Genomic DNA, 71,787 nt, shown 5'->3' on the forward strand with positions numbered 1-71,787 from the left:
ATTCACTAAAGTTACCTCAGGACTCCGGAGTTGCATATAAATATATCTATTCAACAACAACAATCAGAATCAGAATCAGAATTGTTTTTATTGTCAAGTGAGTTTACGACTACCAGGAATTTGTTTTGGCATATTGGTGCAGACAATAAACATAAAAAACATAATAAGTACTACAGAACATAAGAAAAACAATATATATAAATAGAATATATTAAAAAAGGAGCAGATTCAGTGAGGGTAGAAGCACCGCTTGCTTGATCCAAACATGTTTTAATTAAAAGTAAAAAAAATCAGGTTTATGTGTGCAAATAAGATCATTAATTGCAAAGGACTTGTTTAGGAGAAATGTAATGTTCAGAAGGGCTAGCTCAACAGTAAGTGTAGAGTGTTTAAAAGATTTGTATTGATATGCAACAAACTTTAAATAAGAAAATGCTTATTGATTCTCTTTCCGACTAGGACAGGGATAGCTGAGTATGCAAGCACACAGTGCCCTGACTTGAACCAAGAGTGTTTATAAACAGACGCCTCGGCGAGACATAGCGCTTGCACGTGGCAGCTCCTAGAGTTGTCTGCAAGACTCTTTGGGGAGTTTTCTTAGTCTCTGTAGTTGGGCAAGGTGCTGGAGGTAGAGAGGTGAGTTTGTCGTGGGAGGGAGAGACGGTGTGGAGTGAAGGTGGGGTGGGGTGATGGTGGGGTGGAGCAGGTGCTTTGGGTGCTGTGCCCTTGGGATTGGGTTTTAAGCTAGAAAAAGACAGCCTTCCAATTGACAGCAGCCTCTCCATGCTGCCACGGATCGTCAGACGATCGGGTGGGGATGGTGACAAGGAGTCAAGGAAGTTGGGGTGGGATGTTAGTGTGTCTCCCTCGGCATGGCTCTCCCTGAGTGGGTTAGACACTGGTGCCTCAGCATGGCCCTCCACATCAGATAGCCTGTCCTCAGCCTTGGGAGGGGATGATGATGGCTGCTGCGTGTCAATGTTATCCGTTTCCATGTGCTCAGTCTCCACTTGACTTGACTTGAAATGTGGAGATAATTATATATATATAAATTAATCTGCAGAGATATGTTTTGGTACAACCTCCCAACCTTTAATTTTTTTAATCAAAATGTACCGTTTAGTTTTTTTTGTCAACACTGTCACACACAAAAACACAAATTAATTGTCAGCGATATATTTCAAACATATACTCTTGTTAGGAGACAACTTGCATTTGTCCTACAATTCCTCGAGAAATATGTATCATACTAACAAAATGTTAATAGGACGGAGGAGGCATCTATGACGGAGTTGACATGTCTGACGGTGGTGACAAAAGCCTGGATTTGTCATTTTAATTATTTAATACTTTTAATTAATCAGTTACTGCATTAAAACAAAAATAATTGTGAAGATATTATTTTATATTAACATTTTTAGTTAAAGAAAGAAAATCTGAGTTGACATGTGACGGTGTTGACAAATTGCGCATTATTTTCACAAAACAAATGGAGTTTATGTAGTAGCTATTTTGTTTCATTTCTGTTGATGCTAGCTGCTAACAGAACTAACTTTATAAGAATAAAGTTATCTAAAAATTTCAAATAATTTCCTCAGCAATCCAAAGACGGTGTTGAGATATCATCTATTCATCTACATGTCTGACAGCAGAGTCACCAAGAATTAGGGCTGTGGGTTGAACAGGTTCTTATTTGTGCCTACCTTTCTGGTGTTTTGGTTTGATTGCTTTCTACTTTCGGTCTCTTCCCTTGGAAATTCCTCTCCCAAGTCTCTGAGGCATGCAAATCTGTTCTGCAGCCTTTGGGGCTGAGGAGTTTCCTCTGGGACTGTGAGCACTGGTGTAGTTTGCAGCCCTGGAGACCATTAGAAAACTCACATATACTGCAAAGAAAATTGACAAAGAAAGCCTGTCATGTCTGTGTCTTAGCACTACATGTAAAAAGAGATCAGCATTACAAAATAATGCATCTAACTGACACCAGCACTTACAGATGTTCAATGGAGAAATTAATCCTTTTCATTCATGTTTTTTTTCATTCTGTTCTGTTTTCCCTGTCAACACTGCAGCAGCTTCAATCTGGGTTTTCCAGCTCAAGAATGTAAAAATGGGCTCCATTTCCCACACAATACGTTAGAAAGACTGGTATCAGAACACAGAACAGGCTCGTGTTTGTAGATGCAGCCATTAATACAGATCAAGAGCCTGAGGCCTTTTAAAACAGGATAACATTCAGGAATTCCATTTTCATGATTAAACGCCTCTGTGACTCATTCTGCACGTAGTGAAATGATTTGGTTGGATGTACATGGGTTTGTACTTTTGCCTGCAGTTGTTTTATATTTCCCAATTCCCTGAGTTAGCCCGGTCCGTTTCAGTCCATTCTGACATGGATGGAAGACAGTAATCTTAATTATAGGCCTCACAGACAAAAGGCAGCAACAAAAAAATCCCGTGAAGCGGATTCTCGCGCAAGGAGAGTGTCACAATGGATTCCCAAAATCCCGCTCCGGATTTGATCCGCTCTCCACTGGTGTCGGGAGAGCCGGCGCTTTAATTACTGCGGAACGTTGCGAGTCCTTGACCCACTTCCGACATCTTATCACGGAAACCACAAGCTCTCTCTGAAATTCGACGGAAGGGTTTTGTGGGTAAATCTGCTGGTAAATGAGTGTGATGGACTGTTCCAGGAGGGGAGATTGGGTTGGCTTTGCTCGCTGGGTTGGCACAGAATGTTTAGCCTGGCAAGGCGACACATCGCCACTTCCCAGACACACTCCAACTGACTGCTAAGTATTCAGGTCCTTAATGTACAGCTTTTATCCTCCAATAGCCTCAAAGAAAAAAACAGAGTAATGTTCCTTGCTTTTCCTCTCCTCCATTTTACTATCATTACCCACTTGCTAGTACTCGATAAACTATAGTGTTGCTTCAGGCTTGTAGATTTGTAGAGCCACTCCTAACTGTCTTGCAGTAAATGTTCTGAGACGGAATATACCCAGCACACAACTACACACACACACACCCACCCACACACACACACACACACACACACGCCCATGTCCATATTATCCTCTTTAGCCTGCGGAAGATCCATTGTGTGCTAGCACTCCAGTTCTGGTCCATTCTCTCCACCCTACCCTAAGACTTAGCTGTGGATAATGCTGGCACAGCCCAGAGCCCCTTCAGCTGCAGTGCACCCAGGCCTTGCCACTCTAAAAATAATGGAAATCTCTGAAACTCGTCATGCTGGTGAGGATGAAATCCCATCCCCAATGAGTTGAACTCCACCATTGGTATTGGCCAGGCAGGAACATGTTAGTAAATATCCGAGTGAAATTATACTCTGAAGTTGCAATCTTCTGAAGTCCGAATCAGATATGATTACTCTGAGGATTGCCATTCAATCCAGTCAGTCCACATGGCTTCAGAGCTGGCTCTCTAAGGAACAGTCAAAACCAGACAGAGACAGAGAGAGAGAGAGGGAGAGAGAGAGAGAGAGAGAGAGAGAGAGAGAGACAGAGAGAGAGAGAGAGGGAGAGAGAGAGCTTGTGGCCCCTGTCGCCGCTCACAGGCGAGGGGGGATACATCAGACAACGTTCTGGAGGTTAATTAGAAAAATTATCAGCCGGGCTGAGAGTGGAGCGGGAGCTGGGGCTGCAGCTGCCTCACTCGCGTGGACAGACATGTTGATCCACGGGCAGCTTCGCTCGGGAATGCCGGCGATCCATCTCTGTCACTCGGTCGCCCGTCTCACAGGGCTGAGGCCGCCACTGCTCTGACACTGCGCTGTGAGCAGGGTGCTAATTAGTGCGCAGCTCTTCTCTGTCTCCTCTCTGTCCTTCTTTCTCTTTCTTTGTCCCACTCTCCCTTATTTCCCCCTCTATTTATATCACTGTAAATGTTATGTCTGTCTTTTCTCTCAATCTTTCTGTATCTATCCATATATCTACCTCCTTTTCATTGCAGTTCAAAAGCAGCTTTATTAACATGACCATAACAGCATTGACTACACTGTGTACAATCTTTATAGCTCCATGTACACGTTGGGAGTGCTATCTGTCCCCTGGGGCATCCATACTGTTCTCACAGAGTTCTCGCTGTGCCTCATCAAAGGTGGTCCTCTTTTCTGTAATAGTGACCTGGGTATGATAGGTTGGTTCAATGTCATTTCAGTTCTGAGCCAAATAGGATGCTTAGCATACTCACCATTTTACACAGTTTCGCTCATTTTAATTAATTAGTTAGATATAAATCGTCTGTGAATTCTGAGGCCTTAGCTTTTTTAAATTTCTGTGGATTATCGTCGGCATGCTGAAATACTGAAAACCAAGGAAAACAAGAACTGGTCCCAGATGCCCCAGTCTGAAGAAAACCACCTTGGCTTTCTTCAGACTAGTAAGCTAATGTTTCACAAGTAAAATTTTTTCCCAACCGCTAAAAAGGACTTTATTCTTCGTGTTGCTCAGTCCGCATGCACCAATTTTCACAATGCAGTTATTGCTATGCTAATAGTGTAAATAAACAGAACATTCAGGTCAGGCGAAACGTCAGTAATGCCAACAACGAACAACGTCAACAATGTGATTGTCTCTTTATAATACAGGGCAGGCCTCCCAGTTACAAAAATCTGCCATATTTAGCGTTACAGACCCCCCCCCCCCACCCAATTCATTTTCCCATCAGTGTTTTGTCTCCTCCCTTATAACGTCTCTGCATAACTGTCAATACTGTCACCTGTTTGTTGTCATTAAGTGAATGCTTTCAACTCGGAAAGTGGGATGTTCCGAAATGGGAACTTTCCAGCTAATGCCAGAATACACCATTAGCTTTGTAAAATCACTGTGGTCCTTAGCCCAGATGTAGTGTAATGGTACAAAAAGCTATTTCAGACATATTTAACACGTCGCTACTCTCTGTACCTCCATTGGCCCACCTATTTGGAACACCGTGACAACGCAACAGTTAATTTAAACTTCACAACGAACTTGGCAAATTGATAAGCAAGTGTAATATGGTAAAAAAAAAAAAACAGGACTACTTCATAGGTGTGCAAGTATCAAAAGTAATTTGATGTTCTTAAGAATGTGTCACACTAGGAAATCAAACAAAGCCGTGGTATAAAACCCCATGTAATGTAAGTGAATATCATTTCACTCATCAACATGAGGTTTCTGAGTAATTGGTAAGCTACAGAATTGCTTCAAAAATATAAGTGGGAGCCACATCTTCTTTGTAGACTGAACATTAGTCACTTTCTTGAAGGTTGAAGGTTTGATCCTCTCCCAGCAAGCAACTGCCAATTACTGTGAGTGAAAAAGTTCCCCTTGTGGCATATCTCGATCAATATACACTTTCAACCAAATTAAACCAAACAAGATTTCTCATAGGAAGAAAATTATTTCCTCTTGTGATTTGACAAACAGGTAGGAAAGTGTTTTTGTAGGGGCCAATCTGTTGCAGCAACTGTAGCCTTTCAACTTCAATATATTGACAGCCATACACAGACACAGCCACACCCTAAGATGCCATTATGTAAGTGAGTGAATAGTGAGCCAATAGTGATATTTTAAGTAATAATTTAAACAGAAACAGCCTAAATGCCTCATATTATTCCACACACTGTAAGTATCACAATATGGTATCACAGTTTTCAAAGACTTTGTATTTGTATTATTCACAGGCTTTCCTCTGTTGATAATAAAGGGTTAAGGCCCTTTGGCTAGGTTTTCATGTGGACTAAAAGTACTCCTACTATCTCTCTACCACCATCCTCCACCTCCCCCACCCCTGCAGCGCTTTGACAACAACCATCTATTTTCCCTTGATCGCTCCGATAAGGACTCCTCTATTATTCCACTTTGTCAGACATTATGGTAAAATCCCTGAGAAAATCACCTTGGAGCCAGAGCGTTTTGTCTTCTCTCACACATTCTCAACCATCCGATAAAGAGATGTTGAGATAAGCACTTACAGTTAAATCCCTTTCAGCGTACAGTTCTCTCCCTCCATCTGTAGGTACGTATGTGCACACAGACTGAAACACCTGAGTTTTGAGTAGCCAGTAAACAACGAAAGCACACACAAAATACACATACATGACAGATACACACACACACACACACACACACACACACACACACACACACACATACACACACACACACACACACACACACACACACACAGACACACATACACACAAACACACACACACACACACACACACACACACACACACACACACACACACACACACACACACACACACACACAAACACACCATACCATAATCCTTTTCTGAAAGCTTGTATCAGCAACTAACTTCCCCAAATATCTTCTGAATTACTTCACATACCAACAAATTCTCCAACTCTTTTGGCGGCTATACACTGTGTGATTTTGGCCTATCCCGACAAAAGATGACCAAAGTGAAAGAAACGTGGTGATTTCTTTGGTCCTGGCTCCAAAACGTTGGTCTTACTTCGCACTGTGAAAGATGTTCAAAGATGGCCGTTTAGACAGACTTCCGACCAAAGTTAGCCTGGGACTTAATTTGAACAGTGACAGAAATTTAGAATGACCATCTCACAATGTGACAGCTGCTATGACCTACGTCTACTAACCAATCAATAGGAATGCGGCACAAAATGACACTGGTGCCAAACCCAGTGTAGATAGATAGATGGAGGTAAAACCTGCAAAACTAAATGTTTGGGATTCCAAAGAAGAAAATGTTGGCAGCAGAAGCCTTGTGTCCTCCAGGTGTTATCATGACCACACCAAGAGGGACGTGGAAAGATACCGCTGAGGACTTGCAGCGCCAGTTCGATGGGATTTTACATGTAAACTGCTCTCCGATAGGAACGCACCCCATGCACTCCATTTTCCCTCCCTACTGACTTGCATCGTACCCAATGATTCAGTAGGTGTTATGTTATCATCGCACAGTCTTAATACATCACACTTGATGTCGTCCCCAACTTCATTCACACAGTGTGGCTTGCATAAATTATAAGATTTCTGAAATCTCACAGTCTGTTGGCGTCTTTAGATGCTTCCGTATTAAAGGTGCAGTCTTTGATATAATTCATTACACTTTTTGGCGAATTCAGCTAAATTCTTCTCACTGTCCTCTAGCTGTCTGTCCAGTGTCTGCGTTCAACAAAATTCCAGTGTTCATGCACAGTATTAACTTCGTAAATGAGTTTCAATCCGTAAACAAACAGTGGCTCTGACCGAGCCATACACTATTCCAGCCAATCAACATGTTGCTTCGGGAGCATGGAATAGGGTGTATTTTAATTGGCTGTTGTACTCAAATATCAACAAACTTTCCCCAGAATCGAGGACTGCACCTTTCAGTTATTGAATCTGGTATGTTGGTCTAATCGCACATTGTACAGGGCAAAGCCAGTGGTAATCAGATGCTCAAGAGGGAGTCAATGACCTAGACTCACATCGTAAGACAGGATTACAACTAAACTCTGCAACCCCGATGCAAAGAATCTGTAGGAGTTTCATTTATCTTACAGAACTCTAAGTTCAACTGCCCCGGTAGAGCACAACCTCGAACAGAAGAGATATAAAACATTAGGTTCTTAGAATGGTTTCCTGACCTGAGATGGTTCCATAATAAATAAATGCATGCATATGCACACAAATACGTACATGTTTGAATAAATAAACCCTGATGCAGCACTTCACAAAATGTTTGTTTTGGCTGCGCCCAAAAGCAGCCATCACTTTTCCCAAAAATATTGACCTGCATCTCTTAGTGAAGACACATCATTATGCAATGCCACATCAAAACAACTGTGACACAAAGCTCTTCAATACAGGTACTGCAGGTCTGTATCACCCCCACATTACTGTAAGCCTTTCAGTCAATTTCAGATAGTCATGCAAATGCCTCGATAATTAATTAATCACTTTCCAGTTCATTTGATCATTAAATTAAAATGAAGCGAATGTCAGATATGAACTTTACGTACAGAGGCTCCAATCAAGCACATCTCTAAGTGATTCCATTCCTGGCCTGCGATGGAGATATTTAATGTGTATTGGTTGACAGGAGATGTCTGGGTGTCATAAACTATCCCTGGAGACTGAGGAAATGGTTGCTTTTTAATGCCATGTAGGAAAATGTTCACAGGAACTTGCTTTTTGTGTGTGTGTGTGTGTGTATGTGTATGCGTGAAGCTGTAATCCTTTTTGGATTTGTTTAAGTATGTCAGAAAAAAACTTCAGGGGTTGTGTGTGTGTGTGTGCATGCGTGCGTGCGTGCGTGTGTGCGTGCGTGCGTGTGTGTGTGTGTGCATGTGTGTGCGTGTGTGTGCGTGTGTGTGTGTGTGTGTGTGTGTGTGTGTTTGTGTGACAGAGAGAGAAAACATGTAGCTTTATTGATATTGAAGAGATATGTGTCACAAGTATAAGGATTATATGAGTGCATATATAAGTGTGCGAGTGTTTGTGTATGTGTTATGTGTCAGTTTGTGTGTTTGAAGTGTCCCAGTGAAATACAGGCTTCTCCAGAGATTATGTATTTAGGTTATAAGGTTTGTGTGCGTCTATGTGTGTATTGCAAGTATGTGTAGTGTGTAAGTGTGTCTACATGTTAATTAACATGTGTACATGTTTGTGTGTGTATAGGTGTGCATGTATGTGCGTGTGTGTGTGTGTGTGTGTGTGTGTGTGTGTGTGTGTGTGCGCGTATGCGATCGCTGTGAATGCTCCATGGTTTGCCCCACTGCCTCCAAGTCTTAATGTCAGAGCGAAATTAAAAGTCCTTGCTGTCGCCCAGGGGCTGAATCTTAATTCAGTCGCTGGCTAACTCTACAAAGCCGGAGATTACATTTGGGTGACAAGGTCACTGCGTACTCATTAAATAAGAGCACCACAGTGGCCTTTGAACAGAAGAGAGTAGCGAACAGATCTCCGCTTTAAAAGTGTACCTGGCCCTGAGAGAATGAAGACCTGCTCTCAACCCCAAACTCTCAGTGCTGCTGGAGAGCGTTCAGGTCACGGTCTCACTTTCATTGATTCTCGAGGTTGCTGGAACTAAGGTGGAATAGCAATGAGATGAGTCCTTTTTATTTGGCAAATACCCAGTGTGATGGGTGGAGGTGAAGCAAAAAAAAAAACTCATCAGTCGACGGATGTTGATCGTTCTCTCTGTTTGGTTGTGAGCAGAGTTTTATCCCGATGATGAGTTTCCCGCATGCTTCTGTTTGGTGCCATTAGTCTCCCACACCGTGGCACGGGCAGCATCCCCTGATAAAACCGCGGCTGTGGACACTCAAACAAAGCAGCGTCTATCTTCAATCCACATCGCAGTGCCCAGAGCAATTTTACACCAGTAATGCCATGTCAATAACCTCTGACCCAAGAAAAAAAAATGTGTTAGTACACTGCCTTATAAATGTCTCTTTCGTTTCCTTTCGAGTGGTGGTGGTGAGATTGAATAGCTTTCATATGAGAACAGTCAGAGTGAGGGAAGATGAGAAGGGACTGTGATTCTGAGAAACGATCCCCTCCTCATTGCCCTCTATGTCAAAAGTGTCACCCCAGCGCATTGCGCTCAGACTGGCAGAGTGAAGTGGGATAGATCATGATGAATGGATCACTGTGTGAGCAAGGGGGGGGGGGGGATGCATTCTTTCACAATTTGCCTTCTCTACCATCAATTTTCAGAGAATGTCCACAACACTGTGCAACATCGGTTTTCTTATTTTGTCTGGAGGGGTTCGACATTGACAACACAGTCATGCACGCAGTAAATATTGTGTGAACAGATTTCTCTGTCAGTAGAGGTAGTGTTGCGTCAATCTTTATATCAGTAAACCGTCCCTTACTTTAATCAAACTGTAATAGGTTGGTGCTTGGCTATTGAATATTCGTCAGGCGACAGAAAGGTTACTCTGTAAAAGTTCATGGAAAACGATCCTTCATGAATCTTCATCATGGCAGTGTCCCTTACAGGAAGGTGCTTTGTCAACTTCCTGTGGAAATACCACATTAGCCAAAGGAAGTTGACCTTAAAGCCAACCTTGTCAAGTGCATGTTTGTCTAAACAAAACAAATGTGCAGTTTATAGGGGAGCATAGGCCTAAGAGGGGGGCAAGAAGGGAACAGCTGTTGTCAAGTTGACAGGCCTAATATAACAATTGTTAGATGGCGGGCAGGGCACCTTTTCTCATTTTATTGTTTGAAATTGTTTAAAAAACTAGCTTGTTTAGCAAGGATACTACACACAGTATGATACCTGAGAGAAATGCGTATGATAAAGTGCTCCATTTACCCTGTCAGTGCGCACAGGCTGCATTAAACGCGTGAAATCTCGAGCAGCTTTGCGGCTTTCCCGACCGTCTCCCTCGGGTAAAAATACAAATTTAGACATAAATAAAACAGCGGCTTTAAGGCTTGCTGTCAGCCGGAGAGATGAAAGGAGGGCACCATCCGACAAATGTCAGAACGCAGCTTTCCTAGCAGTGTGTGCGTTTGTATGTTTGTGTGTGTGTATGTGTGTTAGAGAGAGAAAGTGTTATCTATGCCGCTCGTTTCAAAACGGAAAATTCACACACGCCTTGTGACTGAATCACCGCCTTTTATTTCTCTCTCTGCACGCATCACAACGTTCTTTCTTCTGACAAGCTGCACAGCACAAGGGGGTTGAAATGGAGAGTCAGAACGCTCAAGAGAAGTTTACTTGCAGGAGGCACCGGTCTTCACTGTGATGGTAGTTTTCATTTGTAGCTTATCAATTGGCGTAGGCCTATAGCTTGGTGATTAACTTCAAACAGCAGACATTTCTTTGAATGCTCCCTACATTTGCCAATTTCTCTCAGTAATTAATCACACCAAAGGACCCAACCATACTTTTGTGCATGTGTTGATAATTGTTTGTGTTCAATTGAAACTTTTAAAATGGAGAGGGTCTGCCTGTCTTTTGGAGAAGAATTGAAAGTTCAAAGCTGAATAGTAGTTGTGTTTGGAGCCCTATGCAGACCTACCTAAAATACCCTTTACCACACAGCTCTATTAAGGCAAGGCAAGGCAAGACAACTTTATTTATATAGCGCATTTCATGCACACGTGCAACTCAATGTGCTTTACATATACGATAACAGGAAAGACAATAAAGAATTAAAATAAATAAAATTAAAAAAAAGAGTAAAGTGAAACAAGTCAAAAGAAGGTGATAAACATAAAAATAAAAGATTAAAAAGTAAGTGTACTGGAAGAACACAATCATATGGATTATACTGTAGGTGCTACAACTCACAGTTTAGACAGGTACTCCTGTAGCAAGCAAATCAATGAAGCAAATCAGTGTTCATAAGCCTGACAAAACAAGAAAGTTTTGAGCCTTGATTTAAAAGTAGCAACATTTGGGCCACATCTAAGTGTTTCTGGGAGTTTGTTCCAGGAATAAGAAGCAAAATATTTGAATGATGCTTTACCATGTTTTGTCTTAGGTCTATAAACAGTAAGCAGTCCCTTTCCAGACGACCTAAGGGTTCTTGATGGTTGATATGGAGTAAGAAGATCTAGGAGGTATTTTGGGCCCAAACCATTTAGGGTTTTGTAGACCAATAAAATAATTTTAAATTCAACTCTCTTGCACAGTGGAAGCCAGTGACATCTGGCTTAATGTTCTCCAGCCTCCATCAATCACAAACACAGAAAAGCACCAATCCAGGCAGAAAGCGTGATTTCAATTAATTCTGTACCATTTTAAAATTAAAAGGTAGAACATTTTTGTCATTGGATGTACAAACCTTGATAGGAGCATTTAAATTATAATTTGTTTTGCCTTCAAAGCTGTGAAGAACTTTACAGGTACAAAAAACCTTTTCCAAAAAAGAACCTTTCATATTTTAGATTGCTCTCTGTTATGTAAATCCCAAGTCTAGAACATGTGCTTATGTTTATGTTGCAGGTAAAAATGCGTGCCTGCCCTTAAACTGTATGGCACACATATAAAGGTCAGTGCTGGTTCTTTCTAAAGTCATACAGGAAGCCAGTGACCCACTAAACACGTGAGAAGTGTTTGTTTGTGCTGCTCCATCTTTCCCTGCACTCACACAGCATAGAGACTTGCCGCTGGAAGGAGATGTGTGTGTGTGTGTGTGTGTGTGTGTGTGTGTGTGTGTGAGCAAGACTTTGCGGTAGAGACCCTGACATAGTGGATTACCAGAGTGTCTAAATTCGCAGGCCTAGTCTCTTGTCACTGCCACTGCACACAGGCATATCTACGAACATGCACGCACACACACACACACACACACACACACATACACACACAACACATCACGCTTAAAAAGATTACAGGCTGCACACTCACAGTGCAGGCGTGTGATAGGCTGAGGATTAGCAGAGTAATCAAACTCATTACGGATGCTGCGACTACTGCAAGCTTGCTGCTCTGCACCGCATGGGGTGCGAAATGCTGCAAGTGGCTGACCTCCAGTCAGACGGAACTGGCTTTAATCCAGCTAATCCAGAATCAGAAAAAAACCAGCATCAACAATACACACTCAAGTGTCAGCAACATGTGTTGCAATGTATTTTTAAGATTTATCTGGCTGGTATTGAATTGTGTGAGAGGAAGGGTAGAATCAATTTGATTTGCGGTAAGTTGTAAAGCACTATTTACGATGAGCATTGTTATATTGCCTTTTGCAGCCACCCCCATATTTCTCAGGCATGCAACAGTTAGATAGCTGCATAGGTAAGCTCTATATACTCAATATATCTACATATTTATACACATGTTTATCCATTGACTACATGGGTATATTTACAGACAGGATGGTACAAAACATTACAAGATGCCTGAGATGGTATAAGATATTGCAGGTCACTAGAGCATTAGCATGAGGTATTCAGTTTGGATGTATTGGCTAGTGCGCCCTGGACATGCTCCCTGCTGGGCCAGGCCATGTGATAAGTGAAAATACATATTTTATTTAAGTACAACTTTAACAGTGACTATAACTACAACTATTAGTTGTATTTGGATTGTCACCACGGCCCTGGGCTCTGTAAAGCGACATATTCAATTAAATTGTACCAAAATTGTTTTCCACCATAAAGAACCCATTTTTGCTATCAGCACCCCAGTAAAACGTTGCCTTTCAAAGTATGCTGCAATAAAGGTGACCACAAATTTCCAAAAATAAAAAAGGCTCTGCAGAGAACTAAACAAAGACAAGTAACCTTAAAAGCGTTGTCATTAATTCTATACTGAAGGGAAGAGAACAGGTTCAATAAAACAAGAGCAGTATCAGCAAGCTGAAGAAGAAGAGGGTTTCTCGGTGTGGAATATAAGTCTTTGATGATTACAGCTGTGGTAGCAGAAAGAAGGGATTGTATATCTCCTTCCTGTGAAGAATAATCATCAATCATCTTCCTCTCTTTCCCTTCCTTGGCTCCGTTTCTCCCACTTTCTTCCCACTCTCTCCTGTTCTCTTTCAATCACTCTTCCATCATACCCTTCCTCTCTCGCTCTCTCTTTCTCTCTCTCTCTCTTGCTATCTCTCTCTCACTCGCTCTCGCTAAAGGTTTTAAAACTCATTACAGCTCTCTGGATTAGAATCCACGGCTCAAACAATGGACTTAATTAAGACTGGTAATTATTACAGTCAGAGAGAGCAGGAGCGCATGAGGCACTAGGGGACAACTGATCTCTCTCAAACTTCCACAAGATGTACACACAGCTGTCAGACAATCTCTCAGTCTTAATCCGCAAGAACTTTTCCCCATCACACAACAAGAACTCATGTTGTCTTCAAAAACATGAAATTACTTCATTTTTCTCCATCTATAAGTCAATCACACTAATCAGGTGTGCTTGAAGATGGTGTTGCCTCTGCATTAGATCAAGGTTGTTCTGTCAGGCTGGAAGAGTCTTTGAGCTGAGCGGTTGCTATCTGACAGAAAGCTCCGGTCTCCTAAATGGGTTATGGAGAGCCAGAGGGGTAAACTGGGAAAAGGCTTCATAAAACTCCATCTCATTCTCTCTCTCTCTATATCTCTCTCTCTCTCTCTCTCTCTCTCTCTCTTTCTCACACACACACACACACACACAGAGACACACACACACAACACAAACACAAACGCACCTACACAGCTCAAACGATCTCTCTCTCTCTCTCTCTCTCTGTCAGCTTCCTACACACTCGCTCTCACCCTCTGAACACCACAGGCCACATGTGTTACTGTACTGGTCAGGAATTGAGGTACTTGAGAAGCTTCCGTGAACAACATGAGAAATCTTTCGGGGCATCTGGGTCATTTTGAAGAGAATCATTTTCACTGGCATCAAGTATTCTGTTGTATCCATTTCTATCCATCTGAACATCTTGGCATTACATTGGAATATCAACACGAAGCTATTAAATTTAATGAACATACAGCATTAATGAATAAATATTCTATTCAGAAAGATCAGTGACAGAGAGATGGCACTGAAGGATCATTGGTGTATTATTTAAATGGAAGAATAAGAGGACATGTCCCAGTTTATGACCCGACAACCCCTGTACCATTTACTCCGACACATATCTTAATTAACAGACATTAATTGTCTCATTCATTGTCTTGCATGGTTTTTGTCACCAAGCATTCTAGAAAAATTCCAGCATCAGCCTACGATTTAAAGTGAGATTTTATTGATTTGGGAAATGAGCATGAAACTATGTGATGCCTGTGATCAAAATCTTCCTTTTTGAAACGAGAAAAAAGGGTCTTGTTTGCTATCACAGAACATCGCTCTCTCATTGAAGAATTCAATCAGAACCTCTGCATTATGGGTATAGAAGAGAGGAAAACATCTGGATGAAATCTAGATTAAAAAGGACATAAGCAGTGCACAGTTCCATTGTATTCACAATGACTGCTCTACACATGAAAGCATCTTATTTCTTTATGGGACAGACTGAATATCCAACAGACCAACCCATGCCCCATGAGTCAATTGACATCCACTTGTATATGTCACATGGAACAAAGTGCTTCTGGGAATTAAAATGTTTTTTCTGCTTTTTTGAGATTCTGTGGCCTTCAGTCTCTGTTTACTAAATCTCAGCTCTACAACATGCCTTGAGACCATGTCAATTGCTAATCGCACCATATAAATGAATAAAGTTGAACTGAAATTGAAATAAAACATCTTCAAAAATGCACATACAAAACATGACATATACTACACCACCCGCCTCACCCGGAAAGCTACCTCGATTGTGAATGACACCAGCCACCCTGCACACAGTCTGTTCAGCCTCCTACCCTCTGGAAGAAGGTATAGGAGCCTCCGTTGCCGCACCACCAGACTCAGAAATGGCTTCATACACCAAGCTGTCAGGAAGCTAAATTCTCTTCCCTCACTCCCCCCAGCCATATCCTCCAGTCTGACAAGAAGCTGAAAATCCCCCCTAAAAAATCACTCAGGACTCTGCACTTTAATCACTTGTATTACGTTTAAAATTGTATTACGTATTTATAGTATTTATATATATAGTGTTTATAGTATTTATATATATAGTATTTATAACCACTGTACGTGAATCTTTATGTTTACTTAGTATTAGGAGATGTCTTGTCTTATCTGTTGTGCCTGTGCACTTTTATATGTTTCACCGTGGGAGAGTGGGAAACGTCCTATCGATTCCTTTGTATGTCTTGACATGTGAAGAAATTGACAATAAAGCTACTTTGAAATGGACATCTGCCTAAGACAAAAACAATGTGTTGTTCAGGAATGGAGTCAGTGCCATGAGTGTAATCTGCATACAAGTGCAGTCCAAGTGTGAGGTGTTGAGGATACAAATTACATAATAAAAAATAAGCCAAAAGAGCAGCGGGGAGAAAGCTGAATTTGATCTATAATCTAAATAATTTGCTAATGATTTTGCATTAAGTGTGTAAGCCACTGGTAGACAGTCTATTGTACCTGCTCTCCATCACCTACATTCGTCACAGTAGTAGGTACTTGTTTAGGTTTTTCCATTCCGAGGTCATACAGCTATTATTTATCTGACAATATTGTTGATCTGAGGCCTTCAACTTTCTGTGTGTATTTTGTTTCCATGAGCCCTACTGGGTAATCAAAATGACACGATTGACAACAAAATGATGTTATTCCATTGCCAAGAGGAAGTTCTAAAGCAGCTGTTTCAAGCACATGCGCAGTTCCCTTTGGAAGCTGCAGGACAGAGGAGTGCACCGCTATGTGCTTTGAAAACATCAGTCATTCCAATCAGTAGGGCCAAAAGTTCACTCTTATTTTACAGGTTACGAATGTTAACTTATACCAGTCAACTAACCAAGAACTCAGATTCTGTCACAAGTGGAGGAGGGATGGGAAAGATTTGTAAGTGTTTTCATTTTTTTAATTTAGTTACCCTCCGAGGCTTTCGTGTCTGCTAATGTTAGCCGCCTAGCTGACGTTTCCAGCTAACTTTAGCGGTTCCAGCTTCTAGTAATGCTAGGTAATGTTACACAAAGAAACGTCGCCTCACTTTTAATCACTCGCAACGCTGTGGTAACACTTTTACACATTACTATACATAATATCAATTGCAACCATTTCGAGTCACGTTGTATTGTGACATTTGATTTCGTTTTTGTTTTTGTTGGCAGTGGCAGCGGGCTAACTTGGCAGGCTAGCCAGTTACTTGTTTGGGCTGTTCAGAGAAATGTAGGCCAGGCTAAGCGTTAGGTTGCTAGCTTGGTGTGCTAATGGTACTTCTGTTATGTTAGTTCAATCTTATGTTTGGAAATATTGTAAGTGATGATGTCGAAACCCTTTTGGTTGTGCTTCATGAGCATAGCTAACCTTACCTGTGGCTTGGTCAAATCTCTTTCAGTTAGTGAAATTCCTATGTTTTGATTTCTGTGAAACTGGAAACAACACCCTTTATTTTTGTCAGTAGCATGTTACTTAGGTTCGCTTCATGAGGTAGTTAGCCAAGTTAAACAAGCGTGAAGCACCAAGTTAAACTCAAATTAACTTAGCAAGCTAAGTAGCAAGCAAGCCACCATCATGATCAATTTAGAGGGGCTTTACCCTTAAGCAGTATTCAATTATCTGGATAGCTGAAGAGTAAAACCGAAAATGGTTTCTCCTGACTCAGTCAACTCAAAAATATTGTTTTGTGGAATACAGGTTTAAGCAGTACAGCAGGTGTTTCTGTTAGCAATAGTCCACAAGTAGTCGCTCAGTTTTGCAATAGTGTTGACATAGAATCCTTTGGCCTTTTCATTTTTAGGACCTTGCAGTTAAGTTGGTATTGTAGAATCGTTACTATTGGTATTATGATGACCTCTTCACCACATGGCTTTGGTTTGCTGAAAAGCCATACATTGCAGGATCAGCATTTAGATGCGGTATTGCGAGATATGGTTAAACCTTTGTGACTGTTGAATCAGCTGGACGAATGCCAGTCTTTTCTCCATTTCACAGACCAAACGGCCTCCAGTTTGTTATCAGTCACCCAGTCTGAATTTAGTGTGTGTCTCTGACATAACAACACAGAACTCGTCTTTCAGACTATAATTATAGTAAGACAGTGGCTATCTGCGTAACTGTCTGGTTGCAAGAACTTCAGTTGCAAGTTTTGACCAGATTTAAGTGCACAGTAGGAGCACTGAGGTGATGGATAAGTAATGCTCTCCAGGCAGTGTCAGGGAGAGTATCCTCTATGAGGTTGAACCAAGATTAACCTATCAGGCCTTGCCACATGGCCTACTCAAACGATTGTTTTTTGTGAATTGTTTCCTGGGCAGGATGTTTGTTGAGGTGTGCGATCGATGTTGATTGCATGTTTTGGTTATCTAAGCCTATCCTGGATGGTGAGTGTGTGTGTACGTGTGTCTTTGTGAGCTATGTACGGGTTGAGTTTTGGGTGTGTTTTTGTGAGATGAACCATTGCATTGGAGAGACCGTTCCCCCTGGGACCAGAGCAACAGCAGCAGGAGCAGGTTCGCAGCATAGGGATGTGCCCTGGCAGCTCCCCTGTAGAGACTCCCCAGTGAGCACTGCTCTCTCGCCGCCTGAAAATGACAGCTGACATCTCCAGCCATGCTCGGAGTTAATGAGAGCAGCACTGCGAAAAAACGACACAAAAAAAGGGCGCTCAGCCAAATGTAGCCCCTTTTATGTTGACAGACACACTCGCACTCACACAACCGATGTTTACCCATTTACCGGTTTACATGGGGCTGATGCACCAAACTCAATTGACAGGGGTGCGAGTTGGCTGCAATCTTTGGTTGTGTGTGTTCTGTGTGCGTGACTGAGTGGTGTCGTCGATGCTGGTGCTTGTCTGTTTTTATGAGGATGCGCTGTAGGGCTCAGTGGTGTGGGTGCACATCCTCAAACAGGGCAAGTGGGCTTTTTCGAGTCGTCGGCTCTGGGAAGTGGTCTATGTGAAAAGCTTCCTGTGTCACTCCTCTCCAGCCCACACTTTACTAGAGCTCCCCAAAGCAGATGTTATTTTTCTGCCTGCCTTTTGAATAAGTTACTTTTGGAAATGTATTGGCGGTGTCTAACTGCCCATAAACTAATTTCTGACAAACTATACAAACTCTGATAACAAGATCATCTGAGTTACAGCCATGAAGTGGTGAAAAGGGTGAGGCATAGGGTGCACTCACAGACAAGTGCATCCATCCATTTATGCAGCTAACCAGGTGATAAGTCATCGTGACTAACCATGTGGTAGTCATGTCATTAAACTAGACAGTAACATTTGAATTGTAATACAATAAAAGGAACAAAATTAGCTGGATTTTGCTCACGGCTCATATTCTTCTCTTTCGGTTTCTTTCTCACAGAATGGCCTGTACTGTGACTGTGGCGAGCATGCACTGACCCCCCCTCCCCTGCGTTTTTCTGGGGATGCCATCACGGCTAGCATGAGAGCCCAGCCATTCTCCAGATTCAAAGTAAGATTGCACACATGTGTGTGCGCGCACACACACACACACACACACTTACACACACACACACAAACAATCACACAGCTGAAGCAGGGGTTTACTTCAGAGAAAAAAACGGTCTCAGCAGTTGAGACCGTGTCACAGAGCACAAAGAGCAAATATTCTTGTGGTTCTTTTGACAAGGTTATTCCAAAGCATACCCAGGACTTTCCTCTGCATTGTCAGGCAACTGTTCTCAGTACAGCAGGACCTTTTGGGCACATGACTGAGCAGCATATTCACAGTTTTTGTCCCCAATCCTGCATTCTACTTAATTAAGCTGTTCATGGTTAGTCAGGTCATGCAAAGACAATGGTGAACAGAAACTAGAACTGGATCTTAAAAACTCATTCAGCAGTATTCAAAAGTGTTTACAAGAACTACAGCCTCTTTATTGTAATAGTGAGGGGGTTTCCAGCTTCATTCTCAGTGTTGGGGAGAGGTGAACTACACCACCAGATGATACATTTTTCAGGATAATAGAAGTTTTAACTGCATTTAGCAGTACATTAATAGTTTTAACTACATTTTGCAGTAGTTTGCTTGTAGTTCAACTGCATTCATATTTGCATAGTGGTTATATTATATATTTGCATAGTTGTTAAATTACCTTTATGCTGTGAAGGCATGCCCAAGCAATTCATTTGTCAGGCAGCCACAACCACACACTTGACCTTTGTGTAGTGCATGTGCAGTAGACCTGTATTACTGCACATGAGTCATTTGTACTGTTGGTGGTAAACCCTACCCTAGTAATTACATATACATTTCTCAGATTACACTGAAAAGGGGAGTTTGACTTGAAATTGAATTCAATTATTCCAGAACATTATGTGTAGCCTCTCCAGTCTTGAAATATGTAATCAAAGCATTAAGAAATGCCAACTCAATTAGCAATAATTTCTTCTGCAAGTCTGGCGTTTACCTTTGACCTGTTCCTCTCAGTAGGATAAAGCCACCTACCTCTGATTCTCTTTGTACGTTTGCAAAATGGTCCTAGGACATTCTTGAGGGTTATAGCTACACATGAACCAGTCATGTAGGATTTTTACCATGATTTCAGTCGAGCCTTGTGTTGAGGCTGTCCTTACATTTGCTGATGCCAGCGTGGGTGAGGAATTATGTTTGCTAAGGTGTTGTCTGTGCTTGCTCCGATTTGTTGTTTTGAAGACTTTGTCTCCTTTTTAACAGGAAATGGGAAACATGGCTTCATATGTGATTCACTAACCTGTGTGTGTGTGTGTGTGTGTGTGTGTGTGTGTGTGTTTGTTTGTTTGTTTGTTGAAGGCTGCGTGGTGATTTTCATAAGGGAAGTCAGCGGGGGGGTGGAGCTGGCCATGTCACGGGTCCCCACGCCCCCTCCCCCGGGGGAGATGACAGCAGGACCTGTGGCAGAGAGCTGGTGCTACACACAGGTGTGTGTGTGTGTGTGTGTGTGTGTGTGTGTGTGTGTGTGTGTGTGTGTGTGTGTGTGTGTGTGTGTGTGTGTGTGTGTGTGTGTGTGTGTGTGTGTGTGTGTGTGTGTGTGTGTGTGTGTGTGTGTTCTCTTTTTTTGTGTATTTATTTGTGTGTACATGGTCTGTGGCAAATAACTGGCACCACTCCCAGTTGTATGTGTATTTACATGTGTGATAAGATGGTGATGTACATAGGTTTGTGGGTGTTTACATCTGATTCTGTCTACCAGTGGACACAAACTGGCACAGTGGTGCAGATATGTGTATTCTTCTGCTTGCCACTGATAGCACAGGCTGTCTGAAAGCTCTTCACTCAGATGTAGTTCTCACTGAAAATGTTGACAGTGCTATGGGCAAATCTCTCATCTAGTCAACACCCCAACATTATCATGCTTATCATGACAGTTATGACTTGAAGTGTGGCTGGTCTTTCCGTTGGTACATTTCAATTTCTCACACTGTGTGTGTGTTGTGTGTGTGTGTGTTGTGTGTGTGTGTGTTGTGTGTGTGTGTGTGTGTGTGTGTGTGTGTGTGTGTGTGTGTGTGTGTGTGTGTGTGTGTGTGTGTGTGTGTGTGTGTGTGTGTGTGTGTGAATAACTGTTGTGTTGCTCCCCCTCAGGTAAAAGTGGTGAAGTTCTCCTACATGTGGACCATCAACAACTTCAGCTTTTGCCGAGAGGAGATGGGCGAGGTGCTCAAGAGCTCCACCTTCTCATCAGGCCCCAATGACAAGATGAAATGGTGAGCAGAACAGAGCTCTGATCTCTCTCTCTCTCACAGACACACAGACACAGGAGTATTAATCCTCACTCTTTTGAAATGCACATGGTCAAAGGGATTGGTTGATACACACAACTTTGAGACCCACACACACAAACACACTGTTTGCACTGGCTTTGTGTAACACACTCTGGGTCCACTTTCATTTCTCTCTCATTTCTCTTTCGTTCTCTCTCCCTCACTCTCTCGCTCTCTCTCCCTCTCTCTCTCTCTCTTTCTCTCTCTCTCTCTCTCTCCCTCCTTTCTCCCTGCAGGTGTTTGCGTGTGAACCCTAAAGGGCTGGATGAGGAGAGTAAAGACTACCTTTCACTGTATCTACTGCTGGTCAGCTGTCCCAAAAGTGAAGTCAGGGCCAAGTTCAAGTTCTCCTTACTGAACGCCAAACGAGAAGAGACTAAAGCTATGGGTGAGTTCATCTAGTCAGGGAATATTAAATCACGCATAAACTCCCAGTAGGAAGGTTTGAGAAATTCAGCTTTAATGTGCTCTTTAATTACTGTATCCATTTTGTATTTTCTGCATAAGGGTTTAAACGTGATGTAATCTGATGTGTCTGTTTAGGACAGTTCATCAAATGTATTGCTTGCCATTGTATATATTTATTTTTTTCTCTCAGTCTGTCGATGAAATGTAAAATAGTCCAGACAGGGGATAGTTTTTGCCTGACTGGTCTGTAAACCTCCTCCTATCACAGAAAGCCAAAGAGCATACCGCTTCGTCCAAGGCAAGGACTGGGGCTTCAAGAAGTTCATCAGGAGGGACTTCCTCCTAGATGAGGCCAATGGGCTCCTACCGGACGACAAGCTCACTCTCTTCTGTGAGGTAAATGTCTGCAAGAACACCAGTGGAAAGAGGGAAATGGTGCGGAACCCACCAGTTGATGACCAACCCAGTCTTTCTGTCATCACTCTGGAGCTGGAATAGGTCGGCCCTTTATCTGGTAGAGACCTGGCAAATTGCCAAATATCAGGACCAGATCCATCCCATAATTAGTTGTTGCTTAGCTACACATTAACGTACACTCTGCCAGAACCCTGCCCTGAGGTCCGGCTGCAGATATGTCCCCAAACATCTCAGTGCTTTGGGAATAAATTATCAAAGACACCAATGGTTGGAACCTGAAAGACAGAAGTGTCATTTTTAAAGGTTCTGTAGCTTCATCCCCTGTTGACAAGAGTGTGCTTATTAATATTCATATATTTAGATTATTTCATTAATATGTCTGTCTGTAACCCCAACATTTGTTTTGTCTTTGTATAAGTAAGTGTATGTGTGTGTGGTATGTGTAAATGCTTTTGAAGGGTTTATGGATGTCCCACTAATGCATCTTGTGGAGTTTCGTTGAATTTGACCCAACATGAGGTCCCCTCCATCTCTCTTAACACTCTCTTCTTTTTTCCCCAACTAGGTAAGTGTGGTGCAGGATTCGGTGAACATCTCGGGACAGTCCAACACGAACGTGCTGAAGGTTCCGGAATGCCAGCTGTCGGATGACCTGGGCAGCCTCTGGGAGGGGTCAAGGTTCACCGACTGCAGCCTCTTTGTGGGGGGGCAGGAATTTAAAGCACACAAATCTATCCTAGCAGGTAAGTCATACTACCCGTGTGTTTGTGTGTGTGTGTGTGTGTGTGTGTGTGTGAGTGAGAGATATAGAGTGATAAGAAGTTGATTCATAGTAAGGTGCCAGTAAGAAATCCATATACCCAAACTGCAATGAATGATTGTACTTGTCTTTTGGCTGGAATTATTTAATACATTTAAGTTTTAATCAGTAGTTGTGAAGTTATTTACAGATTTATATTTCTCCTTTTCTTCTCTAATTGGCAGCCAGGTCACCAGTATTCAACGCCATGTTTGAACACAAGATGGAAGAAAGCAAAAAGGTGTGTTCTCAGTATTGCTACCTCAAACACACATCACGCATAACTAACATAGCAGGAAAAAAATGAAATCAAATGACATTACTGTGTTCTGTTGCAGCCTTTACAAATGCTGAAATGTGTAAACAGTTTAAAGCCCAAAGCGAGATGCTTTGATGATGCGTGTCCTGTGAAGCCTCAAGCTGTTTTTGTCATGTTGTAGAACCGTGTGGACATTAGTGACGTGGAGCCTGCTGTTTTCAAAGAGATGATGGGCTTCATCTACACGGGGAAGGCCCCCAACCTGGAGAAGATGGCTGACAACTTGCTGGCTGCAGCAGACAAGGTGAGACACACACACACACACACACACACACGCATGCTCATTGTCCAGCTGTCTCGCACACAACACGCATACATATATACGTATTTCCCACTAATGCCATATTTCTTGATCGCAGCACCTGCAGACACACACTCATAGCAGGCACTCTCTTCAGCTTCCCCATCACACTTCTGTATCTACTTATCTCAGCAGTAGCAGCTTACTCTTCCTTTTCCGTGTGTGTGTGTGTGTGTGTGTAGTACGCTCTGGAGCGTCTGAAGGTCATGTGTGAGGAGGCGCTGTGTAACAGCCTCTCGGTGGAGAACGTGGCCGACATCCTCATCCTCGCCGACCTGCACAGTGCGGAGCAGCTCAAAGCACAAGCCATAGACTTCATCAACAGGTCAGACACACACTTAATCACTGCACCGACTATGCACAGTAGTTAGCAGCATGTAGGCCTGGTGATATTTAAATGTTTTTTTTTGTTTTTCAAGGAACAGTTGTATTTGATGGCCTTAATGCGAGCACACACAAAGCACATGCTTTTTGACTTTATCAACCATATGGACACACACACAAACTAGGGGTGTGCAATATCCGAATATCCGGAGAACAGTTTGAAGCACAACTATTGAAATACTAGTTTCCCTATTTGGTTATTCTGTACATGCACATAATCATGGGAAGTTATGAGAAAATAAGGGATACTTTAGCAAATACTCACTTCACATAATTCAATTGGTAATTTGTGGAGATGGTATGCAAACTCACAACAAATTCTGTGTTTATTTGTATGGTGACATGAGCTGTAGAAGTTCACGTCACAAACCATTTCGTCACAGCTAGCCCGGATGTCTTTAGCCGCAAAGCTAAGACTAACCAAGCTAAATAACAACAGAAATGCTTTTTGCTGTTATGCTATAGGCTACTCTAAGTTGGATATCGGACACAAACCCTGGTTAGGTCCATTTGTAGCCCTCTAGGCTTTTATAAGCCCTTTAAGAGACAGTATAGACTAAGGGGTGGTTAAACAAATAGCTCAGCTTATATTATCAGGGTAACTGTACTGGAGGTCAGGTACTTCATGTCGAATCTGCCAGGAAGGTCATGGTGACAAGTCAATGTCGTGAATTTGGTAGTATATTCAGAGGGCATAGGCTGTTCTGCGCTATGGTAGGCTAACGACTAGACAGTCGTTTTTCTGCCATTGGGTTAAAGTTCTATTTTTTGTGATGTAAGCACTACAGCTCTATACCCACTCACAATAAAAGGTTGTACTACTTTCCCAGGTACATTTCCATTTACGGCCAGCCCTGTGAATAACTGAATAACCATTTGTGGACGCTGTCGTATATTTGAATATGAAAAACGTTTAATATGCACCTCCCTAACACAAACACAGCCACTGACAAATACACAGTGTGGGAGCATGTGCATATCACACTACACACTGTATCTCACTTTATCAGCCATTAAGATAAACAACTATACCTCACTCTCTTCCCTGGTTCTCTGTGTTCTTTTCTGCAGATGTAGTGTGTTAAGGCAGCTAGGTTGTAAAGATGGGAAGAACTGGAACAACAGGTGAGCACATGGCTATTTTTAAAGTAAAATTCTTAGTTAAAGATTTGCGACGGCTGTTTAGCCTGTGTTTTTTCTGGTCAAGGTTTAAGCCTTAAACACCGGATAAACATAGCTTGTATGCACCCAGCTTAACCGCGATGATTGTAATTTATGTGCGATGATCAGCACCTGCTTAGCAGGTCTCGTGTAACTTGGCAAATCGCACGATGATCAGCGTTCAAAAAAAGGATCACCTTCATTGAGACATTGCCAACGTGTCCAAAAGTAAACAGTAAAAATTTCACTTCAGAAATTTTATAATTTGCTAATTTATACATTTTATAAGGTTCAGAAGACTGCAAAATAGTTCTATGGAAATTCTGTATTGCATTGTGAAGTTTTGGTCATCAAACTCTTCTGGAGGATTGCTCCTATCAGTCCCCCTTGGGCGGTGACAACATTCTTGCATCTCCTCTTGAGCAACCTCGAGTATTTGCAGTGCATCCATTTTGCTAACTGCCCAGAAAACTTCATTAGACCCCCGTAAAACAAGCCACCATCTTTTTTTTTTCTTCTTTTTTTTTTAAACGCCTCTTGCATAATCACCTTTTCGTAAATTGGGGCTTTATTAATCACGCCTGATCATTGTGCGTTTAGTCATGTTAAACGCGTCTAAGAAAGAACCCCTTCATGAATATGGCCCTTCATTTTTTTATGCTATTCTAGACCAAAGATCCAGCGTCTATTGGGTGTCTACTGGATGAATCTATTATTATTGTTCTTCTTATTATCATTATTGTTATTATTATTATTAATATTACTATTATTATTATTATTAAGTGTGACTTGATTCTTGACTGTGTGTCCTTGTGTTTGCCGTACAGTCACGCTGCTGACATCATGGAGACAGCGGGCTGGAAGGCGATGATCCAGTCGCACCCCCACTTGGTCGCCGAAGCGTTCCGTGCTCTGGCGTCCGCCCAGTGTCCCCCTTTTGGGCTCCCTCGGAAACGACTAAAACAGTCCTGACCCCCACCACACCCACAGACTGCAGAAAGACACGACAACCCCTCCCCCTCCCCCCAACACCACTCACTCCTGATATCAGAGACCAGGTGGGGCAATAGGACAGTCCCACAATGCACTCCTCTCAGCCAGAAAGGGGAAGGACTCTGACAACATGGTCGCCTCTGCGTCAGCTCCCTGGCTCAGGAAAATGACATCAAGAAGCCTCGACTCCACAGGTCATTTCTGTCATGGCCTTAACTGACAACCCCTCCACCAACCCCCCCCCCCCCCCCCCCCCCCCCCAAAAAACCTTTACCTGCCCTCCCTCAACACACACACTTGGCTGCACACCCCCACCCGTCGTGTGTCTCTGTGTGTGACCCCGTGCCTGCCAGGGCTGACTGTAGGCCTCTCCAGATTGCACTAGTCTCCCACAATGCAGTAGTTGAAAATATGGTGTGGCGCTTTTGGACCTTATCGCACGTCAAGTATCGGAAGTGAAGTGGGCTGTGTCGCCCATCCTAGTTGTTGACCGCCCCCCCCCCTCCCCCCCACTACTACTTGTGGAATCAGACGTGACGGAACAGGAGCGGGACTGCGTAATGTCACAAGACGACGCGCTCTCTCGCTCTGGACCAGTCTGAGGTGGTGATGCTGCTCATATTGAAAACAAACTGTTCAAAACTTCCTCAGTGATGGCCATAAAAGAAGACGCTGAGGACCTGCATTAAATATTTGGTTAAAAAAAATGTGATGTATTACAAGTGTATGTAATTATGGATATTACACATAAAAAAATAACTGAGATGTCTGTATTTTGCACCTCCTTAACTATTGGGTAAATATGAAGATTTGTTTACCGACTTCTCTTTTTGTTTACAAAGTTTTTTTTTTGTGTTTCCTCTTCATGTTGCATTCTTTCTGAACTTGGTCCTTTTATTTCCGTTGCTTTGCTTGGTTGATCAAACATCTGAGTTCTTTGTGTTTTGAAAAAACTGTATCGTGGTTTATGAATTATGAATTATGATTTCATGCTTTGAAATTAAAATGTACAAAAAACAAACGTGTCAAAAGTTCTTGCAAGTGTTTTTGAGCTGCTGAATGTGTCGTGTTCTAGCGAGGGATCCAAAATGAGTGGAACATATCTGTGCAGTCCAGCAGAGACCCGAGGCCCTCAAGGTTGGTGTGTAACCTATTTAACTCTTAATAGGTTTGAATGCAGAGTTTGTTCAAACAACCTATTTGTATTTTTCATTTTAGAAGAAGATGGAGATAAACAGTCTTTATGGCCTCGTTTGAAAGCAAGAAATGAATGGATGAAGCCTGGCTTGTACTCACACTGACTGCTTCTGGTATCTCCTTCATAATGTCTGCATCAAAATAGTGGTATCCCCTGCTCTGTTTTAAGATGTATATTCCTAATACGGTCAATGTCAGATGTGCTGTTTATGTTCCTCATTGTAGAAGTACTTTGTCATGTCTTCAAGCAGGGAGCACTAGAACCTCAAGAGTTATCACAAACTGACAAGCACTAGAACCTCAAGAGTAATCACATACTGACAGATTGGAATGTGTACGCAGACTGATAACATGTGCCTCAACACTAGTTACAGGGTTACACTCAGATTTAGGAGTCCTATCGGTGTAGTGAGATTAGGATGCATACATAATGCATTCCAACAATAAACTGATTGGAAGGATCTCTTTATTAGGGGGGGGATTAATTATACACAGCTTCTGGAGAAGGTGCCTGTGTATCTGAAAGACTTGTAATTTGAACAAATTGTATGGACCACATATGCACTGCAAAAAGCAATCCTAATAAAACCAATAATTTGTTTGAAGGATTCAAATTCACTAAATTACTGGAATCAGAATGAAAGCCAGTACCTGAATTGCCCGTATATAGTAGCATCATAGCGTAGCAAAGCAACATAGCATTCATCGTTTATAGACCTCCTATTGGCAGACACATCCAATTCCAACTGGGTACTAGTCTGGGGCAGTTTGGTACAAAAAAATGTGTGAAACAGGGTCAGAGACAAAAACAAACCCTTTTTTTCTGACCAATTTCCAGCAGTCATTGGCTCACCGGTGCTCCAAGCCAAACATAAATGGGTTTGTCAACGTTTTATTGTAATTAAAGTTTCTGACATAGCTTAGCCTGGAATTTGTACAATATTCATTCAATGCAAGCCACGTGAATGTAGGAATAACTTGACCCCTTGGTCTTGATGTCTGTGTCAAGTTTTGTATTGTTTAATAGTGAGGAAGGGCACAGCATGACTAGGATAAAATAAGAATGAATCACAGTCAGTACTTCTCATCCTCAGCACTTCTCATTCTTATACAATCACTGGTGCTTAACACTTCAGAAAAATTAGTACAAATACACTGGCAACATGAATCACTAGTTCTGACCACAGGCTTAGTTTACTTCCAGTAGAGAGAAAAAAATACACAAGACAGGAGATTTTACAGGGTTGGCGGTACAAAACCTGAAACGTGGCATAGAGACACCAGCGACAACTGCTGGACAAAAACATGGGAACAGAGCCTGGCTGTGATCACATCATAAGGGCTAAAGGTCTAAGAGGAGAGGGGTCTAATTGGAGTTCTGAGTTAGTGGGACCCCCAAGGGCCTCCTCTGGAGGCATGCAGAGGGGCAAGGTGAAGGGGAGGCCGAGACGCCACAGGATGGGGCGGGGCATGCCGGGGACGGGGCCACTACCCCATGGAGGTGTAGGGCGTGTCGCTGTGGTAGTTGTAGTCCGGGCAGACTTTCTGCACCAGCCGGTAGTCTTCGCTGGAGAAGTCGATGTAGATGCAGATGACCTTGAAGGGCTTCGAGCAAAGCCAGGAGAGGTGGCTTTGCGTCTGCTCTTGGTAGCAGACCCTGGACGGGTCGGTGCTGCACCGCGACGTGCGCTTGCTGTGGTCCGACTTCTCGTACTCGATGCGGCAGTTGAAACCCTTGGCCATGGAGTCCTGCGTCTCCATGGCAGCGAGCTCGCGCAGCTGGCTCTGGAACTCCACAGCCTTGTTGGGCGGAACCAGGCTGATTGACACGTTGCCCAGCCCCGTGGAGTTGTGGCGGAAGTAGACGCTGAAGGTGCCGTTGCCGTGGTCGACGATCTTGCCGGTGATGAGCAGGTTGAGCTTGACTGTCTTGATGTTGGAGTGGAAGTCGCCCCAGCCAAACATCTTCTTGAACTTGCCCGTCTTGACGATGGGGCGCCGCTTGGAACGCGCCAGGGTTTCGTCTGTGCCCGTGAGGTTGTACAGCCACGCCCAGAGCTCTTGGGGGCTCTCCTCCAGCCGCGTCTCGTTTGGGCTGGGCTCGTCGTGAGGGGGTGGCTGGGCAAAGAGCCGTAAAGAGCCAGGCTTCAGGGCTGCTGATGGGGGTTCCTGAGAGGACACACTCCCCCGCTCCTGGGTCTGGCTCCATTCCACCACACCTTCCACCAGGCCCTGGTCAGCCCTGCAAGCCACCTACAAAAGGAGGATGTGAGAGTCAATGTTTGTTTGTTTGTCTGTTTGGGTGTGTGTTTGTGTGTGTGTGTGTGTGTGTGTGTGTGTGTGTGTGTGTGTGTGTGTGTATTATGAGACTGTCTACTGTCAGACACTGTGGTATTTCCCCATATCTTCTATTTCTCATATGCATGTACACCCACACACTCACAACCACCCCACAAAGGAGCTATTTTGATCCCCTCTGCGCCTAAGTCTAGCTGGTGAATGTGAAACCAGTGTATGAAAAGCTCCATTAAACACAGAGTGCCCACAGCAACGACAGGTGACAAAGCCAAAACAGAAACTGCATGAGGTGTGTGCAAGCATGGGAACTATAGCCAGTGACAAAAACAGAACACACACACATACACACACACAATCAAATGCTGTCATCACCTGTCTATATCTGTAAATGACTGGGTTTCCTCCTGATGGACACTGAATTCTCTTACGTATGCAGTTGGTCATGTTATACTTCTCAACAGACACAAGGTTGTGATGAAAAATGAGACCCAGTGCTATGAGCGCAGAAAGCTCACCTCTCCACAGTTCGTTTTCAAACCTAACTTAGGCTAACTAAAGATCCCAGATCTCTGAGTTACCGTCTCTCTGCTCTGCTCCTCTCTACTGTTTTTCTGCTCTGTGCTCCTCACCTCCTCTTTCCCACTCTACCCTGCCCTCTTTCTCAGTCCTTTCATCCTCCTCTCGTTCTCTCTCGCCTTGTAACCTTCAAACTCCTCCTCTATTCTCCTCTCTGCAGTTCAAAGCACAATTCCCAAAATTGATGTTCTGTATCAGTGTCTGGTGTCAAATTATAATCCCAATAAATGAGTACAAAATCCTCAGCGCTTCATAGAGCATTGAATTATGAATTTTTCTATTTCTATTGCTAAGGCAGATCAGCTAATACAGTTTGATTCCTCCCAACACATACAGTTGAGAACTAATCGGTTATTCTAAAATGCCAGGGTCAAGACAATGATCAGTTTACCTGATCCCAAACCATTTAGAGTAATGAGAGCTCACAGTGCAGAGCAGGTGCTCCTAAAGCATGCCTGCCACAGAGGAGAAAAGAGTGAGAGAGGTCTTTTTTTTCACTCAGGCAAAGGATGGCCTTTGAAGTTTAGGACCATCCCCTTTCAGGCTTCGGCACGAGCCGCTGTGCCACAGTGAAATGAACAGTGCCGACGGAAGCAGGCTGAGACAGACACAATCAAACGGCGGATTAATGTCCCTGACATAAGCTCCCTGGGGGGAATAAAGGAAGAAAAATAAAGAAATAAAAGAAAAAACTAATCAATGAGGCAGAGATTAGGGACCTTCTCATAATCCACCCACATTTTTATTACATTTCATGGCTTGGTTTAAAAGCAAGGATGGAAAGAAGAGAAGAGAGAAAAGAGAGAAGTGTGATTGAGCTGGGAGGGATTGGGAAGTGGGGAGGGGGCACAGGTCCCCGGGGGAGTGTTAGACCAGTGGTATCTAGTCTATGTAGTTGTCCGCAGCAAACCTCCTGGCAAAAGCCGGCTAGGCCTATATACTACTATTTCACACACACAACCTCGTCAAAGTCAATTTAACTTTTCATTTAAGCATAACAAAACGCACACAAATGATTCTGTTTGTAAGAAATGACTCTAGGAACATGGGATTGGTGGATTGAGATGTGAGAAGGCTGGTTTTCTGAAGTCTTCATAGATATATGGCATGACAGGAGTTTTAGAGACGAATATGGCATAACCTGCCACCATATTGTGTATATCTGTGTCACTGTCTACTCTCTGAAATACACACATACATATCCACTCATACTAGCGATTTTTATAAATTGTTCTGGCAGTGTGCTACCATAATTCCTTGAATCTATTTGCTTAATCCTAAAATGAATGCACCATCATTATCCATGCCTTTAATATTTCTAAATGAGCACTGTCAAAATGTTATTTTGAGTATTGTAAAATGTTTTTAGGATTACATCTTAAATAGTCTTTACTATTCATTTTTCAAATTGTGTAAATACAGGTGTAATGATATTGCCATTCTCAGAAAATAAAGTTAACGTCCGGAGATTCACATCAAAGTCCATCGACGGCACACAAAAAAACAATGGTGGTTACGAGGTTAGCTATTCGGGTTAAACGAGGAGTCAGAAGAGGAAAACTCACCATCTGCACGTATAACACCAGTGTCAGCCGAAGGAGCTTTGCCATCTTGGGATTTTTCTTTAACGTTCTTTGGCAACTTTAGGACTGAATACATCCACATTCAGTGCTCAGACTCTGCACTCCGCGCACCATCGCTGATCCGAACTGCGTGGAGGAGACAACAGAACAGCAAGGATTAAGGACATCACAGGGGTAAATAATTCTGGCTTTATCAGTCGAATAAAAAAACACCCCTGATGACATTTCCAAATGAACGAGAAGGATTAAAAAAATCTGCAATTTCGATTCTAAAATGTCGTGCATGGTCGATTTTATCGTGCCATACCGAACAGATGCGCATGAATATAATATGGACTTTATGACATCTGCTAGACCTTTGAAATTAATAAGTCATTTTTACTCTTACCGCTGCGTATTATCAGTGGTGCTTGCACATCTCTAATCCACGGAGCGCATCCCGTTACGCGCGTGTGGTGACACCCAGACGGGACACCTTTAGCGCAGGACACCCGCAGGCGTGGATTGTGTTCGGTGACCGCCCAACAGCTTCGCCAAGAAGTGCTAACAAATGTGACAACGAATAAGCATTTCTTTAGACTTGATTAGAACAATATAATCGCTTTCTGGCTGGTCGGCTCAAGTCAGTCCCAAATCCTCTTAGACTTCTTCATCTGTGTGCTTGTATTTTTAACAGCAGTATTTTAATATCATAAAGCGCTTATGGACAAATAATTGTCTCAAAAGAAAAGTATTTCGTCAACAGTCCTCAGAGGAAAAATAAAAAATTCCGCGCGCCCTCGCTCGCTTCCATTCCCGGTACAGATGTTGGCTTCTGGCCGGGCGCGCATTCTGCAAGCGCGCTGCTCAGCACCTCCGGTCAAGTGACTATCGAGATCCAGTGATAGAAGTTCACAGGAAACACCAAACCTCAGTGGGGAGCGACAGCTGTGCTCTCTCTAGGCACCCTCAACTGACTCCAGTCAAGTGTAGGATGGAATCATTTATACTCAGGCGAGGTTCCCACGGTTCTCCGCGCATCCAGTTAACATTTACAACGTCATTTCTCTGTGTCCGTTGGTTGACGAATGTGTATACCAGGTTAGAAATAGGCAAGCTAAATAGTAAAATAATAGACAACACTAAATGTTACGGGTTTCAGTCATAAATGTGCTATTCTTGTTAATCATCAAAGCTAAGCGTTTACTAGATTTATATTAAGATTTTTATTTCATGTTCCTTTCAAATCATATTTTTTTCATTTCCTTGATGCTCGGCTGATTTCATAATTTCTTTCAGGTTTTGCGGAGATGTATTTAATTAACCACGTTTCCTTATGATTTAAACAGTAACGTACGTGCCAATTATTTTCCATTTACATTTGGGCATGGCATGTCCTGTTGTGGACTTAAAAACCGAAGACTCAGCAGCCCCAACAGCTTCATGCATAAGTTATTGGCGCCACCAAGTGGCCCACTCGATCTTGCATCAAGGAATAACAGGAACACCTGCAAAAACGTTTTATTTATTTCTTCAAAGTACTTTTTCCAACAAAATCCTCTCAATTTCAAAATGCATCATAGAACATTAATGAGACACAATGCACACCCTTCAAAAAGCTCTGTTTTTATCCAATCCACTTTATGTGAGACAGGTCTGACAGCCACACTTATAGGCTGATTTAGGATATCAGTAAGGAAAATTAAGCTTAATGCTTCTTTCAAGTACAAAGGATCAACTAATAATACACATTTCAACACAATAACAACACAACACAATAACAATAAATACTTTAACATTTTCCCCACATAGGCTATAAAGATAAGGTGCAAAGAACTGCATGAACTGCTCAGAACAGGCAATAAGTGTACTTCAATGGCTGCTGCACCCAACCATCCCCTCGCCACTCAGGGGTAGTTCTCCCGGACAACAGCGCAGTGCTTCCGATCCAGAGTGCTCAACATGGACTTGAAGCCAGCTGGTCGAGCCCCCGTGTTCTCATAGGTGCGGGCAAACGGGTGGTGCTTCCTGAGCATTTCGAAAGTCTGAGCTCCGGGAGGTGTTGGGGTACGGAACGTGTATGGGTCCTCTGACCCCAACACTGGGGTTGCTTTGGAGACGCTCATCATGGGCGTGGTGGAGGGAGGTTTTTTCAGCAGGTCTTCAAATGTGAGAGACCTGCGAGTCTGGCCCGCGCCTGCCTTGCCACAAGAGCTCAAATCAGCACGTTTGTCTGAACTAACTTCTACACGACTGTCCACGAGACTACCTGCACCGTCCAAGACTTTGTTTCCAATCATTATTGAGGGGCTGTTTAAGTGAATGCTTGGGGCTACATCTGAATGCCTGCTTGAAGCAACCTCGAGATGATTGTTTGACCGACTCTCCGGACTGTGTGGCGCCTGCCTGGGTCTGTCCATTTGTCTTGCTGTGTTGAAATCCCCCCTCACATTACCGCATCTAACCAGACGAATAATGGGCTTATATGTGCTTATATCTGCATGCCTGTCTGAACCACTGACTATATGCTTGACTGCCTTCACTTTACTATGTCCATCTGCTTTCAAGACAGAGTCTTGGTTTGAACACTGTTTGTCTCTGCGTCTGTCTGTCCTAAGGTCTCCCAGTCTGGCTTCTCGGCCATCTGAGCTACCGACTGCATTTCTGTCTGTGCGCCTGTGTGGCCGACTGCCTATATCAGCACCTGCGTGTCTGTCTGAGTGGCTTTGTGCATTGACATTTACATGCTTGTCAGGGCATCCATTTGTCTGTGTGTCAGTGATCGTGTCCATACGTCTGTCTGGACTTTGCCGGTTTGCATTTTCCTCTATACTGCAGTCTGCAGTGACGTCATAGCTAGGGTGCTCCTTACCCAGCAGCATGCTGTCTTCGTCCTGCTCATCTGTCACACTCGTCTCCTCTCGTCTCCTTCTCATATTTTTCTCCTCTCTCACACTCTTTCTCTTCTTGTTTATGGAGTCCTCCAAGCTCTTCCTCTTCTTCTTCGCTATAGGGCCCCCAATTGGGGGCCAGAGGTTAGCTGACCTTCGACCCCCTCTTGACCCTGCCCTTTTCCTGACCTGTTTGCGCTTGAGGAATTTTGGCTGAGACTTCTGGCAATGTCGAAAGTTTCTGAAACACAAACACACACAGGAAGACAATTCCCACATGCATGAGTAACAGGAAATACACAAATAAACTACCTTGTATGAGCAATTAGTCAAATCAGCATGAACAAGAGTTTGTGCTCGTGTGCGTGTTTTCTCCTCCTCAGAGGATCTTGTTGTCATGGCACCCATTTGAATGTGTGAATTTGTATGGCCTATGGTCTTCTCACCTTTGCAGAAACACATGAGGTCTTGTACAGACTTCATATTTATCCTCTAGGTCTTCCTCAGCCCGGACTTTTGCACGCCGCCGGATCAAAGGAAGATGCTCAAACAACTTCCTGTGTTGGCGTGTTGGCATATGTACACACACACACACACACACACACACACACACACACACACACACACACACACACACACACACACTCAGTCTACTTTGATTCAGATTCAACAACATCACAGGTGAGGAAGTATTACCACAGACACGCATACAAATATCAAACACATTATTAGATAAGAGCAACTACTGAAAACAAAAAAAACAGATGAATGGTGACACACCCATCAGCCTAAAGTGACAAATATACACAACGCAGCCAGTACACACACACACACACGCACACACACCAGTACACACACACACACACACACACCACAGGTCGCATGAACCATACATACACACACACGCATCAGGTCAGCCTACAAAAGGCAAATACAACCATCTCTATCCCCTAAGTTCAACCTCAGACAAGCATGAATCCTCTCACCCCCTCACTCTGGGAAAGCCGTGCACTCCTCGACTTCGCCACGGTTTTAACAGCATCCACTGGTCATAGTCCAAACAGGCTGGATCTGAGTAAACAATCCATCATGAGACATTGAGAACACAAGCTGACAAGATAACCCAGGGTTCACTGTTTTTTTGATGCACACAGTTAAATAAACACAGTCAAGACAAACCAACAGTGACATCAGGATTGACAACCTGACAGTAGACATACAGTAGAGTGACACTAAACAACACAGCTCTGATATCTATGATGATAGCCATCATACAGTCATACATATACTACATATAGTCATACATACAATATGCTAACATACTTATGCATACAAAATACAATACTGATTGATGAATCTTACACAATTGAATGTAATTTGTCACTGCATAAACTCTCACACTACCTGCTCTTTGTTTTACATGGCAATTGCCCAAAATACCATCAGAAGGGAAGGGATGCACAGAAATTAAATGCGAGGGAGATCATTGATTTTCCAGTGCTCTGGCTTTCTGAGAGCCACTTCCATCTTGGTGGAACAGCTGATATATATGCCTCCTCCCCAGGCTTTGTGTGCCCTTATGACTGTTCTCACCTTTCACCCTGGTCTTCGTCCTGTTGGGCTGCCTCTTCATATTTGCATGGAGCCTCAGGCAGCTGGCACACGGCCTCTGGGGAATGGGACTCCGCAGTTTGCTGGGGCCCGAGGCGAAGGAGCAGTGGGAGCCGTCCGACACACTCCCGTCCTCACAGTCCTCATCTTCACAGCCTATCACAATCAACCCCTCACTTCCACGGCCAGTCGGGGCAGACTCCCTCCCACTAAAACCAATCCTAAACGTCAAGCCAGCCTCTGCCCCACTGCTCTCCGGCGATGAGGGCTCTTGGCTCTGAGAAAGGGACAGCATGTGGGTCACAGGAGAGATAATCCGTTCAGGAGATACATTGGGGCCTGAATATGGCGACAGGCTCAGGTCCAAAGGTTCATCCTCGCTCTCTGAGACGAGGACCATTTCTGCCGACTCTGCGTTTGAGCACGCTGCCTCCGACTCAATGCCGTCTGACAGGAGAACCAAACTGTAAGTGACTGGGGACGAACCTCCATCCAAACCCCATGTAGGACTCTCAGAGCTCTTCATCCACCCGTCGCGGCAACTACGAGAGCTGTTGGTGAGGTCGAAGAGATCATCGTCCCCGCAATCCTGATCAGACTCTTGGCATTTGTCAGCCAGAGTGCTGACAGGTCTGGTATGCCCCTTACTTTTGAATGACTTCCAGCGGGACCCAGCATTGGTCTGACATGGGTCAGCTGCTTCGGACTGGCTCATGGTGAGGTGCCTGAACTTAGTGCGGATCTCCACCTCTTTAATCACACACTCCACCTGCACAACACACCAAAGGGTTTTTAGCACCGTCACAGCTAAGACATTTTACCAGAACCACCCATGTCTGATAATGCTTAATAATCCTGCAGGCCCAAAAAGCTGCCCTGACCTGATGAACTATACTGCTAGGTATGATTTTGCTTTAACAAGAAGCTGGATGCTGATTGCTTCAAGCCAGGTGAGGTTTAAAAAAAATAACTACCAAGCTATAATACAACAAAAACTGACTACCTTTACTGTACCGTCTGCCTCATGTCTCTTTGAGCTCTGCATGCGATAGGTATGATGTGATCTGCTTTGGAAGGATGGAAGACACCTTTTTAACCATTCACTGACTTTAACACAACCGTGTTGGCAATGTCACTATTGATGTTCGGAGTCACATCATGGCTTAAAAACTAATAATAATCTGGCCTTGAGAGTCTTAGATATGTCAGGTAACACTGGCTAGAGACTATCCTACCTTGGTCGACTTCTACGTGAGTCAGCCTGTCTTGTTAAAGATTACGCTACACTATTATCTCACATGCACTCATCCAGTCCCTATCAAGGAACAGCTTAGCTAGCTAGCTAGCATATACAATTGAAAACCTTAACGAAGCACTGAATTCAACGATGATAATATTAATAATAGAAGAAACATGTGTTGAAACAATGACGAGCGTACATATGATTGCCAGCTATGAAGCCAGTTTACCAAGGTGCTAATGTAGCTAATCATTTTCACGTCAGATTTACAACAGCACAAAGTTAACATTGCTTAGTTTCACGAGCCGATGTTTTTGTTTTGACTTCTTACGTTTCATGGTGCTTGCCGTCAACCAGTTTCAAAGCAGCCATTGTCATTTAGTATGTCTTTCTTGACACAAACATATGTTTGTCATTTACAAACAACTAACGCTAGATCACTATTCATTTTAATGATCCGACGGTTTCCGTTTCAGGTTTAATAGAACTTTCGTTCAACTTACGTGCAGTCCACACACCCGCCAAAATATTTGTCTCGCGTATAGGCTACGTTCTTCATTTCTAGTGAATCTCAAACTCGAAATGTCACTATCGCCACCTACAGGGTAAAAGTTTAAATGTACTCCCACATTTTTTCTATGTATCAAGCTTAAAAAAAATAAAAAAAATAAAAACATTTGCGCCTCTTTTGAGAAATCATGATTCGTACAATGATGTTTGCACCTACAGTTTATAGGCCACTTTAAATGCCGGCTATATTTTTGTGGACATCTCTGTCGAAATATCTTTTCCTTCAGACGAGACTGTCCAAAACAGATATTCTTCTTTTTTTTAATCATTTTATATTACAACCTTTATTGCTGCTGTATTTAACACTTCATTCTCTGTCACTGAGTGATCTGCTACCCTCATATGTCCCATGTGTTACATAACCTTCGAGGCTGTACATTTTGCTCAGCTTACTCTATTCTATCCATTGTTTTTTATGTTATGATTTTGCAGCATTTTAATAAACAACCAGAATCAAATCAAAGCGCCAAATTTGTCTTTTCATAATTTACTTATTTAAGGATTGGATCATCAGGTATTTTACATAGCCTCTGTTAGTCTATGTATGCACCAGCCCACTACTCACTATTTTGATGTTACAAAAGGCGTTGCGTAATAACCTTTTGTCCACTGGAGGGCAGTATGCACCTCCTTTAGTAACGACTGTAAAAATAAACTGAAACCAGCAAATTATTGAATAACCTGTGTAGTGGCACCAAAGCATTAGTTTTGCCTACAACTGACACGCATGCTATCCGTATAAAGGTAAATACATTTTCTAAATGGAAAACAAACCTTTTTGAATCTTTGTATTCCACTTTTTTGTGAAATGTGATCTACCAAGAAAATTGAGGAGTGGATTTTGCATTCCACTGAAGTCACTACGTAGAGGTATGGAGCCAGACAGAATGGGGGGGGGGGGGGGGGAGACAGGTGACACTGCACGGGCATTCAGTGAACTTTGTCCTCGGCATCTGACATGTTCCTGAACAATAACAGGTGCTGCTGATAACAACTTAAAGTCTGACCTCATACGGCCGTACAAACACCCTAGGAAGCGGAGATCATAATTTGGAAATCAAATTTCAGATGAACTTTCCCACATTTACGTTTGAACCAAACAGTGACCTGAGGCTAACCCCTGTGCTGGCCGCACGTGACTGACTTGTAATAGCATTGTGAAGTAGACATTTTCGCATAAGTGTTTCCCCACCGGCTGTAATACAGGGATATCACCTTCCTATAACCTTCTCAGACCAGTCCCGTAGCCATTGCGATCTGTTACAGATTGCGATGTTGCATTCTACGAAGAACTTCCTCCAACACATCCGCTGTATTCTGACTTAGCCTACTCTATAAAATATGTAGCCTGGGGTAACAAAATCAAAGTTTGCCTTCTGATCTGAAGATAAGACCCTCACTGAACTCGTTCCTGTCTCCGCCTTCCCAACTCACGTGGGATTTAAGCTTTAAGGCCATGTCTAAGCCGGTGGCCTACCTAACAGTTTGTATGTATGCTACCCTTACTGATGAAGTTCATTTCCATCAAAGATCACAATTAATGTACATGTATGTACAGTTGCTTGTGTCCAAAACAGCAGTAACCAAAAAAGATCTTAAAGAAATTGACAACACAGATAGACTGAAAATGTGCCTTTTTAATGAGTTCAATTCTTTCAGGTCACACACCTTTATTGCAGCCTCCAGCATCCCCACCCCCTCCCTTTTTATTCTTCCATCCAATACAATATTTCTACCATAAAACTATATATTTTCAATATATTAAATAATTTATCTTTTCATAGATTCCTGTGAAACCAGGGGATACACACTGCCATTCCTTCTTGAGGGAGGGAATCCAAAGATCGATGACATCTAACTTCCATGAACATTGCTGACCTTGATATTAAAGTCAACACTTACAGACAGTGATGAGACTTTTTTCTTGCATTAAATAAAGCGTAGTATGAATTGCACCATGAATAACATCCAGAATGTCTGTTATTAAGATTCTGTTCTCATCTTGTTGAGGTTGTTGTGAGTTAACATAGAAAAAAATATTTGAAACACAAACTTTAAATAAAACATTATTTTTTTCAGTTCAAATACAGCTTTATGATGTCGCAGATTTCAAATATGCAACTAGGTCTTGACGCTCGCCCTTCTTCTTGATTCCAGCAAAGATCATCTTTGTCCCAGGAATGTATTTCTTGGGGTTCTCTAAGTACTCCATCAGAGTGGCATCTCCCCAAGTAATGCCTGTAAGACAGTAAAAACAAGCCAGTGAGGTCTCAGCACACAGCATGCATATGCATCAGTTGATTCTCTTATATATGTTACATCCCCTTACCTTTTCCCTTGTTGGCATCTGTGTAAGAGTAGCCCTCTCCCTGTCCGGTTTTGCGGCCAAAAAGCCCCCACAAGTTGGGTCCTACTTTGTGCTTGCCGCCGTTTTCGACTGTGTGGCACTGAGCGCACTTTTGAACGAAAACCTTCTTGCCTTTATCCACGTCACCCATGGTAACCTGTAGAGATAATAATGGTAAATAAGGAAAACTACTCAGTTTCAACTACCAGACTGCACTGCAATCAGGATAGGCCTATTCTTCCAGCCCAGAATCCTTGCCCTATCTGAAGGTGATGCTGCTGCCGAAGGTCAGTGTGGAGTTGAATGGCAGTTTCTCTCCGTTGTTCTATTTTATGTAATCAACACATTGGAAGCATTTCATGTAACTGTACCTAACGACCTGACTGGCTGGCAGTGAAAAGACATGGGCCTAACCTTACAATCACTTATGACTAGCTCAATGTCAAGGATGGAGTCCTTTACAAATCCTAGCTATATTCCAGTTCTGCTTATCCCCTTATAAACTGGAGGTAACTTAACGTTACTGCACTACCTTTTGCTTTATATTATATATATATAATATAAAGCTATAAAGCACATATATAATATAAAGCTAATAGAATATAAAGCTAATAGAATATTGCTATGCCAGGTAAATTACCAAAGGGGGATTAAAAAAAGTCGGTTGTGAATTACACTATAATAATGTCACCAAATCCGACTTCTGGATTTCTCCACACTGCAGTGATATCCGTGTGTTAAGCACCTTTAAGCATCTGTTAATATTCCCAACATTGTAGCATAGCTAACGTTAGCTGACATAGTGTCTTATAATAACCCTTGACAATCATTCGTGGCTAGCTAACGTTGACTCACTATTATGAAATAACGTTACTATTTTGTCAAGCAGTGTCCAGAGCTAACGTCATGCCAAAACGTTACATTAATACAGGTGTACAAAAAGAACCTGCAATATTTAATCAAGCAAACATTTTTCACAGAGCCGGGATAATTTAACCATTTCGAAGGGCATCCCCTGCCAAAGCTGCTAACGACAGCTAACGTAACCAGCCTCCTTGATGCTGCTGGTTAACTAACGTTAGCCTATGATTCTGTTTCGAATGCGCTGGAATCCTTCTTGATACACAGTAATATTATCTGGTAGCAAATTACTAAAACTTAACAATACTTGCAGCATACATTTACACCTGTATCTTCTGTTTCCTGTGTAAAACAGTCAGGCAATAATCATCCATAAATTACTAATAGGTTACAGCCGATTATCCTACAGAATAAGGCACCGGCTTGTTTTACGCAATCTGCTATTCTATAAACCGTTGCCCACGTTACGGCACCGTTGCCGTTATTTCATCCGTTTTAGACAATGCTGTTATATCTCCATATTTTGGAGAATATAATGAACAGAAACATAAACTCGGCTCCTTTTTATCATGACAAAAAATAACTCTTTCACGAAAACGTGTGCTTACCTTAGAGTTATAAAGGACGACTTCGATATAACTATAGGATGGATTTGCTTGCTGCTGTAGAGCGCTTCTGTTCGGTCGCAGAGGAAGGTCACTTCATTATAGAGGCACCGGCAAATGACATCACAGTCAGGCGCTTCTCCATCACGTGCTGGCTTTCGACGAATCTGGATTGTAACCACTTGACGTACGGCTAGTCTTCGCGCCGAGACTTCCTTGTAGGGAAAGGATGGAAGGGTGATAGTTTAAGGCAGTGGACTTCATAAAATACTATTGTTAATCGGTTTAGACGAAGTCGAGCATAGATATGCGTCTGATGTTCCGTTATTTAAATGTATCTCCATGCAGTTGGATAGAAGGAGGAAATCCATGGTATAGAGGCTAGGCTATGTGGGCTACAGTAAGCCTAAAGTAATACATTGTTTAGTAAGTCTGATCTGGGTTCTCACAGAAATATAATTTGAAACGTTGTTTGTTTGCCGTTTTAACTTAAATTTGCTCAGAAGGGGCTGCTAATGACAAGGCTACCCAGTATCGTGACGCAAATGACGCAATGAAGGGCTGCACCGAAAGGTCTTTTAAGGACACTCAATCTCCGCCATATCGGAGATGGAGTGTCCGCTGAAAGACTTTCAATGAGGTTTGCATAAGTCAGAATCTTGCGAGTTAACCTCAGAGAAAGCCTACACGGATAGACTTGTTTGACTAGGGACGCTTTGGCTATTTTGTGAAAACATGAAGTGGGTAACTCTTTCTTTTGTATTCGTAATTTTTATAATATGCTGTTATAATAGGCACCTATACGTGGATGGTTGGGCTGTAGACGAAATCTTATAACCGAAATGCAGAGCGCCCAGCACATGGCCCTTACTGGAATCCGCCGTAACTATGCGCGTGTGAGGGTTTGACCTGAATATAACAGCTGTGTAAGCGGGGACACGAGGATAGCCTGTGAGTCGTATCCTGTAGGCAACAGCCGACAGGAAACTCATCTGATTCAGTTGCAGTGAGACGTTACATCTTCAATATTTGATTTGAGGTTAATCAGTAACAAAGTTTGTGCGTGTTACCCTAGTGACTCCTGACGTGTGAAGGGTGATCTACAGCCCTTTTGCAGCAGCAGGCCGACTGAGTGGGTTAACCTTTGGCATAACGTAGGTCATATCATAGGAGAAATTTTATCATTGTGCTGTTAACAAATAAAAGTAATCGAGAAGGAGTGCCCATCTTATTGGCCGTTGGTTAAGGTTATTGTAAAATGGTCGCTTTCAGAGATAGATCAGGTCCTCAGTGTTTCAGTTTAGCAGTGTCTAAAAGAGTATAAAGACAGTCAGTTTAAAAAGTGTGAATTTAAGTACTTTCAAGTTTCAACACAAAGATGCCTCCAATTCATAAGATACACCAGATAACAATACACTGCTCATTGAATGGGTTTGCTGTAGGTTACATTTCATGGTAGACTGCATGTGTCTCCGGTTTCACATGTCATAAACATGTTATTCAGTGTGTCTTGGAGACACAGTCCAAGTCCAAGGGCTTGCATGCTTTGGATAGCTGGGATAGCTAAGTCTGGACCCAAGCCAGCTGATGTCAACTAAGTATCCTCCTCATACCCTTGCCCCCAATTTCCACGTCACACACACATGTCAAACTGTTCGTAGTATATATTGCACACTCTGGCTGCTGGGAACCAGGCAGGCCGTTACATAACACTTGGGCATACCATGAATGAACCTTTGTGAGAGTTGCACAAGACTCAGAGCAACGGGAGTCTTGGCTGGAGGTCACTTCCCAGACTCTTTGTGTGAAAAGCCTTAAGTATCATAAACCTCATAGTAGTTACTCATGATCTTATAATTATTATCAAATGTTTTTTTTTTTTTTACACATGTCTATGCTGTTGGACAAATCACAAATTAATAATTGTAATGAATTTCAAAATAAATAAAAAAAATGTCATCCTTATTTTCACACTTTTAAGTTCTGGAAAGTGGGCCTATGTTAAGGTGGATAGTCTACATGAAACAGATTGGCCCTCTCTCCCTATGTAAGAGGTAGAGAGGTTTCTGTATGCACAAAGGGTTGAAATACAGGGCAAATCTCTTCACCCCACTTAACACATAATGTAAACACTGCAAGTGGCAGTAGGATATTTACATTACATAAGCACTGAGCCTGAACCTCTACATGCCGGGCCACACATTCACAGCTTAAACCCACATGCACATGAACATACGTATGTTGTGCTTTAACGCTCTCTCTCTCACACACACACACACACGCAAATTGTACAAGCAGGCTGCCTAGTCTGTTTAGTCTTTCACCAATCTCCTGTGTTTGCCCTCTACTGTTGTGTTCACAGTCTTATTTTGTAACCAATAAATGAATATGGCTGACAGTCTTGGACATGTTGCACTGTTTTTCAGAACACTTGGTGAATGGTGAGGTATGCATGCACACGTGTGTGTGTGAGAGAGAGAGTTCACCAGAGGGGTGGTGGTATATGTCCTCATTTGACCGAAGATATTTTTACACCCTGATACCCCTATCATGTTCATGCTCATAAGGAAGTTCTATGTTTTACTCACAATAAAAAACTGGTCAGACTACCTAATGACCAGCAAGGCTCCACATAAATAATGTGATTGGAGCCCATTATTCTGTAAACAGAAATGTGACCCCTCTACTTGGATGTGAGGTGGATATGTTCTCTCTCGCTTTGCAGATTGCACTGCAGTCTCCTTGGGCAGTGTCTTGATTTTAGTTGTACACCTGTGCCATCTGGTAGCCAAGAGGAGAATTGCAGGGTTCATTTCCTCTATAATCCTGTACTAAATGCATTACGGGCTAGCAAAGATTTCTTTGTTTGACTTGTACAGTGATGTAAAGAATCTTTAGGAGTCTCCAACATGGCCACAGGGAATCCCTGCCATCTTTGTAACAGAAATCCAGCCCCTTGATCTCTTGTTTAAGTGCTTGATAAGGCTAATATAATGAGTGACATGGATATGAAGAAAAATTTCGAGTGAAAGGATATTCTCTACTATTTTTTGTTTTCCACTTTCAAGAATCTTCTTATCCCTCCACCTCTATTATCAGTTACCTCCCTCTCTGCTGATGACTTTGCAACTTTCTTTACTGAAAAAGTTGCTGCCATTATTGTGCAATTCTCCTATCCTCCTTAACAGGTTTTACCTTGTCTGGACATTGGAGCTTTGTTGAATTCATCATCATGGTCTTTCATGAGTCGAAGACCCATGTAACTCCTCTGCTGGTCATCCTTCGAGCTGCTAGAATTACATTTAAATCCCTCACTCTCACCGATTGGACAGCCAGTGGATCAGCTCCAGCTTATTTAAATGCCATAATTCAGCGCTATTCACCCACTCGACCACTTCGCTCCTCTGATCAGTGTCTGTTGTCCTTGTTTTCTCTCAGCAGCGAGAGATCGCAGTCAAGACTCCTTTACTTTGTGGTACCTCAGTGGTGGAGCGACGTACCAAGTGCTGTCTGTTCAGTGATAGCTTTGACACATTTAAAAAGCGTTTAAAAACTCATCTTTTTAAAAACTCATCTTTTTAAACAATCATCTGTTTAACTAGTTATTTTGTTAGAGGCATACTTTATAAATATAATAATAGTTTTGATAGTTGGAATTATTATTGTTGTTGTTGTCGTCATCATTATTGCTATTAACTGTTTGTTTTAACTTTTGTTGTGTGTAAGATCATTTTCTTTGGAAACTTGCATCTGCTAAATACCTTAACAATTACCATAACCATATGGATTACTGGATGGAATAATGGAATACTGGTTTGGAACAAAATGGGAATCTGCCCTTTGACCTAATTTTGAATTGGAATTCCCAGTGCTGAGAAATTGAGTGTGACAGATCTGGGACATCTCTTGTGTCATCAGCAAGCCCCGCATTTCTGTAACAGCTGTATAGCTGTTTAATACTCTGTGGTGTGATCTGTGTCATGGTATGGATCACATCACCCACAGACCCAGCTTAGCACTGCGTACTTCACTATACAGAAAAGCTGCAGATGAGATACTTTTACATCAGCTGAGAACTGGCATGGTTCGCAGGAGCGTATCTGATGCAACCAATATACCATCCAAAAAAATAATGACTGACCATTGATTTAAAGGAATGGAATTTCTTGTGCTGCTGTTCGGAATGAAAATCTGGGGCCACTCAAATCTGGGGCTGACTGCGTACCTCTGTATTGGACCATATGAAGGCATTCTCAAAACATTTGAATCATACACTGATCAAAAATTTCTATTGGGAGGCATATTTCAGAGAGCTATATAACTGACTCACCTGTCATCTGTGGTTCTGTTACGTTAACAGCGAACTTCCATTAACTTCTTAGAGGAAGGTGATATGTTTTGGTTGATTGTCTCATGTTACAGCGATCACCATTTACACTGCAACAAGCACAAAAGCCCTTCTATGTCTCTCCACTAGATAGCAGCAGTGATGTTTCTTTGGTTGATTCCAATGACTACTTTCTCCTCTCTCAACACTCAATGTCTCCAACATTTTAACAGCTATTAGCACCTTTTTTCCACCTTTTCCCCACAGTAATACTCAGTTTCTTCAAATCTATAAGTTGTGGTCTGAAAGCACCTGACAAAAACACAGTCCACTTCATTTAAGTCCACTGGTATTCTCAGAATTTAAAGAAAATAAAAGTGTTTCAAATTGTATAATTTTAAAATGATGTAGGGTGTGGTGGTGCAGTGGTTAGCATCACCACCTTGTAAGGTTCAATTCCTGATTGCTGCAGGTTGTCTGTAATTCACTTTGGATAAAAGCGCCTGCTAAACACCTGACCTTTAAAATCTTAATGCTTTACCACTAAGGAAATTGCTTCTTTATTTCAAACTTCTTAAAACATGTTTAAATAAAAGATGGTCAGATATTACACTGTAGCCAGCTGTTTTGAGTAATTCAGAGAGAATATCATTGTAATTTTCAGCGTCTTCAATATTCACCAGTTAGTACTGAATGCAATATGGCATGTATATACAGTGAGAGTGAAAATATTTTTTTAAACCCAGCTGAGTTGAATATCATTTTGACCACATTACCGAAGTGACTAAAAAACCATGAAACATTCAAACGTGCTTCATTCGTTCCTTAACACGTCTGTGCGATGCATGGTCCTAAACACTGACAGTTGACATGCACAGTCATGCATGTCCTCAAACACACATCTACATTCGTATACACCCCCCCCCCCCCCCCCCCCCCCACAGTCATGCATGTCCACAAACACACATCTACATACGTATACCCCCCCCCCCCCCCCCAACAGACATGCATGCTGAGAGCCTCTTCCTTCTCTTAGTCAAGCTGAGGAAGCCCTGTCCGGATCTTGCAGATATTCTGTCATTCATACATAGACACTCTCCCTTTCTCTGTCCCTCTCTGTCGGCCTAACTCTCTCTGTCTCATGCAGAAGCACATACACTGTTTGTAGTTATGCATAATGTACACGTGCACACACACACACACACACACACACACACACACACACACACACACACACTGTCTGTCATACAAACATGCAAACTCACACACTCACCCCACCCACACACACAGACTGTTTTACATTAAAAACTAGCATACTTTTTACACACACTCACATACATTCACACTCATACAGTTCTGTCATACTCAGTGCATTCTTTGTCCCCGTCACAACCAGTGAGCATGCTTATTTACTGTTCTATAATGAAATTTTCATTATGATGCAACAGTCTAGTCCATTTGTAGTGTGTCTCTACGTGTCTTTGTGCATGCATATTTGTGTCTGTGTGTGTGTTCGTGTGTATCCAAGTGAAAGAGAGGGTTGGTGTGTGTTTTTGAGACAGAGAGAGAGGGTCTTAGAGAATCAGTGGCTGAAAAATGACCATCTTCAAAGCTCTTGAGACTGAGCGGGTCGTAGCTGATGACTGATCAGTGAAATCACATCTGTGTCCACAAAGCAGGCCTCAGGAGCAGGTTAGATTCACTGCGATAGGAGCTCATTCAAGCTGGCACATTTATCTGTAGAGTGCCTTGCAGAATGCACACTGAATAATTGTGGCGAAGAGTCAGTCTCAGCCTGTGATGACCGACTGACCACAGTGATGATCCTGAATGGATATGGGGCTCATCGTGTTAGTACATAGCTGACTGCATACACAAATGGGAGCAGTCACTGTGTGTGTCTGTGTGTTTGGAGATGTGAGGAAGAAAGAGGAGAGAGATGAAGATGATGATGATGCTCAGGAAGACGAAGCAGAATCCAAAACATTAGAAAGAAGAACAGGAAATAGAGAAGATAGGAGAGGATTTGGAGGATAGGAGAGAAGGGGAGGGAAAGCTGTTAAAATAAGAGGGTGTTAGGATGAGCCTAGCTTTGTAAATTTGGGTCATCTTGAGTTTTATGTCTATGTGGTGCGCTCTGTTCTCTGTGATTTGTGGAGCATTAATTCCATCTGTTCAATTTAGCACCCCCTTTCTGTCTCGCACCTGCATCAAATCAAATCCCAGGCACTCCTGGACTGCAATAAAATGGATTCTGGAACAGTCTATCTATGATGTCAGATGGAAGGAATGGGGGATGGAAGGACGGGAAGAGGTAGAGAGCAAGGAAAAGCAGAGCTGACAGGAGACTGGGTGATGCCTCAGGAAGAGGAGGAGGACATTTTAAGATTGTCTTTTTAAGGGGTGACTATGGTCTGCTACTGTTGCCCCTTAGCCTGCCTGCCTGCCTGCCTGTCTATCTGGCTGTCTCCTCTCAGACAAGCTGCACTTCAGCAAACTGTCACTGACACTCTCTCCACACTGTCACTACGGCTCTCAGTCTCCACTAAGATCCCGATGGCTGCCAGACAGCAGCCCCTGTCAGAGAGGGTTTGCTGCCTATATGGGGCTTGTGTTACTGTGGCTGCACATGTATGGAAGTTTATGTACAGGTAGAACTGTTATCTTGTTTAGTATATGTGTTATCAAATGCTGTGATTTGGTGAGTGAGTGTGTGTGTGTGTGTGTGAGTGTGTGTCTGAGAGACATGGGAACTTTTTAATTTCCTTTACATTTGTGTTGAAGTGTGTTGAAAGATAAATAAGTCTCATGCTAAAGAGAAAGTGGCTACCGAGTGAGAAAGAAAGATGAGAGGTTTACATTATTACTGTGAGGGAGAGAGGGAGAGGATGAGATGTGGTTGAGGGAGACAACATGTGTGTGTTTATATATGTGTCTTTGTGTGTTTGTTTGTGTGTGTGAGTGTGTGTGTGTGTGTGTGTGTGTGTGTGTGTGTGTGTGTGTGTGTGTGTGTGTGTGTGTGTGTGTGTGTGTGTGTGTGTGTGTGTGTGTGTGTGTGTGTGTGTGTGTGTGTGTGTGTGTGTGTGGGACAAGGACAAGGACCTCTTAAAGTCACAGCTGTCCTGCAGCTTAAGATCTGAGCAGAGAGAAAAACTGCAGCAGAAACCATATTTCAACTGGAGCAAGCTATGGGTCATCCATGCATGTAAACAGATGTACTGAAATACACACACACACACACACACAAACACATAGACTGCCCCTATGCAAACACACCCAAACACTGACAGCTGACATGCGCAGTCCTGTGACACCAAAATGCCCGTCCACTAACACACATCTGTCATGTCTACACTCCCCCACAGACACAGAAGATGCTGAGCATCTCTTCCTTCTCTCAGTTAAGCTATGCCTGGTCAGCCCTGCCTGGTTCTTGCAGGTATTCTGTCATTCATACATACAGACACTCTTCCTCTCTCTGTCCCCCTCATTCTGTCTCACACAAACACACACACACACACACACACACACACACACACACTCTCGCACACACACACACACGCACACACACACACCCTCACACACATACACTATTTTGCACCTATGCATGTACACAACTAGCATACTCTTTTACACACACACACACACACACATTCTTACTCACACACTCACTTTGTCCCCATCACAACCTACAACGTAAATGCTTGTGTACTTATTCATGGTCCATCTGTCTAGTCCATTTATAGTAAGTCAGCGTATGTCTTTGTGTGTGCATATTTGTGTCTGCATGTGTCTTTGAGTATGTGCGTGAGAAAGAGAGAGTGAGGGTTTCAGAAAATCAGTGATTGAAACAAGACTGACACTGATTGAGCACAGGAAAAAGGAAGAAAGATAGGAACGAAGAATAAAGACTCAAAGAGCTCATTCATCTCCTGGCCATTTTAACTGACTTACAAGACCCGTTCTCCGCAAGTGAATTCACCTCTTTTTGCTTTGGAGTGAAAAGTTATCTGCTTTGTTGATTTATTCTGTCACTAACCTGTAGAGGGCACTGTTTCATTTCCTTTTCCTTGATTATCCCATTGTGTGTGGGAGTGTGCGAGTGTGTTTGCACGCGCGTGTTTGTGCGTGCGTGTGTGTGGGGCTATTTTTGTGCGCTTGTGTGTATGTGTATGTGTGTCTGTATGTGTGTTTATGTGTGCCTTTGAATCCAATACACCAAATTGAACCGTTCCTGATTTAATTTCTGGAATGATATAGCGTTGATACACTTGGCATCAGCCATTTTCTGTCGCATTCACCCTGTTGTAGGTATGTGCGTTGGTATGGCTAACTGGAGACTGAGGTATTTGGCTTGACACATGGACACTGACAGGTCACATATCACCTAAGTGGAATAGCGCTTCACTTTGGCGAGAGTGCTGGAAAGATAAACATCTGATGGTGTTTAACGTGCCCTGTAAAATGGAACTTGACAAAAGAGAAGAGGAGGTCTGCCATTTAGTGTCCCATTGACATAAAGGACAGAACAAACCCAGGCCCAAGTCATTACGGTCTATTTACCTTTAGACCTGTTTTTTTTCCAGATGTTATTACACTGAGGTCAGACACAGACCAATCACATACAACCACTTGTAGGATCTTGTAGACTGTCACATTTGTGGTAAAGAGAACCTTAAAGAACATCTACAGAGAACCATCATGTTCTGTGTCCCACTTTAGGTCTCTGCTGTAAGGTGCTATAGTGGAACCTGTCCATGGGGGAACCAGAAGAGCCCATTTATTTGTAAAAGCAAATAAAGATGAAAAGGGGGAATGGAAGACACGGTCATGGATGAAGAACTGAAGATCATTGAGTTTAATCATGAGTTTAAGAATTGCTGTTTTGTAGCCTGACAGTGCACTCGTATGCACTTCACTGGGTTTCTTCTGGGACTAGGTTCACTTATTAACATAGATCAAATTGAAAGTACGTAACCCAACATCTACTATAAAATACAGTCAAGACTTCAGCTTCTGAGCTAAGGGCTGGCAGCTCAAGCTTAGCCAGTTATATCTTGTGCATTAGATTACCAAACTCTGTAGGGAAAAACAACATCTTTTCTTTTGGGAAAGGCATTCAATGCAAGTTCAGCTCAGGTAAATATCCATGTAATGACTGATTAATCAGATCCACTTTTGCATTAGTGCTGTTTTTGGTCAAGTGTAGCCATTGTTGGATGATTGGTGAATATCACATCAGAGCTTGTCCTATATTTCATCAATACGGCATCACACAACCCTCATACCCTCCACCCAGCACAACTGCACTTTTTTTAGTGGTTGCACAAACAAATTTCGTTGTGTATCTAATGCACAATGACAAATAAAGTCTATTCTATTCTATTCTATTCTATCTCCGACGGCCATCAGAACTCTAAATACCGACATGCACTAAACACTAAGCACTTTATTGACTACAAGTCACATACCATCTCAGTCACCTTACACATGTGCATAAACAAAGCTGTATTAATTGATGTATTTATTGAAGTACTTTATGCCACCGCACTTTGTTCTACTCTTAATGTATATATATATATATATTTGGGTTGTTCCTACTGTTTTTGGATAGTTGTAGTATTGTTATGTTATATGTTGTTGTTGTCTTATATGTTGTCCCTCGTCACACCAACAGGAGAAGTACTAAACATTTCGTTGTATAAATACAATGACAATAAAGGCTTTTCTATTCTATTCTATTCTATTCTATCTCATCCAGATGGTTGCCATCCAGACAATAATGGTAGTGTAGTGAGTCCGCTTAGCATATATGTAGAGGGCACACCACACTGTCATGTATTAGTAGTTAGTACCCTACTTACTATATATGTACATACTCTGTGCTAGCCTATTGATCCGTAATGTAAATAATTTCCACCATTGACATAGTTTTCTGTTTCATTGTCCTACTTACCCTTGTAATAGTAACCTTACGAGTACACTGTATACCCACTAAGCTGTTCTACAATACTTGAATGGTTTCTCCCCATCTTATCGACTATTCATTTTGTATTGTAATTGTGAAAAGGTGAAATCCCCCCTTCTCACCATGACACAAAAAAGGGCGTTTCATGCATGTTGCCCTGCCAGAGACTAGGTCACCCCCACGTCAATGGATGGGTCCGGACTCCCCCATGTCAATGGAGGGGTCCAATTGGGCATGTGAAAGGCCTGAGAGTTTAAAGAAGGACTTACCTGATGTGAGGTTAAGTCAAAATTGGGTATAGTGTGTTTAGATGTGTGAATGCACTGTACTAATGCAATTTGTCTTGTCTTTGTCTTGTCGACATATGAGAAGATGCCGTTCTGGATGACTCACTGAATAATGAAAAAGCTAGGCTCAGAGGTTAATTTTGCAGTTGGTGGCCTCTTGTTAACTTGGTAACTAAATGCTTAATGGTTGCATCTATTCTCTGATTTGTTTCGAGGGCTGTGATCAGATACTTTTATAATTATTGTTTTTATGACCGCTGTGTGGGGCACCATCTTGTTTGTGTCATTTCCTGGGCAGAACTCAATCAGCAGTTGCAGCGTGGCACCGCTGACAGAGGGTGTCGGATAAGACCCCACACTGTGTGTGTCCAGCAGAGAGGACAGGCACTGGAGCTTGTAATCTCAGCTCGTTAAATTGGGTTGTGGAGCCGACCGCTGGTCTGCTGGATTCAGAAGGGAGGAAGGAGAGAGAGGGAGGATGAGGAGTAGGTAGGGGGAAGGAAGGAAGGACTGTCTCTGTGGAGAAGATAGAGAAAATACAGCTGAGGTGAAGAAATTATGTAGGGGGTTGGGCTTACTGGATATGCATAGGGGTGTATGTGGGTGAGGAGGGGTTACATATGCATAAGGGTGGATTTTGAATCCAATGCAAAAGAAAGAAAGATGAAGCTCTAAAGCGCCTGTTGAATTATTCACACTTCCATCAGTGGAGGTCTGTGCTCACAGGGACCCTCTGCATCTCAGTCTTTTTTTCTCCCTTTGTTATTTAAAGCTTGGAGCCAAACAGGGAGGCAGAGCCAGAGCCTGTTCTCAAAGACCACAAAAGAGTGGAGGGACACGTTTCAAAGTTTAGAGATGGCCACCTACTTTGTGTACATTTCATCACAAAGTGAAAGAAACTTACATACTTGGTGATGTGGTGCCATGCACTCTTGCACAAGCACACACACACACACACTCTCTCTCTATATCTATATATATATACTGTATATATCTATATACTCCCTCTGTCACTACCTCCACACACACACACACGCATGCACACACATACATACTAATGGTGTGAAAGACGATGCTTGAAGCAATAGCATGTGGCACACTGGTGCTGTTTGCTCGTGTGGCACAGAGAGAGAAGTGCAATTTCTCTCTGCCTCTGGACAGTGAGAATAAAGGCCGAAATATACTTCTACGACTCTGTTACTCCGTGGTTAAGCAGTTGCCTCGACGGACTTGTTTTCATTTATGGTTCTCCGATGGTTGTGGGTGCATTATTTTTTTTTAAGATGGCGGCGGACCAAACTCCGTAGATAGTCGTATTTTTACAGAAAAGTTGTTTGTTTTACTTTTTTGGCTTAGATTTTTTTTAAAGTTACAGAGAAATAGACACTGTGGAATGTAAAAACCCCATTATTGTAACTGAAAAATACATCTGATGGGATTTGTGAGGTGTCTGAGCCAGCTATCTAATGTTGGCATACTACTACCCACAAGGTTAACAGCGATGTATTGACGCATTGACGGAGTCGGATAGTTACAAAATTTGGGAGGTGCACGTCAGGCCACCGAGAGGTGCTCGGAGAGTGTTAGCAACGTCGGAGAGGGCTCTCTGTGTCTCCGAAAACGGACAACCATAAATTGCGCTTAAGTGCACGAACACCATTCAGCAACTGGCTTCTGGGTTTCAAGGGAACAGCTGTAGCCATAACAGCAGACACCTAATTGCATAATTTGTTTGTTGACTATATTATTTTGTGTCTGCATATTTTATTGTGGGGGGGGTGTGTATCTGTATCTGTGTGTGCGTGTGTGCCAGTGTGTGTGCGAGCGTGTGTGTGGTGGATTGGGTTTTCCTAGGTGGTGGACAAGCAAGGGGATGAAGGGGTGTGTAGGAAGTAAGTTAAATGTTATGTCTCTGTCATGGCATTTGTGTGTGTGTGTTTGGTGCCTAAGTGTGTGTGTTTTCTGAGGAACACTTTTCGTGCCCTGTACATTAGCCAAGCCACTGCTCCCAGTCACGTTTGCACAGACTAATATATAGAGTGTCTGTTTTAATTAGTCATTTTCACAGTTGCCTCCAAGCAACCTCCTCTCTAATCACAACTGCAATAGCACTTCCAAGAGCCTTGTATCCCAAAGCTCCCATGCATGTTCAAGAGTGAGGGAGTGAGTGTCCAGTTCCATGCAAATAGACTCTCCAATCCCTGATCAGCACTCACCAACATCACACACACACACACACAGTCACACAAACACACACACACACACACACAGAAAAACACACTAAACAAGCATTTTAGAGGTTCCATATTCTACTGTTTACGTAGATCCGCTGATAAAAGTGTTATGTGTGTGATAATGATGGCATAAATGCCATAAAAACTGATGGGGATATAAATTGCTCATCTACCTCAGTCGTGATGCATTGTGCCTCTGCCAACAGTTCTGACGCGATCCAGAACACACTCCACCTCGTTGCCATGACCTCAACTCCACGGGGACTCCATGGTAACTGCACATTTTTTCACAGCACTGTGTCTATCTATAGTGTGCATTTTTTCCACCAAGGAGCGATGCAAAAGTTTTGTATTTAGATAAAGACTGTGTTTGTTTGTGTGTGTGTGTGTGTGTGTGTGTGTGTCTGTGTGTGTTACTAAAAATAGTTTGTAGTCAATAATTGTGTGTATATGTACATATGTGTGTGAGTGTGTGTTGTCTGCTGCAGTAAGGAGCCCCTGTGTATTTTCTGTATCCTGTTGACACAAGGGGAATTGCCACATTAGTCTGGGATACTAATGCCAGCGGCCAATTCTTTTTTTCAGTCTTTGTTTATTCTTGCTTTGATATTTTATATTTGTGTTTTATATCTATGTTTCCTCTTAGGTTTTAAAAGCCTTCATAAGCAGTAGAGCATGCAGAGCTCTCCCGCACACATGACCTCGTGTCTGAAGTCACACAGACCGGTTGTATAAACATGTCCATGTCAAGACACCGCAGTGGGTTTATACGAAGGAGCTCAGTGCCTTTCAACGCCCAGAAGGAGCTTCAGAGGGAAGCCAAACTAGCACACAAACGTCCTCCTCTCCCTCCTTTCCTCTTCTCACACTGATGAGGGACCTCATCAGTGTCTCAACTGTCTGCTGTCTGCCTGATAATTAGGCTCATAACTGGAGAGGTCCACAGGGATGAGGGGACTGGAACAGGGGTGGCAGGGGGCAGGTAGAGGAAGGTGGGTGGAAGCGGTCTGGAGAGTCTCTTCAGGGCTGATCCAATGATCCGTCCACTTTGGAGACAGAAGGGAGGCCTCTGGATGAGAGAGAGAGAGAGGGAGAAGAAAGTGAAATCCATTCAAAGGGTGAAGAGCTCCGCAAGGACATATATTCACACATCCTGTGCTTCAACACACACACACACACACACACACCTGCAGTCTCCAATCACAATGAGGTAAACTCTTCAAGAAAACATACACACACTGTAATACGTTGAATTACCCCCCCACACACGCTCACATTCACACCACAATGAAAGCTTAATGACACACATGTTAGAGAGTCCTTGAACTCAATTTCAATGGTAAGGAAACACACTAGTCTTGATTAAAGTTTAATGATGCACAAAAACACACACTCTTGAACCAGCCGGCACACATGCAGAGACACCTGAATGCAACACAGACACCTAAACACCACACACACACGCACACACGCACACACGCACACACACACACACACACACACACACACACACACACACACACACACACACACACACACACACACACAAACACACAAAGAGTGAAATGAAGACTCAAACCCCATTTTCATTTGTTGACCCCAATGTTTCCCTGCTGTACTGAAATGGTGTCCTCTCTCACGGTGCCTCCCGAGAGACCTCAAACTTTATCAGAGTGAAACTTCTTCTCTCAGATCTCAGATCACACAGTAGCCCCTTCTTTTTGGTGAAACACACACACACACACACTTCTTTGGAAGGGGTCACAAAAATAAGTTGAGTGATAGAAGCAGCTAGAGGTACTGAGTACAAAACCTGTGATATGACAGACTTCATCTCTCTGTTCTGTTGTAGGACAACATGATGACATTTACAACATGGTACCCACTGTAGATTTCTTCATCTCCACTTCCATCCATGGTCTGATTGATGTGAGACTGATATCCTATTTTGCGTCTTGTGTTGAAAGTTCAGTGAGAGTGTTATGTAAAAGTGACCTTTCTGACTGAAAGATTAACAAGGCAGAGCTATAATTCTAAACTCCTCAAAAAAAGTTCGGAACGTTATTTCGGTCGATTATTTCTCTCCTTTAATACTGTAATACCAATTGGTATTGTATTTTATATCGTTGGAAAGCCTGATTAGTCACCTTTACAACGAGATACAACTTGTAAGGATCGTGCATTCGTGGAATGAGCAACACAGCTAACCGTGTGGGTAGCGGCCCAAAAAAATTTGCCAAAATCCCCAGCAATATTCTTCTGTTGGTATTCAGTGAGATATCGGAATGAGATTCTGGAGCCAGTGGCGATCCCATATCTCCAGAATCTGGGACCTAACTCCATCCTCCAGGATGACATCGCTCGCCCCCACAGAGGCAGGATCATCACAGAGTACCTCCAAAATCTGGGAGTGGAGAGGATGGAATGGCCTGCCGTGAGTCCAGACCTCAACCCGATTGAATACTTGTGGGATCAGCTTGGGCGTACTGTACGTGTCAGAGTGACCAACGCAACCATGTTGGCTAACTTGCGACAAATCCTGGTTGAGGAATGGGATGCCATCCCACAGCAGTGTATGACCAGGCTGGTGACCAGCATGAGGAGGAGGTGCTAAGCTGTTGTGGCTGCGTATGGATCTTCCACACGCTATTGAGGTCCCTGACAGTGTAAAATTAATAAAGTGTAAAAATGGCCAATATGTGTTGTTTTTTCCTTATTACTGTGAGAGAGTGCAATCATCCAATCCACCAAGCAACTCAAAACGAGAGTGAATACCAACAGAAGAATATTGCAGGGGATTTTGGCACATTTTTTTGGGCCGCTACCCATACGGTTAGCTGTGTTGCTCATTCCACGAATGCACGACCCTTACAAGTTGTACCTCGTTGTAAAGGTGACTAATCAGGCTTTCCAACGATATAAAATACAATACCAATTGGTATAATTAAAGGGGAGGAATAATCGACCGAAATAACGTTTCCAAACTTTTTTTGAGGAGTTTATATGCCTCACTCAAAGAGAAAACCAAAATACCTATTATGTCTGGGACAGCTGAATTACATCTGTCTGGCCTATGCTGTAGGGCATTGCAGATGATAGAAATAATAATTGTTGACTAGAGTCTACAATCCCCAACTACAGCTGATGAATGAGAAACTGAAAATGATAATGAAATTATGAGGGTTTTAAGATCACTGTTGAATTTTCCTGAAGTCTTATAGTCACATGGAAATGCAGCTCTTACTGAACAAACCAACATTGGAATGTCTCCTAATAATGTCTTGTGTTTATACATCTTCTTTTCTGGTTTCTGTGAGCGCTAGGTCGTTAATGTCCATGCCTTTTCTTGTGAATGACATATGAGGGCACATGCTGTATGCACACTCAGATCTATCTGCCATCTATGCAGGCCCTGTATGACTGTTTTCTAATGTCCATCATTGACATGGATGTGGCACAGCCATATTGTAAGACATTTGAATATAAGGTATGCCTGAGGTCTATCTCACAAAGCATTGTGGGTAAATGAGAGCAGTGTGGCAACTGCCATGCATTCAAGGGAAACGGTTTCTTGAGTAAAGACAAAAGGAACCAAACTGTTCTGTACGAGCCAGAGGTCAGCACCTGAGGTAAACAAAAACCTAAAGAAATGCCTTGTGCATCTGCAGAATAGCATTTAGTAAACTTTTTTTTACGTCATACAAACACATTCCGAAGCACTCTAACAAATATGAACTCTATAATCTGCACAGTGCAACTGTTCAGGGTTGACAGCTGACCACACCAGCTGCCCACAACGATGAGTCCAGAAAACTGGACCAAATCAGTGGAACTGACCGAGAAAAGGCCAAGGTTGTTAGCCAGCACCCCTCCTCCCACTAATATTGACCTGTGTGTGTGTGTGTGTGTGTGTGTATGTGTGTGTGTGGCCTAATTTGGACCATCTGCTTTTCAGAAGAGCTACATCTATTCAGTCACATTTCTAGGTTCATTCCACAGATTGAGAATGGCATGGAATTACTTTCTGGTGAGTGACTCTTTTAGCTCTACCTGCGTCTGGCTAAATTGCTATTGAATTTAAGTCAAGTCCGAGCTAACTCTGCTATCTCCATCTGTCTAAATCTCTCGCCATCTCCCTGCTCTCTCTCGCTCTATCTTCCTCGCTCTCTCTTTCTCTTTCTCTCTCTCCACCCACTCCACCTCTATCACCAACTGTATTGATTTACCAGCAGGGTTATATTGAGATAATGGAGGAAGCTATGACCTACATTGAGCTCTTATAACAAACAGCAGGTCCAAGTGCCCTTGCTGATCCTGCTCTAGCTCCTACTGTGACGCTTACTTATTAGGACTGTCTTGGAGAGATCTAGGAGTGGTTCTGTTGTGCTGATGAAATGATGTTCTGTATATAACAAGCATGGCTGTCTTCTTCCTTTGCCTCATTGCCATGGATTCAAAGGGTTAAGAGATTTAATTTAGGCTAAAATAGTCTTGATAGTACTGCTTCGTTGTCTACTTTGATGTTGCATATATTTGAGATATATGATGAGGTGTGTGTCTGTGTGCAGACAGTGTTAGGTTCAGTGTAATATAAACATTATACACATAATGAGGACAAGTATAATAAGATAAAATTATGAAGAATAGATATCTATCAATGCAATATATTTTCAAATGTGCAGTTACTTCCTAATGTTTTTTTTTTTACATCAGTTTGATGGTTCATTAAATAAACATCAAAAACGAGCATGCAACTGTATGACCATTGGGAGATTTGGGGAATCAGATGAATGGCATTCATTCCCCAACATGGCGGCCATTCAATGAGCCATCATCAGAGGGAAATATGGATGCCAGTCTATGCGGACCACAGAGATGATTCACTCCATGATAATGTGCTTTTGAAGCCCGAGCCCCAACTATACAGACACTTATCTGTGCAAATGTCAAAGTGGATTTACAGCATACCTAATGTAATGTAAGGTATCTGATATTCTTTTGTGTCACTTTAATGGAAATGCCAAATGCAGTAGAGTCTGCTATGATGTATTACATTATAAGTTTTCATCTTATTTTATTAAAATTACAGTGATTTATAAAACATTTATGAGATTTATAAGTGTAATGAGATTCTTAGATTATGACTTCATACACATACAGACAGTCACTTTGAAGTTTTTGCATTAAAGCCGGAGCCATGGGACAGATAAAGAGCTTTGTGTATCCACGGCGATGAAGGGTGCTTAGCCTGTTTTTCCTATGGGAGCTTTTAAGGGTTCCGCAAAGATTTACTCAAGCCTTTCAAGACTAAACAAGAAAAATTATGAATTGATTTTTTTTAAGAAGTTCTAGAAGCCAATTTGACATTCTAAATCAGTCGATTCCAGATCAGTCCAAAGAGTGTGTCTGACCTCTCACCTGGACCTCTTCTCATGAGGAGGGAGACAGATATAACGCAGGGTCCAGACTTTCACACAACAGGACACATAGTAGCACACAGACAGGCACCCAAGTGTTACGTAACGTGCACCAGTCAGATTTTAAATTGCTGCTCACGTTCATCCTCCTAAATTGAGGTGTGTAAACTGGAACACACATGCATCAATTTCTGACAGTCTTTCTCTGTTGGTCTGGTCATTACTCAACACTGGCCAAAACACAGGCTGTGCTGACAGTACTATAACAGTGGTATGGGATGATGGCTTGTCTCCCGCCAAGGGCAACAGTGCTAATTTGATTTGGGTTGATAGAGTGTGATAGAGTGTGCGCGCGAGAGAGAATGTGAGAGAGATCCAGATAACTCTTTGTGTTCAAAATATGTTGTACTAACTTTATGATCATGAACACTTTCTACTGTGAATTTGAAAGAATTCCGCCACCCTCTGTCTTTGATAACTTGTGTCTTGTGCCTGTACCTGTGTGTGCCTGTGTGTGCCTGTGTGTGTGTGTGTGTGTGTGAGAGAGAGTTTTTATTAAGCTGTAAATCCGAACCACAGCTTTGAATTATTCACTGCACAGTCATTCTGTTTAAATAGACACCAGCAATTTTGGTGGAGGAGCAGTACTGCTGAATTTGTTATTTCTTTGTCACTCTCCCATACTCCTAAGCTGTGCAAAATGGCAACCTGTGAACTGTGAAGTATTAGTTTAATTATTAACTCATTTATTATGAATTTCTCTTTTTTCTTTTTACCTCCATTCATTTAGAATGTGCAGATTGTACCTTCATTCGTTTGTTACATTAAAAGGAAACTTCTAGTGTGATGGATTCATTGCCAGGGTTGATTTTGGGTCTGTGCAGTAGAAACTCAGAGAGAGTTTTCATGTTTTATTCTGCAAGTTAGAGAATATATGATGGCGTGACAGCAAATAAACATTCCCTCTCACACAAACACAGACAGAACACTCTCATGCGCACTTACTTATTTACATCCTACACTGACCAGTGAGACAGCGTTTCCTGTCTGTGCATATTTTACCATCTCCTAAAAACAAACTCCTTCCGTCTGAACCTCTCCAGCACCGAATCACCAGAGATTTACCTCACTGAACAAAGGACACGTTTATCTCCCTCTGGCCCCTGTAAGACAAACACTCATATAACACTCATGCCTCACGGTGCATTGAGTCTCATCAGTGCACAATGGTGCCCACCGATGCCCACCAAGTAAAGCCCTCAGTGAGGTCATCAGAGCTGAATGCCGTCATAGGGGACAGGGACTGCCAGTGTGTCACCCTTCAGGTTGAAAGAGAGAGGTGGGGAAGAAGGTGACAGTTAGGTACGTGTCATGTCTACACACACACGCGCACACACCGACACACACACACCGCCGGAATTAGATACACAGGAGCAGCTTTTAGCTGAATTATTTCCTGTGAGAGGAGAGAGACCCTGCAAAAGCAGCCTGGAGCAATGTGTGTGTGAGAGTGTGTGTGTATGTGTGTGTGTGTGTGTGTGTGAGGGAATGTGTGATTGTAATTGTGTGTGTTTCTCTGTGTGTGGAAGTGAGAGAGAGGGAATGAGAGAGAGATGATGTATGTGTGTGTACGTAATGGAATAAGTAACTGTAAATCTGTGTGTTTGTCTGTGTGTGAATGAGAGAGATGATGTATGTGCACGCGTGTGTGTGTGCGCGCGTGCTGTGATACCAAGGTGTCAGACGACATTAGGTTCTAGATGGAGAAATACGGAAGGCACGACCTTGGCACAGATGAATACATATGGATATAAAATGCGTGTGAATGCAAGTGTGCTTTATGCGTCATTGGATGCTTGTGCGTGTGTGAGAATGACAGAGGAGAGGGATAAAGGGCAGCACTGACGCAAGAAGCTAAATGCAAACTTATGCTGAGGATTTTTAATCAAAACTTCACAACACACACACACACACTCAAATTGAAGCCACAGGAACAATTAGTGATAATTGCTATGATAATGAGTAAGTCCTGTCTGCCTGTGTGCTTGGGCCTGCCTTTCCATGAGTGTATTTGAATGAATACTGGTTTGAACGTGAGTGATTTAGTCAATATGTCTATGGCCATGTCCATGTCTATGTGTGTGCAGGTGTTTGTGTATGTGAGTGTGTATGCAGGGGCGGTTTTTCCTACAGGCGGTATAGGCGGTCGCCTAGGGCGCCACTCAGAGGGGGGCGCAAAAAACTGCGCCCAGCAAAAAAAAAAAAAAAAAACAAGAATTGTGGGGGTTTTTTTGCGCCCCCTTCTATATCTCCAACCAATATTTTGACATAAAAAAAAAAATCTAACATTAGGGTAAAATTAGCCAAAAATCGAAAACGGAAGGGGTACGTACGTCCTTGTTGTTGTCAGAACATGCAAGCACAGTGAGGCGTTTGGTTAGAGTGTGTGTGTTCAAGAAACTTTGAAGAACAAAATAATGAAGAGGCAAAAGCCATCCGGGGCGCAATTTAGGAAGAAAAGAAAGGAAGAAGAAAAGAAACTTGCCAAGGAGAAAGGTAAATCCTTAAATCCTGTTCTAGCCTAGAATGAATTCCAGATAAGAAAACGTTCACGAATGCGTGAATTGCCCGCGGCACTTTAGTGGAGTTAAGAAAAGATGTACCTTATCATTGAACGTTTTCCTACTCCCTGTCACATAGTTCTTTAATGATTTTACAGAGGCGGGTATATAAAAAATGATGTCCATTTATTCTACATTATACAAAAAAAGACATGATTAAAATAGGCGCACATATAAAGCCAATAGCCAGTGCAACAACACTACACATACCTTACTCATTGCATAGCACACCCATTAAGGAAGCCAAACACGGCAACTTGTCAATAAGTGAGGAATACTGGTAAAAATCCAAGTGTTGTCAACTTTAGCGAATGGTTTGTATGTAATCTTGCTAGTTAGCTAACGCTAGCTAGCCAGTGACTTGTGACGTTCCTTGTTATTGCCATTCAGTAGAAACATCAGTTCAAGTTCAGCTGTACCGCAATTTGCGTCATTTTGCGTCATAAAAATTTGAGTAATCAAATTTGGACAGCTTTAGTTTTGGTGGAGCGAGCTAGCCAGTTTAATTAGACATGATTCAACTAATCAAGAGCTATGCATCTTGGGATAAAAAAAATGTCAGGCTGTCCAAATACACCAAAATGCTTAATAACTACATAATAGCTACATTTAACAAATGATGATAATACATACTTTTGTTATATCATTTTAGATTCACTTTCAGAAGACTAAGAAAACATTATTTGCAGGCGATTGGGAAGATGACGTGGAGGTGTGTGTGTGTCCATAAACAGTTCAACAGGGGGCGTGGCCGGAGCGTAGTCCAGCACAGGCGTGACATTTTCTCAGTGATTTGTTCTTGAATTAATGTTGGTTCATTGTCACGATCGTTGTTGTGTTTATGTGAAAGAAATGCAGTCTTACAGGGCAAAATAGCGTTTGAAAGTTGCAATTCCGTTTTCGTGGGGAAAACAAAATATTATTTATTTGGGGGGGCGCCAGGAGTGAAGCTCGCCTAGAGCGCCAAATGTGCTTGGGCCGCCCCTGTGTGTATGAACAGATGTTTGTGTATTCTCGCTCACACACACATACACACACTATCCTTTAGTTCTTTGGTTAGGTACATCTAGTTAGATGAAACTGATTTGTAGCTGATCTTTTATTATGACCACTATGGTAGACACCACACTTTGTGTGGCGCCTCCATGTGTTCAACTTAATTGATCTTTTATTTATTATAACCTTTATTTAACCAGGAGAGACCCATTGAGATTAAAAATCTCTTTTTCAAGGGAGACCTGGCCAAGAGAGCAGCATAAGTACAAACATAGTTACCGACAGAAAACACAAAAGGAGACTAAATTAAACAGAACTACAGGAGTTAGTGTCGTAGCCAGGTCAATTAATAACATTGACATCTTAAGGAATCCGTCTCTAGTTCTTTCATTTTGGATTTAAAAGCATTTAGCGAGATGAATTAATTTAGTTCCAAGTCATTTTGCAACATATTCCATGCCGAGGGTGCAGAATACACAAAAGCCCTTTTTACAGTTTCCGTACGGGCATTTGGGACAGATAGCATAAAGAAGTCCTGAGAACGCAAAGAGTATTTCCTGGCACTTTTCTGCTTGATAAGGACACAAAGGTAGTATGGGAGCAGACCCAGAATTGCCTTATATATAAAGGCGTACCAATGACAGAGCCTACGGGTGGCCAGAGCAGGCCATCCTACCCGAGAGTATAACTCACAGTGGTGAGTCAGAGCTTTACAATTTGTGATGAACCTCAAGGAAGCATGGTATGCTGTGTCAACCTTATGAAGACACTGAGCAGTGATGTAAATATACAATAGATCACCATAGTCCAGCACAGACAAAAAGGTGGTGGCAACAAGTTGCTTTTTTGCATTAAAAGAAAAACACTTATTTCGAAAAGAAAAACCCAGTTTTAGCCTCAGCTTTCTTACCAGGTACAGCACATGTGGCTTAAAAGTGAGGGAGTCATCAATCAAAATACCCAGGTATTTATAAGAGTTAACAATCTCTATTTCACTTCCCTCAAGAGATTTTGTGGCCTGTTCCTAGAGTTGGTAAACAACATAAGTTTAGTCTTATCTGCATTAGGAACGAGTTTCAGCTGAAGTAGGGTATTTTGGACAACAATAAAAGCATTTTGCAAGTATTCAATGGCCTTTACAAGAGTTGACGCACAGCAGTATATAACAGTGTCATCAGCATAAAAATGAAAATTAGCATCTGACACGTTTGGACCCAGATTATTAATATAAATAGTGAATAAAAATGGACCTAATACAGAGACCTTTTAATAAAGGGGGAACAAAAGCAGATTTCCATAGGAATTTCCTTATTCTCCACTGTAAGGTTAAAAAGATATGCAAGAGGCCCTGCTACAAAATCAGCTGCCAATTTGCAAAAAGTAAGGATCAATAAAATCAGGTCCTGAGGGTTTTCTAGGATCTAAGGTTTTTAGGGCTTTATGAACTTCCTGAACAGAGAATAGTACGAAATGAAAAGACTGACCAGTATACACTGGAATGTCAGTACAGGGTTTCACAGACGCAGAACAAGCAGAGTCAAACAGAGAGCCAGAAGATATAAAATGCTCGTTAAAACAATTCAGTATCTCCATTTTGAAATTGGACAGCAACCGAATCCTTCATAACAAAGGTCGGTACAGCTTGAGTTTTGGCTCACAGAAAGGGATTTTATGGTTTTCCAAAATCTCCTAGGGTCATTTAGATTTTCAGTAGTGACAGACAAATAATATTCTGATTTGGCTTATTTCATAAAAGAGGAACATTTGTTTCTTAGTTGTTTAAAAACCATCTGCTGCTGATCTGCTGTTGTCTTGAATTGTGGATGCCTATCAAATCAGGTGAGATCATCAAAAAGGGCACTATTTCTGGGGGAAGAGTTATTCCTGATCTCACACTGATATCATTGAAGCAAAGAACAAGATGATATTGCAAACTGAAGCCATAGAGAGAGAGAGAGTGATGTGTCATCTAATGTTTTTGGCCCAAAGGAACTGCATAAAGTGTGCTGAGGGCACAGACCACAGAGTTTGTCTGATGTCAATAAGGTGTTTCTTAGTTTGTGAAGAACAGCTTTGCTGGATTCCATCTGGGGAACTGCACTGACTGGATGAAACCGCAATCCAGTGTGTTAGGTCCTCAGAGACCTGCTGAGTTGACCATGCGAGAGAGCGAGAGAGCGGATTACTAATGCGCATCGATAACGAGGTTTAAAGCAAACTTTCTTTTCTGTCATAATTTATACTCATCTCTCGTGCCAGGAGATGGCATTCATGTGTACACAGGTGTGCTTTGCCTAAGGGCACAGTATGCATGCGATATGTAAAGGTGGATGAGTGTGTGCGTGTGCGTGTGCGTGTGCGTGTGTCTGTGTGTGTTTGTATCAAGCAGTGAGAATTGGGCTGGATCCCAGGAGTCCATTGATGCAGTTGGATAGAATGAGAGCTAAAAGAGCTCATGCGGTTTTAACACTGACAGGCGCCATCACTGACACTTCAGCTGGACGAATCAGTCCACATTTGCCATTTAGTTCACATCTCTCTCTCTCACACACTCACACACCCACTGTCCCATTAAATGCTAAATCTATTTTAGCCACAACCAAGATGCATATTTGTGGTATTAATAACAAGATAACAAATGAATAAGGTATTTCTGACCCATTACCACAGCTCTTGTCTTGCATACCTGTTGTTGCATGCATCCATACAGATTTGGTATTTGTGATGTATGCATTAGGTTATTTTTGGCTTTCTGCTTTTTCTCAATGATAGAATTTCATTGGGCACATCCATTAAATTGACTCTTTCCAATGGGATTCCCCTTATTTTATTGAAATACCATGAAAATAGATTCTAAAATCCACCTGTCCTGTGTTTTTTCCTATTGATGATAGCTTATGAACTTAGACAATAAAAGGCAAGTAGCCACATTATATTGTAGAGACATTGTGCTGCTATTCACTCTATTACAACCGACTTGTTTCCCATCTCAGGGCCTCATTTACGTACATTTGACGAGCGCAGCGTAATCAGCGCCTTCATCAAACCGCATACAGCGCACAATGTGTTTCCGCATTTTACGTAGTATTTATCAAACAAGAACCTCGTTGCTTTATCAGCGCCTAAAGGTTGAAATATGCTTCTGCGTTACTGCTTGGCCACGCAGTTGCATCGACGGACTCGTGAACATTTATAGTAAAATACGTCTAAGGGGAATTGCGAGGTGTCTGAGCCAGCTATCTAATGTTAGCATGCTACTACCCACAAGGTAAACAGCGAAGAAAAGTAGTTTGTTTGAGAAATAGACACTGTGCAATGTAAAAACCTCGTTGTTGTAACTAAAAAATATGTGCGGCTTGCATAGCCTTGTTGGATAGTAAAAAAAATTGGGAGACGCACGCAAGCAGGCAAGAGGTGCTTGGAGGGGTCTCGCAAGGACGCAAGGGGCTCTTGCGTGTCTTGCGTGCTTGCGTGCCTGCGTAAAAGGCCAACCATAAATTAAGCTTTACTCCGCCCTCTAGTGTAATTAGCATGCCGCTAAAAGAGGGGAGAATGGGCCTGCGTGTTCCTGCCACCATGGATGATGAGTTAGAATTACAATTAGAGCTTTTGGTTCACGATGTTACAGCAAACTTAAGCCCTGTCTACATTAACCTGGTTAAATACAAATACTAATACTCGCAATAAAAAAGATCTCCGTCCACACTACCGTTTTCATATAATTTTCCGAATGTTTGCCGTCCACACTTACACGTTGAAATGACAATTGTTGTCATGGTTACACCACTCCTGCCCCACAAGCTACCCCCATTGCCATGGCAACTGAACGTCAGTGTATCTGAAATCCTCCGTTTCCCTCTGTACACGCTACAACGCAAACCCGAGTTTTCAAATGTATACATCTAAAGTGACATTCAATCGAGCTCAGACCAGGATGAGGCCCCCCACACTCCAAACCATTAACCATCTTAGAAGATGTCGTCCAACAAACACTGGTTTCTGAACAGGTGGAGGGAGGTATCGATACTGCGGAACCCTCTGTTCAAGGTATGTATGGTCTGGTACCCTGTTGTGAACTTAAATGGACATATTACAGCATTATTATATGCCTATATTAAATGATATATCAAATATAAACATTTAAACTAGGGCTGTGAAATGATTAAAAATTTGTATCAAATTAATCACAGGTTTCTGTGGATTAATCATGATTAATCACATATTACCGATTTTCTCGGTATATTTTTGTGAGAACAAAAAGATTTATGACAAAAGACGGATATATACATTTAACATGTTTTCTTTTTTTATTCATAAAAAAAAACAATGGTGCTGCAACTCAGCAGTTCTTTAGCAGTTCTCTTTGCTATTCCATATGGAACATTAATATAATCTTCATCCTAAACAGAATTTGGGCTTCTTAGCCATTGTATGGTTGAATAAAAAAAAATTATTTTCTTTTTAAATCAAACAGAAATTATTTGGGCTTCTTAGCCATTGTTTTTATAGGATGGTTGAACATTTTTTCTCTTTTTTGTCAAACAACCATTAACCACACCATGACACAATCTAATGCCTCTAAATGCCCTTTTACAGTAGTCTAGCCGCGTCTATCATATTACGTGCACTGTCTGTCCCTATAGTGGTCGTTTTGTCTTTAATTGCCCAGTTGCTTGCAACAGTTTGGAACTGTTGTGCACATGCCTCTGCAAAGTGGCGCTCCTCTGTTTTCATGCACGTTAGTGTAAACGACTTCCATTCGTCAGTGATTAGATATGCAGTTACACCCAGGTAGTTATCGTCCTGTCAGCGCCTGATGTTTCGTAGCAGCCGTCATTTTCATTTTTTTCTTTTCAGCTTCATACAGCTCGTGGATTTTTGTCATTATTGTGCGTTTTTGCGGTGTTTTGATGCTCGAGTCCCCCGTTGCCACTCGCAAAACTACGGTGAACCCCTCCTCGACAATATTAATCGATCTACAGCTTTTTGCAATCCATTTGGCAACTGTGCTAGTCAACTTGTCACAGGCAGACTTAATGAGGGGCCTACGTTGTTCAGTGAGGGTGGTTTGGCGCATTCCACTTTAACTCCCCTCACCGACCAACGCATGCATCGCGTTGAGGTGGTAGGCTGGTATTGCTACGGTGAAACGATAACGTCTTCCCGCAGAGTGTGCATATCACTTTGGTTTTATTGAATGTTCCATCTTTGTTTTTTTTAAACACGAACTTCCCATTACAGCGGCGACTAATGCAGATTGGGCGGAAATGTGCGTATATTGGAAGCAAATTTTTCGCATGCGTTAAATGCGTTAAAAAAATTAACTAATTAATCCTGTAATTTAATCATAACGCGTTAACGCGTTATTTTCACAGCTCTAATTTAAACAAATAACATTTCTGTTATATTTTCGGATACGGATCATGGCACCGTTGTAACAAGTCCTGCGTTGTGTTCTGTGTGAGTCTGTTTGCTGGGCAAGAAATGGCCACGCACTGAAGTTCTGATGCTTTGTTCCAGCGAAGTGGAGCTCCGTACACTGTACACATTAACATACAACGAGAGCAGCGTTCAGTGAGCAACTATAGGCAAATGAGCTCGAGCGACTTCCGGTTACGATTTTTCAAAATAAAAGTCCCTTATTAGCCCCGTGTTTTCTTAAACTATCAGAGATATTAATTTCATAGTAACATCAAAATGGGTTAAAAACGATTCACTGATGTTACAAAAGTATGGTTTTCTTGTTTTAATATAATGAACAATGACTAAACAGACAATATTGTATTAAGAAAAAGTAAAACACACCCCATTATACTGATAAAAGGATTATGCCTTCATTAAAGTTGGTTGAACTTGTTCAGAACTGTAAAGAAAGGGTAAAATATGTTTAGCAGTCATTATTCTGGTCATTCACTGTGAAAAAACACTTGACACACAGATCACACAGGTGAAAAGGGATTATCTCCAATGCCAGGGTATTGCCATGTGACACGTATCACTCTTTGCTGAAAAAACTAAAGATTGTGTCTCAATGAAAGGGGGGTGGAATATGTTCAGGACACTCCAAACATTAAATAAAATGTGTGAAGTAGTTCAGATTTGCGTCCCTGAAGGCTCCACAATACTTTAAACATAGGTGATCAGACAGGCGAAAATGCATTATTTTCAATGGCAGGGCCATGTGACATGTATCGCTCTTTGCTGAAAAAACTAAAGATTGTGTCTCAATGAAAGGGGGGTGGAATATGTTCAGGACACTCCAAACATTAAATAAAATGTGTGAAGTAGTTCAGATTTGCGTCCCTGAAGGCTCTACAATACTTTAAACATAGGTGATCAGACAGGCGAAAATGCATTATTTTCAATGGCAGGGCCATGTGACATGTATCGCTCTTTGCTGAAAAAACTAAAGATTGTGTCTCAATGAAAGGGGGGTGGAATATGTTCAGGACACTCCAAACATTAAATAAAATGTGTGAAGTAGTTCAGATTTGCGTCCCTGAAGGCTCCACAATACTTTAAACATAGGTGATCAGACAGGCGAAAATGCATTATCTTCAATGGCAGGGCCATGTGACATGTATCACTCTTTGCTGAAAAAACTAAAGATTGTGTCTCAATGAAAGGGGGGTGGAATATGTTCAGGACACTCCAAACATTAAATAAAATGTGTGAAGTAGTTGAGATTTACGTCCCTGAATGCTCCACAATACTTTAAACATAGGCCTACACACAGGCGAAAATGCATTGTCTTCAATGGCAGGGCCATGTGACATGTATCACTCTTTGCTGAAAAAACTAAAGATTGTGTCTCAATGAAAGGGGGGTGGAATATGTTCAGGACACTCCAAACATTAAATAAAATGTGTGAAGTAGTTGAGATTTACGTCCCTGAATGCTCCACAATACTTTAAACATAGGCCTACACACAGGCGAAAATGCATTGTCTTCAATTGCAGGGCCATGTGACATGTATCACTCTTTGCTGAAAAAACTAAAGATTGTGTCTCAGTGAAAGGGGGGTGGAATATGTTCAGGACACTCCAAACATTAAATAAAATGTGTGAAGTAGTTCAGATTTACGTCCCTGAATGCTCCACAATACTTTAAACATAGGTGATCAGACAGGCGAAAATGCATTATTTTCAATGGCAGGGCCATGTGACATGTATCGCTCTTTGCTGAAAAAACTAAAGATTGTGTCTCAATGAAAGGGGGGTGGAATATGTTCAGGACACTCCAAACATTAAATAAAATGTGTGAAGTAGTTCAGATTTGCGTCCCTGAAGGCTCTACAATACTTTAAAACATAGGTGATCAGACAGGCGAAAATGCATTATTTTCAATGGCAGGGCCATGTGACATGTATCGCTCTTTGCTGAAAAAACTAAAGATTGTGTCTCAATGAAAGGGGGGTGGAATATGTTCAGGACACTCCAAACATTAAATAAAATGTGTGAAGTAGTTCAGATTTGCGTCCCTGAAGGCTCTACAATACTTTAAACATAGGTGATCAGACAGGCGAAAATGCATTATTTTCAATGGCAGGGCCATGTGACATGTATCGCTCTTTGCTGAAAAAACTAAAGATTGTGTCTCAATGAAAGGGGGGTGGAATATGTTCAGGACACTCCAAACATTAAATAAAATGTGTGAAGTAGTTCAGATTTGCGTCCCTGAAGGCTCCACAATACTTTAAACATAGGTGATCAGACAGGCGAAAATGCATTATCTTCAATGGCAGGGCCATGTGACATGTATCACTCTTTGCTGAAAAAACTAAAGATTGTGTCTCAATGAAAGGGGGGTGGAATATGTTCAGGACACTCCAAACATTAAATAAAATGTGTGAAGTAGTTCAGATTTGCGTCCCTGAAGGCTCCACAATACTTTAAACATAGGCCTACACACAGGCGAAAATGCATTACCTTCAATGGCAGGGCCATGTGATACGTATGACACTTTGCTGAAAAAACTAAAGATTGTGTCTCAATGAAAGGGGGGTCGAATATGTTCAGGACACTCCAAACATTAAATAAAATGTGTGAAGTAGTTGAGATTTACGTCCCTGAGTGCTCCACAATACTTTAAACGTACGTGTCACATGGCCCTGCCATTGAACATAATGCATTTTCGCCTGTCTGATCACCTATGTTTA

The 71,787-nt window shown here is 42.3% G+C and overlaps 4 protein-coding genes across 6 annotated transcripts; 1 reads left to right on the forward strand and 3 right to left on the reverse strand.

The window, feature by feature from the left end:
- Positions 1–16,181: 16,181 nt before the first annotated feature.
- On the forward strand, positions 16,182–26,020 carry LOC105911847 (speckle-type POZ protein-like B). The gene is made up of 12 exons (XM_012840700.3): positions 16,182–16,375; positions 18,841–18,951; positions 20,272–20,399; positions 21,061–21,182; positions 21,476–21,627; positions 21,916–22,043; positions 22,630–22,807; positions 23,049–23,104; positions 23,304–23,426; positions 23,666–23,808; positions 24,939–24,992; positions 25,856–26,020. The coding sequence occupies exons 3-12, from the start codon at positions 20,322–20,324 to the stop codon at positions 25,998–26,000; spliced, it is 1,179 nt and encodes a 392-aa protein (XP_012696154.1). The 5' UTR covers positions 16,182–16,375; positions 18,841–18,951; positions 20,272–20,321; the 3' UTR covers positions 26,001–26,020.
- Positions 26,021–28,014: 1,994 nt separating this feature from the next.
- Positions 28,015–32,730, reverse strand: LOC105911677 (neurexophilin-2-like). Its single transcript, XM_012840508.3, has 3 exons — positions 32,064–32,730; positions 31,658–31,801; positions 28,015–29,471 (listed from the first exon to the last, which is right to left on the reverse strand). Exons 2-3 carry the CDS (start codon positions 31,700–31,702, stop codon positions 28,707–28,709), a joined length of 810 nt encoding a protein of 269 aa, XP_012695962.1. The 5' UTR covers positions 31,703–31,801; positions 32,064–32,730; the 3' UTR covers positions 28,015–28,706.
- A 430-nt stretch (positions 32,731–33,160) lies between these two features.
- On the reverse strand, positions 33,161–38,484 carry LOC105911678. 3 transcript variants are annotated; one of them, XM_031558530.2, is made up of 6 exons: positions 37,728–38,484; positions 37,160–37,220; positions 36,139–36,925; positions 35,532–35,616; positions 34,992–35,102; positions 33,161–34,786 (listed from the first exon to the last, which is right to left on the reverse strand). In XM_031558530.2, the coding sequence occupies exons 1-6, from the start codon at positions 37,772–37,774 to the stop codon at positions 33,562–33,564; spliced, it is 2,316 nt and encodes a 771-aa protein (XP_031414390.1). In that variant the 5' UTR covers positions 37,775–38,484; the 3' UTR covers positions 33,161–33,561. The 3 variants fall into 3 exon arrangements, with proteins under 3 accessions (XP_031414390.1, XP_042558775.1, XP_031414391.1); XM_042702841.1 differs by lacking the exon at positions 37,160–37,220 and having other exon boundaries at positions 37,900–38,481; XM_031558531.2 differs by lacking the exon at positions 37,160–37,220 and having other exon boundaries at positions 37,728–38,481.
- Positions 38,485–39,585: 1,101 nt separating this feature from the next.
- On the reverse strand, positions 39,586–41,919 carry LOC105911849 (cytochrome c). Its single transcript, XM_012840702.3, has 3 exons — positions 41,783–41,919; positions 40,296–40,470; positions 39,586–40,204 (listed from the first exon to the last, which is right to left on the reverse strand). The coding sequence occupies exons 2-3, from the start codon at positions 40,462–40,464 to the stop codon at positions 40,059–40,061; spliced, it is 315 nt and encodes a 104-aa protein (XP_012696156.1). The 5' UTR covers positions 40,465–40,470; positions 41,783–41,919; the 3' UTR covers positions 39,586–40,058.
- Between the last annotated feature and the right edge of the window lie 29,868 nt (positions 41,920–71,787).

The sequence above is a fragment of the Clupea harengus genome, chromosome 21 (assembly GCF_900700415.2).
Source record: "Clupea harengus chromosome 21, Ch_v2.0.2, whole genome shotgun sequence".
Lineage (NCBI taxonomy): Eukaryota > Metazoa > Chordata > Actinopteri > Clupeiformes > Clupeidae > Clupea > Clupea harengus.

What these genes read in the sequence shown, in the direction of transcription:
- LOC105911677 (XM_012840508.3), bottom strand. Translation starts at nt 31,702, where the DNA reads ATGGCAAAGCTCCTTCGGCTGACACTGGTGTTATACGTGCAGATG. An exon ending in TGGTGTTATACGTGCAGATG is followed by an intron (nt 29,472 to 31,657) that starts GTGAGTTTTCCT and finishes CTCCTTTTGTAG; the next exon opens with GTGGCTTGCAGGGCTGACCA.
- LOC105911678 (XM_042702841.1), bottom strand. Translation starts at nt 38,235, where the DNA reads ATGATTAAAAAAAAGAAGAATATCTGTTTTGGACAGTCTCGTCTGAAG. An exon ending in GGCGGGTGTGTGGACTGCAC is followed by an intron (nt 36,926 to 37,899) that starts GTAAGTTGAACG and finishes TGTGTTGTGCAG; the next exon opens with GTGGAGTGTGTGATTAAAGA. An exon ending in CCTCATGTGTTTCTGCAAAG is followed by an intron (nt 34,787 to 34,991) that starts GTGAGAAGACCA and finishes TTTGTGTTTCAG; the next exon opens with AAACTTTCGACATTGCCAGA.
- LOC105911847 (XM_012840700.3), top strand. Translation starts at nt 20,322, where the DNA reads ATGTCACGGGTCCCCACGCCCCCTCCCCCGGGGGAGATGACAGCAGGA. An exon ending in AGCTCACTCTCTTCTGTGAG is followed by an intron (nt 22,044 to 22,629) that starts GTAAATGTCTGC and finishes TTCCCCAACTAG; the next exon opens with GTAAGTGTGGTGCAGGATTC. An exon ending in GCCATAGACTTCATCAACAG is followed by an intron (nt 23,809 to 24,938) that starts GTCAGACACACA and finishes TCTTTTCTGCAG; the next exon opens with ATGTAGTGTGTTAAGGCAGC.
- LOC105911849 (XM_012840702.3), bottom strand. Translation starts at nt 40,464, where the DNA reads ATGGGTGACGTGGATAAAGGCAAGAAGGTTTTCGTTCAAAAGTGCGCT. An exon ending in AGATGCCAACAAGGGAAAAG is followed by an intron (nt 40,205 to 40,295) that starts GTAAGGGGATGT and finishes ACTGTCTTACAG; the next exon opens with GCATTACTTGGGGAGATGCC.